We start from the raw sequence: 70,555 nt of genomic DNA on the forward strand, positions 1-70,555 counted from the left end.
TAGTTAACATTTTGTGAACTTTGTTCAATAAGTATAAAAATTTTAATCAAAACAATCAAATAAAAATAACACAAAGCCTATGCCAGTAGGAATAAGATAAGTACCAGCTGCAACATTTGCTGCAAAAGCATTGCTGAGCTGTTTGAGCCTCAAAGCAGTTTTAGATTCCTTTCTTGCTAGTAGCAGGTGTAAAGTCATATCTAAATTTTCATTATTCGTTGTAGACAGAGTTGTAAAATAAAAAAGCTTTTTAAAATTTTATTACTCGTTGTAGACAGAGTTGTAAAATAAAAAGTTTTTTTAAATGTTTAAAACAGATGCCTGGTGAATTGGTTCGTAAATCATTTCAACAATTGCCATTTTGAATGTTAACTTTATGTACTAAATAACAATCATAAGCATATTCTGATGCTTAAAATGTTTCTAATGCCATCCAGAAGTCGCCGTTTGTGGAGTAGAGAAAGCATTTGTTGAATCCTTTCACCGCCTTTAGCAAGCAATGAATGTAAATAGCAGTATGAGTGAAAATTAAACCGCAGAAAAAAAATCCCTAATATGCGGAAGTACATTAGACAAAGCAAATAAAATCTAGTTTTTTTAAGGACTAAACAAAAACAAAATGTGAGACAGTAAAATTTCTGCAAAATAATGATACCGGAATGAGCAGCATAAATTTTAATTTGAAAAGCCTATTGTTGTCGCTGCATATATTAAATGACTGTTTGAATAATTTACACTTACTCATAATCTTAAATTGTTTTTTCTTTAATTATTACACAAAAAAAAAGTCACGAAACGTCACAAGCGTGTGTGCGTTAAAGCGTGAATCTACTATAATTTTAAATACACACGCGGGGCTTTATATCTGATTTGCTTAGCGGCTATATCAGAAAACTCTAGTTGTCAATAAAAAATTGTCTGATAAAAGTTACTGAAATAAGTTGTAAATTCATTGTATCTAAAGAATAGTGTAGGTCGCTTGAATACGCATTCATAAAAAAAGGTAAAAATATGCTTTTATAAGGAGAGTAATAAAAGAAAAAAAAATTTTTTAATTGTGAAAATTTTCTTTTATGTATTTTGCTTTCATTCGAGTTTTTCTCATTCTATTATTTTGATAGAATATTTTTGAAAAACGTTAAAAATAGGTCGCTTGTTTTTCTTGGACTCGGCTTTAAAAATTTTAAAACGTGACTTTAGCATAGGATAGTTTACCATATTATATTGTAATATAATGTAATACGATTAATACAATATAATATAATATAATATAAGATGATTTTATATATAACAATATGATATAATATAATGTAATATAATGTAATATGTAATGACATAATAAACTGCTGAAAAAATTGTGAAAGTTTTTTAAAGTAGTATGATTATTTAAACACAAAATAACAGTTTAAATAAGTTTGGTTCTCGCTCACAAGCTATAACGAATATTTTTAACTCGATTTTAATCCAAAGTCCGAAAATACGGATAAACAAAACATTCGAACAGTTTTTTTTAGATCTTTGACTTGCTAACAGATCGCAAAAAATAGAAAGTGAATATCTTTTTGTAGATTTAAACTGCTATGAACGCAATGGTAACATCGCAAGCTAAAGCCGATTTTATGACGCCTCAAACTAGTCAACTAGGTTTACATCAAAGTCAATCTCCGCCTGGGACGGCTCCAAGTACTTCCCCAAACCCATTGAGTGGAGATATGTCCCATGTAAAGAGGCCAATGAATGCATTCATGGTAATAAAATTTAATTGATTAACCAGTAATACAATTTTTTTTTAGTCCTAAACATTTTAAAATAAATTCCAATACATACATACATACAAACATGCATGCATACATACGTACGTACGTACATACATATCGCCCTCCTATAGTGATTAATATTTTTCTTAGGTGTGGTCTCGCGGCAAAAGAAGACAAATGGCACAAGACAACCCACGAATGCACAATTCGGAGATATCAAAGCGACTGGGTGCAGAATGGAAATGTCTAACACAGCAAGAAAAACAACCATTTATTGGTAACGGCCATAACTCTTAATTAACGGCCGTAAATCTTAATTCACTGATATTTTAAAATTTGTTAAACCAAACTGAAAATCAAAAAATCTCTTTAGATGAAGCAAAGCGTCTTCGTGCTGTTCATATCCAGGAACACCCAGATTATAAGTATAAGCCAAAAAGACGTAAGCAAAAGACTACTAAAAAAGACATATATACGTCGTATCCAAGTATTGGTCAAGGGATGATTCCTAGTATAGATTCTAAATACGCTCCAATCGGCTATCAACAAACAATGAGTTATGGGATGAGTACAGATATGTATAATAAATTGAATGGTAGTTATGGTTACCAGTCAACAATCAACCCTGGTTACCCTCTAATGTACTCCAACTATAACGTTGGACCAACTATGGTTGGTTCGCATAGTCAATCTTCTCCTACTGGATCCCATCAATCATACCCATCTTCTACAATGACGTCACCAAACGGCACACCAGTAATATCAGATAGCGCATACCGTGTTTCTACTTCTGATTATATGAACGGTAAGAGCTACTTTTCAAATATGAACAGTCCCTATAGTCCGGTAGACTCAGCATCACCCGCAACTCATTCCCAAGTTCGGTATCCTGCTACTGACGAAAATAGAAACAATCTTAATCATGCACACCCAGTTGAAAATGGAATGGTATCAAAAGTAATTCAAGAACACGATGTCCCATCTAGTTATACAGATAATGGTGTACATCGACATTGGCCTTTAAATTATTCTTCAGTTTAGTTCCTTATGAGTTCTGGAATTAATGAGGAGGGACTTATGAGTACTGGAGTTCATTCCCGTGAATTGGTTGTGCAAACTGAAACTCAACCAATAAGTAATATTTTATTGCTATAAATCCTCCTACGTACGTAAAATCTTCATTGTGCATTCAGAAAATGGAACAAACTTTGAGTTTATACAAGCTTCCTATGCTTTTACACGCAAGTCCACGCTGAAGCTATCAGAACATAAGTAGTTTTATCGAGCACAGTTTATCGAGTTTTTTATTTTGTGTTTAAAATGTTTAGTTGTTCAAAAGAAAGTTTCTTTTGGAACGAACCAATAAGAAAATGATCTTTTGTATCTAAGCTTTTAGTTATATTTCATGCCTGTTAGTTTAATTATTCGTTACGTTTCACAACTTGTATATTGTTATTGTTGTTATTATTGCTATTATTATCATCATCATCATTATTATTATTATTATTATTATTATTATTATTATTATTATTATTATTATTATTATTATTATTATTATTATTATTATTATTATTATTGTTGTTATTATTATTATTATTATTATTATTATTATTATTATTATTATTATTATTATTATTATTATTATTATTATTATTATTATTATTATTATTATTATTATTATTATTATTATTATTATTACTAGTTTTTCGAGTATTTATGCATCAAATGTATATATTTTGGCACATTTTATGAAAATATGCAGCCTAGAATCTATTTAAAAGAAATATATATATCCTCAAAAACGAATTTGAAACGAATCACGTGTATTAAATAATACCATGAAGAAACTCTAATGGATCAAATTCTTGACTTCTACAGTAACCATTCTTTCACTAACTGACTTCTACATTAATCATTCTTTCACTAATTGCCTTCTACAGTAACCATTCTTTTACTAATTGTCTTCTATAGCGAACAGTCTTTCATTAATTGACTTCTACAGTAAACATTCTTTCACTAATTGACTTCTACAGTAAACAGTCCTTCACCAATTGAGAATAATCAATAAGACCAAGATGAATATCACAGTTATCACGATCTTCGAGAGTGTTAAAAAAGATTTATGAATGATTCTGGTGTCTTACAAACCATCTTTTTCCAAAAAGCTCTATTACTTTATATCCACTCTTTCTTACAAATTTAAATTCGTAAATAGAAAGTCCTTCAAAGCACTCATTAGAATCACATTTCTGCATTTCACTAAAAGAATATAAGAATTTAAGAATTCTTTATCAATGGAAAAATCCATTTTGTTTCTGAATTAAGTAAGAAAACCACCCCCTAAATTTTAAAAATTTTCAATATATAAAGGTTTTAATCCAAGGTTTCAATGTAAAAAGATTTTAAAATTTTAAAGTATTTTAAAAAACTTTGATTTAAAAGATTTAAATCATAAGAAGTCAAGTGATGATTACAGGAGACCACCTGTTGTATTTTATAGCCCTGGATACTTTTATTTACTTTAAAAAACTAATATTGTTCCGCTAACTATACACTCCTTATAAATGTAATATGAACTAAGTAAAATTGTACTAAACAAATCACTTTTATCTTGCCTACCGATTTACACGTGTCTTTTAATGTTCTGATTTCTTTTCCGATTTGTTTACAAAAACCGAATCTCAACATCAGTGTCATTTTTTACTGGAAACGAAAAAAGGTTGTACAACAACGGTTACATAAAACTTCATTCAGATGAATTTTCTTTCACAATTAAAAATTTTTTTTTCTTTTATTACTCTCCTTATAAAAGCATTCTTATAAGACAACTTTTTACAGCTTTTTCATTTACTATGCTTTGTAAAGTCTTACCCAGAAAAGTCGATAGTAAATAAAAAATGCTTAAGAAAACGCACACGATGGTGAAAAGATAAGCCATACTTGACAAAGAGAAAAGAACTGACATGGGGTCAAGAATTCATCTCATAGTAGAGGACAGATGCAACCTTAAATTAAGATATTTAGCAATAATTCACGCTTAAACCTCTAAATTATTTCATCTATCAATTTTTTCGTTAAAAGAGGCGACGTATATTATTGACATGATTCGTTTGTAAGAACAAAAAAAAATCCATGATTCATAATTAAAAATTTGTGAACAAAAAAAAAATTGAGTAGCATCTAAAATCTTTGCTAATAATAAAAAGCATTCCCCTGCAAGGCTTTTTTTTTAAAAAAAAACATACAAGTTTAAGACAAATTAAAACCCAACGTTCTTTACAATATTTATTCTTTACAATACTTATTCATTGTTTATTCCTCAAAATCCTTCCGTACAATATTTACTTCTTATTCTCAAAATAAAGAACCGTTAAATGGTTAAAAAAAAAATAATAGTCAGAAATTTAGAAAAAATTCCTTTTTTGATTTTTTTGTTATGTGTTCTTAACTACCAGTAGTCGCTTTTGAAGTTATAAACTCACATTTCGATGTTGCAGCAAATTTAATTATAAACTTTCTTATTTCGATGGAGCAGCGAATTAATTCTCTGTTTTCATGTATATCCTGTATATAGTACAGAATCTTTCTATCTTACCACTAAATTGATCTTAAAAAGATATTCTTTTCATTTTGAAGGAAGCTGTATGGGAAGAAAAATTCTCAACACTTGTCTTAACATAAGTTTTTCACGTTGATGATACATTCGAGCCTTCTAACAGGTCCAGCCTTAATCAAGAGATTTTCTCCACCCCCACCACATCCCCATCTCTCCTCCCTTCAAAAAAAAATTAACAGCTAATGCTAAGTTAAAAAAAAAAACAAAAACAGAAATGCAAACTGTTGCGTCATTTTGATCAATTGGACGTCTGATTTATCTCTACACATTTGACAACAGCCCCCTGCCCTTCCCTCCCTTCCAAAAAAAAATTTTAAATAAGAAACACCTATGAGAGAGGGATAAGATTATTATTATTATTATTATTATTATTATTATTATTATTATTATTATTATTATTATTATTATTATTATTATTATTATTATTATTATTATTATTATTATTACTATTAATTATTATTATCATAAAAACTTTAGGTCTAAACAAGAATAAAACTTTGCCTTTTTTAAACTTTGAGATGATTGTCTCATTATAAGCTGACTAATATTTGATTAGAGTCCGCATTTCCAAGAGGTTGATCAAATATGGGGTAAATATGGTTTTTAATATTGTCTTCTTCATTCGATATCAACCCTGATTTCAAACTTACTTGAAATAATATTGAGTATTCCTAAATCACAGCTTCATTAAAATACATTTCTTTCATTACTATTTATGGTAATTTGTTGTTGACTTGATCAGCGTCAAACTTTTTTTGTCTTTAATTTTCTAGACATTTCTTTAGATGACCAGTGTTATTTGTTTGCTTTTAAAGCGCTTATCAGCATGCAGCAAGTAACATATATTAAGCGACACGCTCCGCGAATTACATATAAATAGGCTTGATTTTGAAATATTATATAATATTTATTTATAAATATTATGTAATAGTTTTATAATTAAAGTAAATTTAATATTGTTTAAAATAATAATACCCAACTTTAAACTCAACCCATTGATTTTTTAGCTCCAGAAAAAAAAAGTCGGAATTCACGATTTCACAATCAAAGAGGTCATCGATCAAATACCAAATAAAATCATTGAAAACAAAAAGCAAGTTCAATTGTTACAAATAAATTATAAATAAGTTTCTTATTGTTTTTGTTTTTTTTTTACAAAATTGGTCTTTATCATATACATAATGATAAATATATACATTCACACGCCTGTGGCGGTTCAACTTGATTTCGTTTAAAATAAACAAAGTGTTATCCGTTCGCCTTTTTAAGAAAAATATCAAGATTTAAAAAAAAGCCGTTTATCTAAAAGTCAACGTTTTAAAATATTTGATGATAATATAACATTAAAAAAGGATAAAATAAAATAAATTAAAACATAAGTCTTGTAACACCGAATGTTCACGCTACAAATGGTAAAAACTACCGAACTTATAAAATAAAATTGACGTCACTTTGAAGTCATATCCAAAAGTTCTTGTTAAATCTTTTTACCTTTGAGGCATCATAGCAACCATACCTATATAGCAACGGTATTTGTGTTCAAGTTCGACCTTGATGAAAATCACTTAACACTTTTAAAAAGATGTTAATAATGACGCCAACAATTCTTTTATATCTAGTGACGTTCCTTTGCTTCAGTTTGTCTCATATACAATAAATAACTCTCACCCTTTAATCAATAACGTAGCAACAGAAAAGTTTATAAATTTGACGTTCGCCATTTTCTTTAAACAGGGTATCTCCCGTTACTCGAGCTACAAGTTTCGAATACGAAGCAAATTTATACTGCGATGGACAGGGATCAGTTTTGTTTGTAACAAATAAAATGTTCATGACTTGCTGACCTAAAAACATCGAAGCACAAAACGACGATACCTCACTATTAGTGACCATTTCAGCAACTTCATATTCTTTTGGGTTTTCTGGTGGCTTTGCTGTTGTTACGTTTTCAGTCGTCGATTCGGGCAATAGCTCTGTAATAATTGGATTAGAAAAAACCCCATTGTGTAAAAAAAAAGTTGTGATTAATATGAAAAAGTTCATGTCTTTCAACTCGCTTTTTCAAATTATAAAAACTAAACGCAAACGTTTTCAAAGGATGGTTGTCTATTTATCAGAGGGTGTTTGAAATAGTGACGTGAACATCGCTGTTATTGTTTGTTTAACAATTTCATTCTCAGCTTTATAACAAAGCACAAAAATTATTCGTAAAGGTTCAGTTTGTTTTGACTAGTTTATGTAAACGAGCACTTTAAATCAGATACTGGCTTCATCATCAAACATTACGCGTCATACTAAACAAAGTGTGTTTATATCTACATATATTTGAAATATTTATAAGCCGATAAAGAAAAGCGTATTGGTATTTTAAAAATCTGCAACTTTTATGGATGAAAACATTTCAATATCAGTTTGAATTTAAATAAAACTTGTTATTACAGAAATATTGCTTTTAATTTTTTAAAATAAATCACTCATGAAAAGATGAGGAATAAAATACTCGACAAACAAGTCACACGTGGTCAGCCATTATGTGTATTTGGAAGTAGACTACTTCCTAAACCTGTTTATTTTTCGGCCAAGTAAATCATAAGTCACTCAATGTCATTAGGCCAAAAATGTATTTGTATAAACATATGTTAACTTAACTCTAGGAAGTCAGGAAAAATCAATAGTATAAACTTGTATTTTTGAAATCAATAGAAATGTCAAATAAAAATCAATATGGAGCTTTTTTTGAAGCCAAATTAAAAACGTTTAGAAAGTAAAGACATGTGATACATGTTCTCAAAATAAAAGATGGAACAAGAGCGATGGTATGGAGCGAAACTGTTATATATAAATATGTGTATACATATACTTATATGGCCAGGACAAAAAGCTCTATAATATTTCAAAAGTATATGGAAATTCTATAGGATTTCTAAAGCACTTTTTGTCCTGAATGTGTAAAGACGTATATGTATATGTATGCATATGCATATGTAAATGTATATGGATATATAAATGTATGTATGTATATACATATATGTATATATACATATATCATTGATCACATTTTAATTATTAAACATCAATAATTATAATATTTTGCTTGGTGATGGGAAACAAAATAAAAAACTTTTGTTATGTTGAAAAACAATCTACAAAAGCGTTCTATAAAAAGAGGAATTTTGTCAATATTTACATAATTTTGATATTATTTCATAAATCACACAAGAAAACTTTTGTTAAAGAAAACGTCACTCATTTTACTTAGTATTTTTGAAATTGATTGATTTAACACAATTGTTATCGAAAGTTAGTTGCTTCATTTTTTTACAGTAAATATTTCTGAAGAATTTAACTGAATGTAAGATCGCTGACGTCACATCATGAGACGGTACATTACACTTTAGTACAACTCACTGATCAAAAGATCAACGGGTTGCAACTGTGTGTTTATATATAGTAAACGCTGAGTTTTCATATGGCTTAACAAACAGGGGATAGAATTAAGTTACTTCAAATCTTCTTTAAATTGTCACGGTTTTTACGGTAGCTGTTTGTTGGCATAAAAAGTTATTTTAGTGATATAAGGCATAATAAAATTGAAAAAAATGCTATCGAAGCCGACTTTATTACTTCATCTTCTTTAAGCGTTATGAAAACTAATCTCAAAGTGTAAGAATAGAAATATTTTTTAAGCTTGTTCAAAAGGAAAATATTTTATCATTCGAAAAAAAACAAAAAAAATACTGCACTTTAACAGCACGTGGTTTCTTAATCTTTACGTTATTAAAGATGTCTTATACAAACGAAGCTGCATGTTATCTTTTACGGATGAAAAACAAACAAATTTTGTTTGATAGTTAAAATATTTGTAAATGAAGTTGGAATTAATGCCTAAAAATCATTATAAAAAAAACTATGAATGATCTGATTTAATATGCTGGTTTAACTAATATTAATATGATGATTTAACTTGTAATTTAAGAGAACCCAGTGTCGTACCTAGAATAGTGAAATATAGAAGCACATAGTTGAAATGGAGTGTTAGTAACGAATCTTACCATAACTTTAAGTAATTTTACACGCAATCTTTCGTGTTTGCTTTACGCCGCTGCGAGTCCGGTAGATTTTCCGTTATTTTCAGTATTAAAAGAAGAAAAATCTGGAAATAGCACAAGAAAGGTTTTTTATACAAGCCTGCAAAAGCCGACCAGAGAAGTTTTTGAAAAACTATTTGGTTGTATCTTAACTTTTCAAATTTCTTAAGTTCTCCTAAAAGTTTAAAAGAAAAAGAAAAATAACCAAACAAGTAAAAATAGTTAACTAAGAATAACACTATTTTTTGTAGAAAGTTTTTTTTAAAAAAACAAAAAAAAAAAAATTGATGTAATTTAATTGGTTAATTTTTCATGATACCTTGAATACAAAATTAAGTTGACCTCCTTCGTAAAGGAAAAATGATACACAAAGTATGTTTTTTTTTCTTTAAAGTTCAAAATTACTATCTAACCAACGCTTGTCCCTTTTAAAATCCCACCCAGATCTTGAGTACTTAAAAAATTTTCAACTTAAGATATAATTACAAATACTTAATTATTAGATATAATGAAGAATATACACTACTAAGATATAATTACGAATATATAGTTATAAATTAAAAATATGGTATAACTGTGGTTACGGAACTATGTTGTCTTGACATAACAAGAGATAAATATAAAGTTTTTCATAGTTGCGCAACTTTTATCTATTTTCATTTATGATGGAGGAAAAAAATCCGTACTTTTTTTGATCAACGAAAGAAATTTTCTCAATGTATTTGACCATTTCAAGTTGTACTATTTAAAAGGATCAAATGTAAAAAATTTATTTAGTTAACTAAACATTATATTTATAGGTGAATTCTAAGTCTTGTTTAGGTTTTTTATAAACATTTTAGAAACCTTTCTTACTGATTCTGACAAACCGCTTCACTCTTTCTACTTTAGAATTTAATGTTTATATAGTTTAGCCAGCTTAACAGGAAAAAAAATTAAAAGCGGCCTAGCTTTACTCAAACTTAAAGGAAACGAAAAAATCGTCAGCACAACTATGGCCCTCCCCTCTCGTTATATGTCTAATGCAGATGCAATGATTGGCACGACTTTTTGTAAATAAACGCACGTGAAGTGTAAAAAAACTTGATTTTCATATGAAACAAAAAAACGAGATTTCTGTTGTTTTTAGACTATGACGTGATCTTTCTTGGGGATACAAAAAGGCATTTCTCGTCAATGCATTTTATGGCGTCTCGCGCACATTTTCCCCATTGATACGCCCATCTTATGTCATTAGTTCATTGTAGATGATAAATCTATCTTGTATTTTCCTATGATGTTCACATGACAAACTAGGGGAAAGACATTGTCCTATTTTCTCAGCATGAGGAAATAGCGACTTCGCTAAGATGGACAAGCTGATCGTTACAATTTTGTAGATGCTCAAACGCTTACCAAAATGGGTGACTACATAAATCAGCTAACCACCTAAAGAATAAAGAGCACAATAGGCGGCTGGGAATCAGTTACGTTAGTGATGGAACTAAGATGATAGACACCATCTCACTTTACAGGCTGGCGAGTCATTTAGATTTAAAAAAAAACAACAAAAAACTTTAAATTAAATTCAAGCAGATCAATATAAAACTTGTATAATTAAAAAAAAACAAACTTTTATCATAAGATTGCGTTAATTAAAAACAACTTGATTTTAGTGAAGTCTTCACAGTTCCATTTTAGCATATATTACACGATATTTGATGTTTGATGTGGAAGTTTTTTGCACAACTTTGTTAGGTGAAAGTTTTTGAAAAGCTATCTAAAAATTAAGTTTATCTCGTAAACACATGACAATTAGGAATTGTGTTCCAGTAATCTGTAAAACACTGGAAGTCTTTTTTGTTATAACCCACATATGGTTTATTGGAGCTTATACATTGAAAGTTTGGTGTTTTGCGACCTTTTACTGCTCACGCGAGATGTTTTTAGCCATGACCTTGATAAAACCTGCTGCTGTACGATTCGCTTTCCTTTAGCGGGCGTGGTTTCAAAATTAAACGCCCTCTCTATAGCAAAAAACAAAAAAGAACATCTACAAATATTTCAATAAAAAGGGAAATGCGGTGCAGTGACATGAAACTATCAAAACGCAAGAAAAATGAATAAAAAAATGTTTGAAAAACATACATCATCACATGACATATTAAAATCTTGCAAAATGGTTCGACATCTTGACAAAATTCTTCAAGACAAGTTAAAGCAAATAACCTTGTTCTAGAGTTTTTTTTGGCAACTTCAATCATCATTTGTAAAACATGAAATGATATCTTAAATACTATAAATTGAAGTATATTATACTATATAAATATAATTTAATATTATACTCTATAGAGACACATAGATGGATCAACTTGATTACTTGACTATTTAGATGACGATGGCATAAACCGAACAGAAAATAATTCTAGTCAAGAACACATTTAATGTACACAAAATGAAATTAGCAGCAACAAATATAAAAATATAGCGAAGTTAAATCCCAATCAAATGAAAAATTAGGGTTGAAGTTTGTCATGGGCTGTCTAACTCTTTGAAATGCTGGTAAAGCTTTATTATATATATATATATATATATATATATATATATATATATATATATATATATATATATATATATATATATATATATATATATATATATATATATATATATATGACAAGTTCTTTTGATATAGTGAAAGTTTATGTTACCACTTTTAATTGTATTAAAGAAAAGTAAGTTTTTAAATTAGTTTGTATTCTCCTAATAATATCAAAGCTAAATTATTGAAACTCATGACTCATTAATGAAATTCTTAACTCTGTTAATTCATATTGAAAAATTATTACCATTAAATTCAGAGAATTCTTTAAGATTTCAATAAATGTTGCTCAAACAGAATCTTACATAATCTCAAACAATTCAAACATAAACATTTTCAATGAAAAAGATACATGCTTTGTATGAGTATTCTTTTGTGTGCACCCATTAACAACATAAAAAACAATCCAATACAGCTTAATGTAAACAGCTTATGATTCAATAATGACTGAGTAAAAGACACCTACACAAACAAAGCATAAATTACCATTAAATGTTAATTATATCTTCAAAATTAGTAACTAAATTTTTTTTCTTGCCTTCAGAAATACAAATATATTTACCATACTTAACAGACCTCAGTAATATGCTGATCAAAGAACCATCCAAGAGCTGTAAAGAATGCAACAAAACATGTGCTGATGAACATTACTAAAACAAATATTTATTATTATCTATTCACTAAATAATCAAAGGAATAAAGTATTTCATAATTAGATGAAAATAAAATCATACATCTCCATTTATTTGCAGTGGGACCAAGAGAACCAATTATTTCAACAATTCGACGCTCAAATGCTTTCAAATCTAAAAAGGATGAAATAAGTATAAACAACCTACAGCCATCAGGTTTTCTAGAACAGATTTTAAGTATTTTAGAATTTATATGAATAAAATAATGCGTTTGAATTTTACTTTTATCATGCTTAAAACAATTTAAACTAAGAATAAAACACAAAAAACAAAGAAGAAAAAAAATTAACGGTAATGAATCTTCTTTTGACCAAAAAACCAAATTTTTTACCCAAATTTTTGAATAAATTTTAAAAAGTTTTCTAAATGTTTTAATAGATATTCTAACAAGATAACAAAATTGAGGTAAGTAATATATTTCATACATCTTTGAAAGTGATTTAACAGGTGATTTAATAAGTGTTGGATAAATAAAAACTTTAATAACTTATTTGTAAAAAAGAAAAAAACTTTTATGATTTTCTTTGATTAACATAGGTTCATTAAATTAGATTGATGTACAAAACAATGGCTCGGATATACCAAAAACAGATATGGCTATCCACATTAAAAATCTTTTCAGAATTTTCTCTTTTCCTACAAAGCAAACACTTTCCAGGCTTGCTCATTTGATATTTGTGTAGCATACAGAATTTCCAGGAACTTTACCACTTGAGAAAGAAAAGTTTTTTTTTTCATTATCAATGATTAGAAGTTATTTCCTATTATAGAGCTGGTTAACAAGTTTTCTGCTTCATTTCAATGCTGTTATTATAGAGCTGGTTAACAAGTTTTCTGTTTCATTTCAATGCTGTTATTGAATAGTGTATTTGGGAGTCTTAAAGTTTTTTTTGTTTTGAATATTAATTTTTTCTAATTGATAAGCAATTGCATATTTAACACCAATGTTAAGACTCAATTTTCTCTGCTTGACACCATTTTTGATTGTTGAAAAGTCTCTTTAGTTTGGCTTTCTTTTCTCCAGCATATGAGACAATCAGAGTCCTTTTCATTAGAAAAATACTAGTCTGTTTCAAGTCTTTATAATCATAGATTGTATTTCAAGGTATTGCTTTTTTTCCAAAAAGATTTATGATTTTAACATTTTTTACATAGGGTTTTTTACAAAAAAACAAGACATTTTTGAAGAAATTCTCATTTTGATGCATTTAACCTCATTTTAAATAAATGTTTTAAATAACAAAGTAACCAATTTATAGATATTTTTTACATAAGCATCAAAGCATGTGATTGTTTAATTAGCTTGAAAACTTAAAATAAAATTTGTCCAATAACTTATGCATAACCCATTATAGTGAATGGTATGAAAAAGGAGAAAAGTAAGGTTTATTAATTTGGGAAGTTGAAGATTTAAGATATTACTTTGTTTATAAAAGGTTATCATATTAATAATAACAATATATTATACATATTGGTAATGACATAAAATCTGTTAAATATAATTTTTGGATGGATCTCAGCCTTCAATGTAATAAATGAAAACGTGATCTTTAGCACTGTAAAAGTATTGATTGAAAAATGTAAGAGATGTATTATGTAAACAACATGGATGCATACATACATACATACATACATACATACATACATACATACATACATACATACATACATACATACATACATACATACATACATATGTACGTACATACATACATATAAACATAGATACATACATATAAACATAGAATCTATGTTTATATGTACGTACATACATATATACATATAAACATAGATTCTCAGTTAGAGTATAATCAAACATAGATGAAATTTTACATTTTTAACTCAAAAATATGTTAATTTAACCATTGTTACAAAAATGTTAGAAATGTCAAAAACCTTTTACTAATGAAAGAATACGCAACTGTAACAAGATCATTAATTCCAAATTAAAATTGCTTTACTTTTTGTCTCATTTATTTTGAAAGACAGATAAAAATTTAAATCCACAAAATTGGATTTGCAGAAAAACTAGGTCTTAAAAATTTAACAGCTCAATTGCTATAAAGTGATTTGCAAAAAAAATAATTTTCTTTGATTATAAACCTATATGAGTATTTATTTAGTTTATCATTAAATAATTAAAATAATTTAAATTTAAATAATTAAGCCAATATAAGAAATATGACGAATATTTGTCAGTAAGCAAAAAACCCAAATAGTTTAATTGCCAGCAAAAATGAAAATTATCCAACTGCAGTTAACACTGGCTTAAAAATATAGTTGTTGAGATACATTTTCATAAATAAGAGCTTGAAGAACTAACTTACATGGAATGATGGTGGCATGCAAAGCCACCATCATACCATGCTTCAAAACATGTGCTTAATGTTTGGAAATAAGTCAACTAGTGCTTTAAAAGAGTATGATATCTTAATGATTACAAACTTTGGGACATTGCCAATTGAGTTTACAAACAATTTTGAAATTTTGAAAGAATCAAGCTCTGGCTGAAGAGATGACAAGCAGTTTCTTCATCATCTTATAAAGATGAATTTTGAAGCCCAACACATTTCCAAAATTAAAATTCCAAAGTCCTTTACTGCTGCAGTATTTCCTAATTTTGGAATCTTATGAAGCATTTTATTTTCCTGTCAGCTTTATTATTTTCTAATATGTACTAATTTTTAAAATCATTAGAATATTTTCTTAAAATTGTTAAATTATTTTCTATAAAGCTGTTAAAAATTTTTTTGGCAGCCTCTTTTTTATTCTTTTTGTGACAACCTGTTAAGCAGGTAGATTGACATACTTAAAAGCACTTGTCTATAGGACAGTAGTGTTGATACTGCGATAATGAATTCTTTGCAGAAACACAATCACCTAATTCAAATATCTTTAAAGAATATCTTATTTTTCACAAGCTGCTTTATTAAGTAATTTAATCATGTTTCATATTAATTTAATACCTTAATAAATTAAATTTGAATTAATTTTTTTAGACTGTGAAATTACTTATTTTTCTGGACTTTGGAGGATGAAAAATTATTGGCTCTTCATAAAAAAGTTTTAATGGTTTAAATTCATTAAATTGAACAAAATTAAGAAGTTAAAAATTAAACATTTAACAAATAAACAATTAAGCTTTTATATCCAGATGCACAGTGATATAAATATTTTGGTTTACTCCATTAAAACTAAAGCACCACTAATTATGAAAGGCTCTCATTACTAAATCAAAACCTTTAAGAGTACCAATTGTTTTTCTAATTGCTTTATATAATCAACCTTTTTCTAAAAAGCTTCTTGGCAATTTGAAAGAAAAAAAAAAGGCAATTTGAAGAAAATTTTTCTAAGTTTACTATACATAGTCCTTAATCTGGTGCTTACTTGATAAAATAAAAGCCATTTTTTATATTTAATACTTATTTAGGCGTTCCAAACCCAGAGTGACATTAGATGGCATTAGATGGTTTTTTTATAAACTTTAAGAGTATTTGGTCTAAAAGATATCTTTGTCCTATTTCTCTATTATTTAAAATTGTATCCATCATATTTTTTTGTGTCAGATAACTACTTGATTTATTGGTTTTTAACTCATTCTTTTACATTTTAACTTTCAAATCCCATCAAAACCTAAGATATGATTAAATGAAAACAAAAAACAAAAAAACAAAAAAAACATTTTTATACAACTTTTTATAGAAAACTAATTAATTTTAAGAGATAAATTAATTATTATCAAAAGTTTGAGAAGAATATGTAACAGATATTAATTAAAAATTTTGTGCACAATTTTTAAAAATATACATATTCAGGTATGTTTCTTACATATGCTTGCTAAAAAGCAGACTATGAAAAACCATTGAATTACTGAACTTCAAAGACATTTTTATTGTAGATGAGTGTTTTTCCTGTCATACAAAAAGTAATAACAACAATAATTCCGATCTTTTTCATATATGGTAACTTTTTGTATTACTTCAATAAAAGAGAAATTAAAAAAATTAGTGAGCTGTTTTTATTATTATTTATTTATTTATTTATTCTTTTTTTTACGTTTGAAAAATATCCAAAGCGTAAAAAACACATACTTAATACAAAATAGTAAAGAAATGTTATTTATTCGTCGGATATTTTAGCATGAATATTTAAAAACAATTTTTGAGCCATAAATAATAAATTTAAAAATAAGTAAAAATAGTAAGTTCATCATTTACTTCTTATAAAGCATTGAAAATTTCAAATTAGAAAAAAGAAAAAAAAACACAGCTAAGTGTTTAAAGTAAACTAATTGATTAAAGTAATTTTGGAACCTTCGGCTTGATCCATTGTGGTAAAAGCGCCTACAGCAGCCATTTTTTTTATTGAACGCGATTGTCTGCATTGACGCTATGGCTTATTAAAAGGACAAGTTTATAAAAATGTTTAACTTTTGGTAATGAAATGGACACTAAAAAATTATGAATTAGACATATCGTGTCTTCAAGAACCTGTTTCCCGATTTCTTACGTGGAAATTATTTGTTTTCCCTTAATTTCTTTACAATTGTACATTCAAAAAACATAATAACAAAACTGTTTCTGGGACAGTTTATTTACTAAAATTCAATAAGAATCCACTTGTTAGGTAAAAATTTTGTCTCTGGCATTATAAAGTAGATAATCAATCGAAGAAAGGATGCAGTGACTGGGCACACGAAATTAGATGGCCACACCCTTTAAGAGAATGCCAAATTAATAAAGACGTCTACCAATTAAAGATTGGTTTTCTTTTACCTAATAGGAATCTATACTCTCTTACTTTAATTTTTTTTTATTATACTTTAAGTTATTTTTAATCGGAAGTTGGCATTCTTAGTAAATACAAGTATTTCTTACTAAAAACTTATGTAAATCATTCTTCCAGTGAATCTTATTTACCTATCACCATCAAAGCCAGCATTTTAAAAATATAACAACTTTTTACTGGTAGGAAAAAAAACGATATAATATTTCTGCCGACCAAATACTTTTTTAGTTTCAGAAATACTAGTTGCCAATATCAAACGATATGCTGATTGTAAACGTCTTATTTTCTTCTTCTTAAAATCCGATTTTTATAAAAAAATACTATTGCGCCGAAAACTATTTTTATGTTTTTTTTTTTAAAAAGTACAAATGCAACTAAAATTGCGTTCTCAATATTTGTTAATCTTCTATTATCAACTGATATTTTAGTAAACTAAATCTGTTAATAAAATTTTTTAATATCTTCATTTCTTGCAAACTCTTGTTTTATACAGCCGTTTTTATATAAAGCAATCAATATCTCTAGTAATAAATAACTATTTAGTTTATTATGACTATACCAAATGTAATTCAAGTTCAATAAAGGGAAGAGTAAAAACATCAAACCAAATTTAAAACATAATTGTTTCGTTCTTTTTTTTTTTTTTTTTCTCATTTTTATAGAAACGCAGAAAAAACCTTTCATTTTAAACAGAAGCATAAAAAAAAGAGATTGTAAAACATTTCCTGCAATGAATAAGCGGCGATATGCATCTTGATAATTCCGTCTTGTAAATAATGAAAAACAAAAAAAACGTCATGACTTTAATGACGGCAGCCGAGAGAGTAATAAAACTTTAACAAATTTTATGCTATTAACGATAATTCGGAAACATTTTTATTTTTATTATCAGATCTTTGCATTTGATCAAATTTAAAATGGAGTAGAAATACCAGAAAGCTGAATAAAAGAAATGTCTCATCGTAAAAAAGCTCTTCCACAGTCTGATCTGTCATTAATAGAAGTAAAGTCTAAGGTAAGTAAAAACAAAGGATATCTGCTACCTCATAGTACCTACTTTGCTTATTATATTGTAGTTTATTATTTGAAAAATTACTATAGCATAAAATATAAAAAGTAAAAAAATTAAATTTGCATTATTAAAGTTTTCAAAATATTTCAGTTTGAAGCTGAGTTTCGACGATTTTCATTAAAGAGGGATCTACTTAAAAAGTATGAAGAATTTTATAGCTTGATTGAAAATACTCATTGTTTAAATAAAGAACGTTTTTCAATTTTCTATCGGCACCCACAACATGGTGATCTTTTACCTATAAATAATACAGAGAATTTTATGCATGCTCTTGGTATTTCTTTGCCTCTTCTGAGATTGTTTGTGCAGCGAGGTTTGTATGATTTTATTTGAAACATTTTTAGTTGTAAGAATAATTTGCAGTTTGCCTTGAACTTAATTCAAAAATAATGTACATACATATATACATACATACATAAATGGTTTTTTGTTTTTCCAAAATTTCTCACCAAAAGGCAGGTCTGGTGTTACAATACATTCAAGAAATCCCTCTATCCTTAGATATCTAGAATGTTTAACTTTTAAAGTGCTTTTTTTTTCACTTTTTTAAAGTATAAATATTTTGAACATAGTGAATTTTTTTTGTTTAAAAGAGTTTATAGAAATTTTTTTTTTTTAGGAGATATGCCTGAACCAATAAATAGTTTCAATCAAAGCAAACGTAGCATGGGTTTTAATCCATCGACAGCTGTAGTAAATAAAAGGTTGCAGATTAGTGTTCCTAAAGATTTTCGAAGAGTATCTGCTATAATTGATGCTGATATTTTACCAGAAAGTGTACGCAGGGTAAGACTTTGTAAACATAATTCTGATAAACCGCTAGGTTTCTATATTCGTGATGGAACAAGTATTCGAGTTACAGCAGATGGATTAGAAAAAGTACCTGGCATATTTATTTCTCGATTGGTTCCAGGTGGATTAGCAGAAAGTACTGGATTGCTATCTGTTAATGATGAAGTTTTAGAAGTTAATGGTATTGAAGTTACATCTAAAAGTTTGGATCAAGTCACTGAAATGATGGTAGCCAATAGCCATAATTTGATAGTTACTGTCAAACCTGTTGATCAAACTTTTTCAAGTACAAAGCATCATAATGATGGTGTTAAATATGCTGATGCATCAGACTTTAAAGGATCCATTGGTGTTAAGGCATATTCAGCTACCCACTTAGTACCACCTGAAATGGATGTTATTAATTCTGATGATGAAGATGAGCCTGTAGTTAGTGATGATGGAGTGATGCATGTGTGATCTACTAAGCTTAAGGAGCCATCAAGTCATTGCAATTAAAAGTTTAGTTTTCATTTTTGCACAATAAAATGTAAAAATGCAACTTAATGTAATTGGGTATTAGCTTGCAAAAAACTTTAGCTTACATTATGCTATACTTATGCACAAAACTACCTGATTTAATGTGAGCTAATAAGCATTATCAAAGTTTCTGAAAAAGAACCAGCCATCATTTTTTATTTTCAAGGAGTGTTGATCCTGCACTGTTATCTATGAACTTATTTTTTATTAAACTAAATGTTGTTGAGGACTTGCATAAAATTTCATATCACATAAAGTTATAGGGTGCTACATAAAATTTCATGCAAATAGATTTGATCTTAAAATATAAATAAAATAATTTATAATCTTACATATCTTATATCTAAGAGCTTGAAAAGTTAAATTGGCAGATTGATAAACATAGTAAAAAATATTTTTGTTATGCTTATCAATCTCTTTTTTTTTAACAAATCTGAGTTAAAGCAATCTTCTTAAATGGTCTTTTACATAATAAATTTTGGTCATCTCTCCCCCTTTCCCTCTCGCTCCTATATATTTCCAATTTGTGTTAAATTATATTTTGTATTTTTTATATAAAATTTTTGTTAACAATCGTTTAGCATATATTTTATATAGAAAAAAATTGAGTTATTAATTTAAATGAAGTTCTGTTTTATATGTTATATCCCTTCGTGAAAGGTATTATTACTAGTTATTTGATTATTCTTCTATCTGAATTTGTGACTTTATTTTTTTATATTCAATTATCACAATCGTAGTTATACAATTTTTAAAGGTGAATTATTTAAATATATGATGTTGAATGAAAATTTTTAAAAAATAATTATCAGACGATTTAGACTCTGAAATTTTGTAGACCAATCTTAATCAGTTGATTTTCCTCTTTTCAATTTTAAAAATTTTAAAATGAAAAAAAAAAAAAAAATTATGAAACTTTATTTTTGTACAAATAGGATGTTCCTTTCTGTTTTTTAAAATGGTTAAAGAGGTTTCATTGTTTGCACAACTTAATATGTTCTCAACCATAAGATTTTTTACACCAATAATACTATAAAAACATTTAATATTTAAAATTTGAAAAAAAAAATCATTCTTTTTTTTTAACTAACTGAACATTGCAGTATTATTGATCTTATTATTTTATATGCATTGATTTTAAACTTTTAATTATTTGTTATGGTATTTTTAGCATAAACAGTTTGACCATTTATTTAACTGCCCTTGTATAAATATTATATAGCAGTTGTATGTGAATTACTCTTTGTTACTTTGCTGTGTAGTGCGCTCTTTCTAGTTTTTGAGTGTAAGAATTTTTTTCTGTGGCTTTTTGTTTGAAATCAGTTGCAAACAAATATTATCAGAACATTTTTCTGTTGTTTCTTTAATGGAAAGTTGTTGTATTTGTGTAAATTTATTGTCTTCTTTTCATGTATTTCATTAAAGGCACTGTATGATGATCACATCTTTTTTTTTTAATGAAAAGTGTTTAAAGAGTTAAAATACAGGCGTTATTCACTCATATGAGTATTTTTTGTCTGGTAAAAATTCCTATATTTTTAATGTTTGTCTCAGCATGTTTGATTTCTGTAATTATACCATGAGCTATTTATTTATTGCAATTAAAATATTGATCCCAGAGTGCAAAAATAACATCTAGATTTTCAGAAACTACTTTGAATGTTTTTTTGTAAAAAATCCAGAAAATGAAAAGCTCAGATTTTTTTAATGTAATCGAGGTGTCATTCACACTGTGCAATCCTTTAAATGAACTTACATCAGTTGTAGAAAAATAAAAATATTTAAAAAAAAACAATCATAGTTCTTCCAAATGATTTGGATATAAAGTCTTATTTTATTCTATCTTTAGATACATAACAGTTTCTATTTGATAAATTTACATTAACTTGTAAACTTTGAAAAATCCTTGAAAAAGGAAAAAATGAAAATGGAAAAATTAGAAGAAGACAAAGAACTTTTGCAGATAAGAATTGAAACCCTGCAAAGTATGTAACTTGTATTTTTTTTTTTTAATGTAAAATTCACTACCTAAGTCAAGTAACTAAAAGGGTTTTAGGATTTTAATTTTTATTCTTTAAGTATTTTAGTTGCTGTACTTGCAGTTCTAAGAATTTTCAAACAACTTATGTAATTATAGGAAAGTGCCTTACTTTAAGAACACTCACTTGTTTGCTTCTGTCAAAATTTTAAATTTATGAGTGAGTTTGGTCTGTTTTATAGCTATGATTGGAAAAATGAAAGAAAATCGATTTGAATTTAAGTATGCTTTACTTTTTTCTTTTTTAACTACAAATAATGTTTTATGCTGAATTAGTTATGTTTTTATTTCTGTTTTTTTTTAAGTATTGATTGCTTTTTATACTCCTCTTTTTTCTAATGACTGTTATCTTGTTAATATTATTGTTATTATTTTGATATTAATATTGTTATCTTTGATCTTATCTTTTTGCAATGACTTAATGCTTAATAGTTCATTTTTTGTTACAATTATCTAATATTATTAAAACATTTAAGTTATTTTCTAATTGTGTCTTAAATTCTATAACTATATCAAAGTAAAATAAATCTGAATTTAGAACACCTGTCAAAGCATCCAGCTATATACCAACTCAAAGATCACTGAACAACTATGACTTCAACAAATCAATTCACAAATCAATAAACAATGCTGAACTAAAAAATACAATTCATAGATTTAAATGGGTAAAAACAAATAGTTGTGAGAAAAAGTTGGATATACATAGAAACAGTATATCTAGTTCTTTATCAACTCCAAATAAGTTTGGTATATCAGGTGTTAATAGAAATGATAGCAGGTTTTACAGTGATAAACAGTGCATAAAGGTTCCTCAAACTTATACTCCAATAAAATGCATTACCAAAGAAAACTCTGACTCTATCATAGGAATAAAAAGCCGAAAACTAACAAAAGCAAGCAATTCTGATTTGAATGTATTTAATGAACCAAGAAATAAAAATCTGAATGAACAACTTATCCCAAGAAAGGTAGTCTGGGTACGAACAACTGCAAAAAATCTAGGTAAAGATTGCTATGCAACATATCGGCAAGGTGTAATACCAAATCAAAATACTTTATTTAAAAAGTCAGCTTTTCCAATCATCCAAAAAAGAAATCAAGTAAAAAAACAAAGTCAGCATCTTTTGTCAAAGTACAAGTTTGTTAGAAATAAGCAATACCCTCCGTCAATGAGTAATATAACAAACCATACAATATTGAGAAGTAATATAACAAATCATACAATGTCGAGAAGCATAGGTGAAAGGAAATTTATCTGGAGAAGAAAAAGTTTAGAAAAAGCAGGGAGTAGCATTTCAAAGCAAATGGTTCATCAAAGAGATTCCTTCATTGTAAAACGATTTCAAGCCGTTAAAAAAAATAGAGATTCTCTTTACCAATTAGTAAGATAAATGTTTTGTTATTTATACTTAGCAGATAATGGCTCCTTTTTTGAAGTGAATTCAAATTTTAGTTCTAAAGTTAAATTTGGTCTTGACAAAATGTATTGATATTTTAAAACAATTTTTTCTCATTTGATTAAAATTCTTTGTTCATTTGGTATTTTTATTTACTAAGTATATAAGCAATTTTGTTTTTTGTTTGTTAGAGTACATCTCAGCATATTCAAAGCAAAAAACATAGACCAAAAGATAAAGAAATTATTTTGACTAGACATGGGCTTAACTTCAAGTTAGCTTCCAATCTCAAATCTCTTACAAGAGTAAATGTAACAGCTGCTGCTGGTACTCTTTTTATTTTCCTATTTAGAACTCCTCCCTGTTATTTATTTTTTGTTTTTTAAATTTGCTACTAAATGCGTTATATCTAGGTGCTCATCTAACTACAAAACAGTTGCCATCCACTTATCAAAGACCAATGGTTCAAAAAGCATCAAAATTATACTTAGCCAGGTAATTTTCTTTCAAACTATTTTTTTTTTAAAGTTAATATTTTTTTAAATATTTTTTTTTTTTATCTAAAAATATCTGCAGTTGTGTACTTAAAAAGACAATAAATCGTGCACAGCGTCAAAAGAAAACAGAAAAGACTTACTGCTTATTTTACACCAGGTTTGGTAAGCTCTGTAATTATGCATTTAGTCAAGTTATTTTGTTGCTTTTTAATTAGAATTAATTTGTTTTTTGTTTTTTTAATTAACTCCACCCTCAAAAGTTTATTTGGGTTCATTTTTTTAGGCAAATGCAAAAGAGGTGACAAATGTCATTATGTACATGATCCTGAAAAGATTGCTGTGTGTACAAGGTAATGATGTATCTTTAATTGCATTTTATAATCTAGCCATTTAAGAAGTATCTTTGTTTAAATTTCAAATCTTAAACAATCTTTATTGCTAGCATTATTAATATTTCTATTGCTATTACTTTTATACATTAGTTTTTTTTATTATTATTTTATATTCTTTTGGAAAGTTTTAGTCATTATCCTGAAATTGGATTAAATGTACACTATTTTAATGTTCAGGTTTCTGCGAGGGACATGTAAAGATGAAAACTGTATTTTTTCACACAAGTTTGATCCAAACAAGGTAAATAAGGATTTTTAACTAAGCATTGCCAAAACTTACTGTGCAGTATTATATTTTTAAGAGTACTGATGTATTCGAATTAATTTTTTTTTTATAGATGCCAGTTTGCTCATATTTTTTATTGGGTCAATGCACACGCGAAAAATGCCTATATCGACATGTTAATGTCAGTAGCTCAGCACCTATTTGTGAAGCATTTGTGAAAGGATTTTGTTCTCATGGAGAAAAGGTGACACAATTTTACAGACGCTGATGTCTTAAACGTTTTTTCAATGGTTTTCTGGTTCCACAGAAATAAATTTCAGTTTTACCGTTTTGCTGAGGTGTTAGATTTCTGCTGTACTAAAAATATGCAAAACCTTTATGTTCATTAACTGCGTTATTTAGCTATGTAGTTAATTTTTCTTCTATATTTTTATATTTATTTTTTCCGCTTTTGATTTCTCAAATATTTTATTTAGTGTACAAAAAAGCACACGCTAGAGTGTGAAGAGTTTACACGTACTGGCATTTGCAGCTCGAGAAAGTCATGTCGATTAGTGCATCGCATAAATATAAAGAAAAAAAGCGGTCGAACTAAGTCGGTATCGGGGCTTCGTCGACCGAAAGCATTTATCCAAAATAAATCAAATGATAGACTGGCTGAAATGGACTCTGACTTGGGGTTTCTTTCTCCGCTCAAAGACAGTGGTTTGTTGCTTTTTTATAATATTTTCAACATAATGAAGTTCCAAAATATCTTTACTATTGTGTTTTTCAAGCAACTGCCCTTTTCACTGGGTTTAGCGTTACATAAATTGATTTTGCTACTTTGCCAAATCGAAACCTATCAGTCGGATAAGGATCTTCCTGTTTGTTTCACCGAGGAATATTTCTTTACTGATCAATAAAACTTTGGTGTAGGTTGTTAGTGATTGATTGTCCTATGTAAAATGCCTAAAAAGTTTTCTATGAATTTGTTTTTAAAAATTTCGTTTTACAATTATCAAAATCGTTTTGGTACCAGATTCGTTCGAGATTTAAAAATGAAAAATAAATATCTGCCATCATCATTGATTTTCAACTAATATTGTTTTCACTATTTGAAATTATGTTTCTCATACTAAATCACATTTCTCTTAGCATTTGCTGTTGTTTTTATTTTCTCTGTTTTTTTTCTCGTCCATAATCCTCTATTCGATTTATGTTTTTATCTTTAAAATTTAAGAAGGATATTTTTTAAAAGCAAAATTGGTTTCATGTTTTGGAAAGCATATTAGGATACGTTTTTACGTGTTCCCATAGCTTTAAAGTTTTATTTTGTATATTTTCTTGCAATTATTTTTCAATATTTCAGACAAGAAATTTTTTTTCTCTCTTTCTTTAAAATTTAGGCCGAGCACTCTTACTTCCAAGCTTTCTTAATGGTAAATTTAAGAGGTAAGATGCATTATATGAGGTAACTGCATTCAACTTTTCCATTGACAGTTATTTGAATGTCATATAATTGGTTTCTCTTGTTAGTGATTTGGTTGGCTCAGGAAATAAGGCAAGTACGTCTTCCGTGCGAAACTTATTTGCGTCTGAGTTCTCAACTTCATCGGTTCACTATACAAATGATTCCGTGAAATCAAATAATATCGACATCGATAAGCAGCAGGGAGCAACCTTAAAAGATCAACAGCAAGGGAGCAGCGAATTTATTCCTTTAATATGCACTTCAGACGACTCTGATAACGAAAGTGGAGATGAACCTCGATATACCAAACAGTTTTCTTTTAAGGAGCAAGATTTTATATCATTGGAATGAGGTCTGTATAACACCTAAAATTTATCCTTTTTTCTCAGTAAGATTTTTTTTTTAAAAAAAAGAAGCTATTGATTCTCTCTGCTTAGTTATCTAGGGCTAGATTACTACATCCTTTCTTCTTCTTATTCGTTTATAATATTACTGACAAATTGAAAATATTGTTGCTAACATAACATAAATGTTACTTACTGTGACGCAACGATCCTTCATTTTCAAGAAAACATTTGTAATGTATTAAAAGATATTGAAGTTGAAATAAAAAAAACAATATAAAGTTCGTTTCCTAACATTTTGTGAAGTCCTGGATGTTAATACAATTGAGTACCTCTTGAAAGTATAATGAAAACAAATAAAAATAATGAGCTATTAATGCAAGAAAATATTTGTGATTAGGGAATGTTATCGGATTTCGTTCGGTCGCCGAACGAGTAACTTTAAAAAGTTTTTCGGATCCCGAACCCGTTCGGGTATAGGCCCGTTAACTTCGGGATGACCCGAGTACCCGAATTAATGACCGAACGGGTTTTACGGGCAAAGACAGTTAGGAAAATGAAACCGGTAAGTTATTGGCTACCTGTTCGAGTATCGAATTTTTAATACCCGAAAACCTGTATCTGTTCGGTTTTTGGCTTCATGACCGTTCGGGTCCCGAAAACATCAAAAGATTTTTAAAAATTGCAAAAATCGCTAAAAGTCACTAAAGTTCGCTGCCAATTGCTATGGAGGTAGGGTAAATCTAGTATCTTCGGAAGAGTTAGTGAAATATATAAACTTAAAAAAGGTGCTCAATTAAATTAATTTGAGTGGAAATTAATTAAAGTAGCAAATTAAATAGAATGATTGCACAGTTGAAAAAACAAACTGAAAAAATGAAAGAGGTTAAAAGATGAAAATAAGTGCAGTTTTGGTACCAAAAATTAGTTTTCTAACCACATTAGTTGCCTTAGTCATCATAGAAATAAAACAGTGGCAAATGTAGCGTTTTCAAATTTGAATTTTTACCTACTACTGATTACAAAATAAATATTTAAAATTTAAAGACGTATTGCTTGTTCTCATGAATTTCTTAGGATGATATAAATTGAATGAAATCGAAACCAGGGATTAAAAATCATTTTCAACAAGTTCTTTGTCTTCTTCAATATCATACATGTCCAAAACGTTAATTGTATCAACAGGGGCTTTCTCAATGCCATCATCCGGCTCCTCATTTGGAGTTGATGAAGATCTTTTGGATTCTGAGCAGAATTCGGGCAACATTTTTCTCTCGAACTGAGAGAACTTAATGAACGCAGTTTCTCAGCCTTCAGAGGATCAATAGGATTTCTTCCCTTGGGGACTGTCAAGCTAGCAGAGCTGAACAAGCGCTCTGAGGATGCTAAACTTGGAGTAATGCTCAGGATATCAAAGCAATCTTGGAAAGGCGTTCCGTTTTACCACCCAGAACCGCAAATGCCGAAGGCTGTCATTGACAGAAAGCGTCTTCCACACTTTTGCTGAACAAACCTTGGCAAGAACTCTTTGACAACATCTTCAAGATTTTTGTCTAAATTCTAGCGACTGAATTTAGTTCCTTTGAATTTGGCTTTCAAGAACTTAGCGTTTTGGTCTAAAAAGATAAAAGAGAATTAAAAAGAAGTAAAACTATTGACATGTTATATCCCTATACGTAAGGTTATAAAAGGTCAATGATTACAAACAGTTCAAACAGATAATTGAATTATCAATTAAATCAATTAATGAAGATAATTAAATTTAAGCAATCAGGTTGTTTAAATCTAATTAATTTAATTACCTCGTCAAGAATAATTTACAAAGATCAGAAATGTTTTTATTTTAAAGGTATTTTTCTTCAAAAGTATTTAAGTTATTTTGTATATTCGCGCAATAGGAGAGTTGTAAATATCTCAGAATAATATGTAATTATTTCAGAAAATATATTACATTTGTAGCTAAATAATGGAAATAATGAAATTTTAAGAGAAAAACCCGGTGAATAAAATGAGCCCCAAATCATGTTTCTAGGGTGAACCAATTTCATTTTACAAATAAAAAATGATGATTTTTTCCAAAACTTTCTAATTGTTCAAGATTACAACCTCAATGAGGCATGGTTAGCATTGTCCAATTGAGCTAAAACTTCACAAATGTCATTTTTTTAGTCGTCAACGCACTTCGAAAAACATCGCGGAGTCATCGGTCACAATCGCGGGTCACAGCCAGCAGCCTTAATAAACCTAAAAGCAAAAAAGTTCCTTAATTTAACTGTCTATAAGGCTCTAAGTTTTTTACTTATACTTGTTTGTTGACTGCTTATTTTAGTATGATGACAATTTTCACATAAAAATAATATAGGATATTGCAGCTTCATATCTATTTATCGTTCCTATTGGACTCGCTCCTACTTGTAATACTCGGAAACTTGGAGCAGAAAGCGAGGAATACGAATATTTCGAGTCTAGTTAATAAACTCTTTCATTACTAGCGTGTGACACGTAAAATAGACGGTAGAAATTTTATTAAATATGGAATTTAATGAAAAAACACCTCAATAGAGAGAAGATTCTTTTCTTTTATTCATACTGACATGACATTATACCCCTCGACTATATCTGCCCACGTAACTAATAAAAAATTAATCTGAAAAAAATTTTTGGTTGTGTAATAGCCTCTGTACCTTGGGTGAAAAATACTGAATTTAAAATTTTGTAAGTATACATAAAGACCTGTTATTTCACAAGTCTAAATTCTAAGCCTCTTACTTTAGGAACTAAAACTTAATGTCAACAAAAGTTGTAAATCCTACTGGACTAATTGGTCTAGTAGGATTTACAACTTTTGTTGTAAATCCTACTGGACCAAATTAGTCCAGTAGGATTTACAACTTTTGAAAAAAAACCGCATCATCGTTTCATAAGAAATTTGAAAAAACAATTATCCCGAGAGTTTTTTTTTTTTTTTTTTTTTACATAAATGCAGGGAAAACTGGTTAAATAATTAGAGAAAACTTTCACCATACCTTTTTTTGATTAACTTTTTAAACGTTTAATTTCATAAAATCTTATCACTATCAGTGTGTGATAAAGATAAAGATTCTAAATTTTGTTTGTTTCATGTTTTTAGAAAAATTGCAACGCATGCGCATAGTGAGAGTACAATTTCAGTGAAAAGCACCATGGTTTATGACCATTGTACTTTTTACTAAGATCGCACTCTCACTATTGTATGTTATTCGACAATATGATTTATTTCATAACAACGTATAGCTCATTGGTTTCAATTAATGCTTTTGTTACCAAATCCCATACTGGATGAAGTTTAGTCCGAGAATTATAGATATTACATTTATCTTACAATTATCTTAAATAAGGAAATGAAAAATGTGTCTTTTAATACTTTCTTCATTAAAATAAATCAAGCAAGTATAAACTCCAAAATGATGCGCTTCAGAGATGAAAATCCTCATCTTAAAAAACAAGATTAACTTCGACTGTTTGAAAACAATTTGCACTTTTCGAGATTTCATCAACTGTTTTTCGCTTGTTAAAAGCTGGGAACAAATATTGATTAAAAAATTTCTTTAAATTTGCGGACCATATTTCCTCGTTTCCATCAGAACTATTCTTTTCGTCTACATAAAAAAAAATAATTAGCGAAACACTCAAGAAAGTAACAATAACTTTATATTTAAATTTTATGTATTGATAGCTTATATAATAACTTTAATAATATAATTAATAAAAACTTGATATAATAATTTTACTTCATATAAAGTCTAATTTGTAATAACTTTATGTAATAATAAATTTATATAATTAAAACTTTACTTAATAATTTTACATAACATCAAAGTTGCATAACAATAACTTTATATGATGAAAAAAAATCATAATCTGTTTTTGTTTAACTTTATTTACAGAGCTGATTTAAAAGATTAATCACAATTATTTACCTGGAGTACATTTGATAGTAAGATCCGAATCTTTTGCAACTGTTAAAGATGGTTCATCAAAGGATTTATTGCACTGAATTGAGTCTGTTTGGAAAACTGTTGCACACCCAACAAAAATCTCGAAGAATTCCAAAAAGCATACTTTTTTATCTAGAAAACTTTGGATGTTAAAACACAATTAACATAATTAACATAATTATATCAAAATTACCAATTCAAACATTCAAAAATAAATGCCATCAAAATAGACTGTTATGATGAAAAAATGATGAGTAAAAAATACGATCAAAAATTTAAATATGAGTATTCAAATTGCATAAACAATTATGAAAGTTAGGTTCAAACAGTTTGTTTTCTTGAAATCTGAGCCAGAAAGATTTGTTTTTTTTCTATGCTTTTATTAATGTTGAAACCCCTTATATTTTTTTCTTAACAAAAGCACCTCTTGCCACATCAAATATGAATAGAGAAAATATAACTGAAATTTATCTTACCAATGTTTAGTACACTATCTTCTTCGTCTTCACTTCTGATTATAGACACAAGTTTGGAGCAAGTTAAACTTTTATTTAGTAATCTTAATTCTTTAAAGATTTTAATGACATGATGCACTGTCAGCAAATTGAACGAACAATCAGAAAAGTATATATAAATTTCGTTACATTTATTTAAGTACTGCGATGCTTCAATAGCCTTAGTATTGTTGACAAATGCATAACCTGATATTTTTGCAAATAAGTTTTTGGTTAAACAAGTCATTAATTCTTCAAAGCAACTGGAGAATATATTGGAGACAAATCTCTCCTTATATAGTAAATGGGAAATTTTCACAATGTAGTTGAGAAAGTCTTTAAACAAAATTTGCTCATATGGATCATTTAAGTCACCTTTTTTGTGTATATACCTCGCTATATCTGATATTGAGACCTCATTTGTGTGTAATCTATAATCTTTGAGAAAGCGACAAAATTGAATGTTGTTTAAAATGTAAGTGTTGTCACATGAATGCTCACAACCTACACCACTGTATAGCCTGTAAATCTGCTTAATTTGTGAAAAATATCTTAACAGTGTATCAGTGATTCTTTTTGACTCTATGATACTATCATTCTCATCTGCATTAAGTTCAAATAAAAGATCTAGTATATCTATATCAAAAAAAATGCTGTTGGTCTTGTTGCTTGACTGGGGTCTACTCCTGAGTGGTGATACTACAGGTAATCTGCGCTGTGCAAAGTCAGGTGTAGCCATACCAGAAAGAATTAGATCTGGAAACTCTTTTACTCGATTCTCTTGAAACTCCCCTTAACAAATTAAAAAATATTTTACTCTTTTTCAAGTTGTAACAAACGAAAAATTATGAAAAAATACATGTACAATTATATAATAATGGCTAAATCAATCATTTAAACATTCTGAGCACTTATAAACAAAGTTCACCTGTAAACATACAACCGTTCTTAAAGACAAATTTTCCATGGCCATGTTTCATATCATTTTTCCATTCTCCTTCATAAAATGCACCATTAGCATAATGAAAAGTCCCTATACCATGTTTGCAGCCATTTAAAAAATCACCAACATAATGATTTCGTAGAGGGTATTGAGAACTTAATGTGCGGTTAAAATACCAAGTGTATGTGCCTTGACCAGTCTGATTATCATTATACCATTCTCCTGTATATTCTTGTCTGATATTGTACCAAAACATAGTTCCAGTACCATGACGTTTGTTATCTACAAACTGACCTTTGTAAGTGTTTCCATTCTTATATCTACAAAGAAATATTATGACATTTTAGAAATAAGAAATATAGCCAACATCAATATGCAGTTGGAATATAACAAAGGAGAAAAATTAATTTGTTTAAGTTAATAAGTACAAAAAAATTTTTAGCAACTTATAAATTCCTAATTTTTAAATCATTTTAGAAAATTTTGTAATGCCATTAGAAGATTCAGTTCAATCATCAAGTTCATTCCAATAATAAAAATGATGAAAATGATCTTAAAACGATTTTTCAAAATCAATTTAATAACAGGATACAAAACAAAAACTTACTAACCTCCTAATAGCAAAACCTTGCTGCCTATTTTCAAACCAATCCCCATCATAAAAAGATTTGCCTGAGGCATCATAATAAAAAATACCTTTGCCATGGCATTTACCTAATATTAATAATGAGGGTTAAAAGACTATTGACAATATTATAGTAAATTTATATAATACAATTTATTATTATTATCATTTTTATTATTATTTTTATTGTTATTATTATTATTATTATTATTATTATTATTATTATTATTATTATTATTATTATTATTATTATTATTATTATTATTAGTAGTAGTAGTAGTAGTAGTAGTAGTAGTATTATCATTATTACTACTATTACGATGATGCAATGATGATGATGATGATGATTATGATTATGATGTGATGATAATTACTGTTAATAGTATTATTTTTATTATCACTATTAAGTTTAAATTCAACATTCTTAAGGAAAGTACAATAACTCTACTAAAATTTTCTTTAAACTTGTTTTTCAAACCTTTCTCCCACAGTCCACAGTATGTTTTATCACCACATTTGTAGACACCATAGCCATGTGGAATACCATATACCAAACTTCCTGTATAAGAACTTCCATCTGGCCATAAAAAAGTTCCTATTAACAAACATATATATATATATATATATATATATATATATATATATATATATATATATATATATATATATATATATATATATATATATATATATATATATACATATATATATATATATATATATATATATATATATATATATATATATATATATATATATATATATATATATACATATATATATATATATATATATATTTAATTACCTGAACCATGAACACAATTTTCAATCAACTCTCCATGATATTCAGTTTTGTCTGGCCAAATTATAACTCCAAGTCCATGCAATTTACAATTCTTTATATTTCCTTTATAGAATAAACCACCATCCAGCCAAATGCAGCATTCAGTATATGAGCTATTGGATACATCCCCTTCCATCTGTTCAATAATACAACGGAAAAGCTCAAACTTCTCAACTTTCATTGCATCCTTGTTTGGTTGAACAGAAATATTCTCAGAAACATTTTGTTTTGAAAGAGGAAGACTGAGAATTGGGACATCTAATGATAAATTCTTATGTTCCATTTAACTATTTGTAATATCCATACAATATAAAATCATTTTATAAAATCAAGTATACATATAAATGCATAAGATAAGATTTCAAGACAAATGAAAAATACAAGTTTTCATTTTCATTGTAAGCGTGCCTTTCTCGCGACTGTTGTATCTGCCATTTATTTACCCGGTAATGCGTAACTATACGACTCGCATGCTATAAACACGGGAATTAGTTATTAAAGGTAGGCATCCGAAAAAAATTTTTAATAAACACTGATACAACGAAAGTTTTCCGTAAATTGAAAATTGAAACTTTAACAAGTTTGTGGAAAATATCTCGGTTTAAAATAGTTCAGTTATGTGTATCATATTTAATTATGTTTTAAAAGAGCGTTTACATTTGAAGTTTATTTAGGCTTTTACATTGAGCGATTTTTTTAGAAGTAACTTTTTATGTTATGTGGAGAAAAAAAGAATTAAAAAGCGGGAAAGACTGTTTTTTAACAGAGGTTCAACAGGTGAAGAGTTGCAATTTACTCGCTTAAAAAATATTGAGTTTATGATTTCAAAATATAACAATGAGAATTAAAATTTTGCATTAAATTACAAACTTCAACCAAGAAAACCATTAATTTGAATGGTCATAATGAGTAACTGATGTCTTAGTCAAACTTGTATTCAAAAAGAAAAATCTTTAAAGGGATCTCTCAGAGTCAACAATTGAACAATTAAACAATTTTTTGTTTTTCAATTAGGCCGTTGACGTATCATACACTCTTCGTTATCAACAAAACATACACAAAACCCAATTTCCACTGTATTTGTCATTTTTAAAAATCTTATGAACCAAATCTGTAGTTACTTCTTTTAATGCTTTTTTGAGTAAAATTAATTAATTAATCCTGCCTTTGCATTTGTTTATGGAGGTCATATGGCATTTGCAATACAAATGTTTACCGATTGAACTATCTTCTAGGTTACAATTCAGTTTATAACGCTCCTGTACTTCAATATGTAGTTTCTTTCTCACCTAAAACTAAGTTATGCCATTTGCTACAATTACATTTATACCTTAGGTAATATCTGCCTTGCTATTATCCCTATGTTATGGAAACAGCTGTTGCTATGTAACTACGTCAATAAACATTTGAAAACAAATAATTTTTTGAATAACACGTATAATGATCATAACTGACAATTTTTAATTTAAAATTTAATCTTTCTAAAAAAGAATGTACGCATATATATATATATATATATATATATATATATATATATATATATATATATATATATATATATATATATATATATATATATATATATATTTCTGTTCAAATTTGATTCTTACTTATGCTAAATATCCTGTTATTGTTATGTATATATCAATCTAATAATTTATATAAATTTTATTTTTTTATAATTTAAAAATATGCGAATTTTTTGTTATCAAGGTTAGACTGTGGTAAAAATTGTGACAAATTTAGTATTGTCATAGTTTTTAATTATACTTCACAAGCCTTATGTAACTATGTCAGTAGGGACAGCCAAATGGAAATGCATATTCGATATGGAATTACTGTGAACATGAAAACTCCGATAAACCACAACTTTACAGTTGTTCAATTTTCGTTAACTTTTAAAAGTATATTATTGTTTAAAAAAGAAAGCTTTAAACGGAAATGCTGGATCTGCCATTGCTGAATGCTGGATCTGCCATTGGACGCTATGTTTTTTTGAGGAGATTGTAAGGGAGTTTAATTATTTTCATTCAGCATTTCAAACTGATATTCTTATAGCACCTTTCTTTCTAGAGCCTTAGAAAAAAGCTCATTTTCAAAGTTTATTTGAAATAAAGTCCTTTAAGAAACAACCACACAGCTTACATAAATGAAAATCGATGTTTCTGACCGGCAGAAACTCGTATCCAGATTTCTTTTATCTCAGCCATCAAGTTCTGTTAAAAATGGCTGGAGATTAAATGACATTTGATTTAACACACTCATTTCTAGCATTAATCTGATTTACATTTTGTTTGTTTCCATAAATGATTTCAGAATATTCCCATGCATAGCCGCCGAGTTCACTGCCCCTGTTGCCCCCGTGAACTCGGCGCCTATGTTCCCATGTATGTAAAGATAAAAATCTTTATGAACTTAGTCAATTTGCCTAAATATCGATGAAATTGCAAATTAAACTAGAAAGGCAACTCGAGTAAATACTAAATATGAACTATATTTACTCTTCAAACATCTACCATAGCACATTTGGGGGTAAGTAAAACGATATGCTACACCACCAAAGGTTTTAATCAGTTGGCGTTAGGGTTTTTTCTGTCGGGTATTGAACGCTAAAAATAATCTTCGTACTTCACTAAAATGAATTTTTGGTCTACCTAAGAAACATCGACGAAAGTCGGCTGAAATCCCCTTTAATCCAACTTTTTGAAAAATAAGCAACTTTCTGATTTATTTTCATTGTTATTACTATTAGCTTGTTATTTGTGTATTATTTTTTCTTATAATTTTCTAACAAGTTTTTTAGTGGTATGTTGCTAAGTTAGTCCAAGTAATAGTAGGATATCCTATTATTAGTATAGATTTAGAAAGCTTTGGCTGTTATTTGCAATTGTTTTATTGCAAATTTTGAAAAAGTAAAAAGAATATTGTTATCTAATAGATAAATAGGCTACAGATGTTAGAATTTAATTATATTTTACTTGTTAAAAGTCATCAGCTTCTCGGCCTAATGGTTAACATCAAGTGTAGTACTATAAACCTCATCCGAAAAATTGATGCATCCAATGTGGCGAATCAATGCGGTTGGCCGCTGGTTCTCGATCGTACAGCTACTAAAGTTGGCCAGAGGATCTGGGTATTATTCGACTTGTTCGTTTTTTCGTTCGTTTTCGAACACCCGGAGGCCTCAAGGCAGATCCATCATGGTGATAGACTATCTGTCGCCAAGACGTTAGACAGGGTGACGTAGGCAAGCGTCAAACATCCCACCATTCGCTTCGGCATTTTAGCCGGATAGAAGTAAAACAAAATAAAAAAAAAAAGTCATCAATTGCTGATTACCCTCGCATCATTATATTTCTTTTTTGTTAAGTGTTCAGCTGCATATAACTATCCAGTGTTTTTAAATGATTTTTTAAAATTAGATATTTACTTTTTTAGGTTTACAGCATTATTGTTGTTTTACATTAAAACATAACTTTTGCATTATTTTTTTTAAGGTCATAACAAAATTACCATCTAAACTCCCGGTGCAAGTTCAAAACAACATATAAATATTCCGACTTCCGACTCCTGAGCGGGTTTTGTAAAAACGACTACCGACAACCAATTTTTTGTGATAAAAACCAGATGATGTACAAATGCGGAAAAAAAAGTCAAAAAACTTGAAATGAAACAGGTGATATTAAACTTTATGTTTAATGTAGTTATTTAATTAGTGATATGTCTTCGAAAATTAAAGGTTTACAAGAATAGTTTACTACCTTACCTCTATTAACCAAGCATAGGTAAACAAGTCTGATATTAACCTAGCATAAGCATATAAGTCCGATATTTTTATTTTACACAGATCGTTGATGTAAGTTCAAAATTAAATTTGTCGAATGAAATTGGAGTGGTAAAGAAAAAGGATTTATAATCTACCTAGATTATTTTATCTAACAATCGATTCTTTTTTTTTTTTTTTTTTTATCATTGTTTTATTTAAAAAATTTTTGTCATTATGGTTAATTTTTCTTTTCTAGTAGTTCATGAATATAAGTAAAATTTTGTACAATATATCTAGAAAACTATACTTGCCATCTAAGCTTAAAATCATAAAAAAATGTTTGGAAATTGAATGCTAAAATACATCCCAATCAACAGTGGCCTATGATTATCTCAGAAAGATTTTTACATTTAACTTTAACTTATAGTTTGGTTCCCCCAAGACAGGTGCTTTTTTTTGAAAGACTCAGAAACCAAATAAAAGCTGAAAGAAAGAAAAATTCAGAACGTTAATTTTAAGTCAATCACTGATAGAATTTTCAAAAAAACAACTGCCTGTAAAGGTACAAGATAATAAAACAGTCAGTAATGTCAAGGAGAACATTAATCAAATTTTAACTAAAAAAGGTCATAATTCCTTGACATTTCCTGCTCAGGTTTTAATGATTTTTTTCTTTATGTAAGTCAATAAAAGTTGTAGATAAAGAGTTTCAATTTAAGATGGGCGTTTATATAGTCAAGTTATATAGGTATCAATATCTAAAGTAATAATCTAGTAATATTTATTATTTTGCTAAAAAAAGCATAAGTTAAGCCCACTAAACTTTTAAATAATTAGTCAAGTGCAAAATTAAAACAAGTTTTTTTTAATATGATTAAAAAACTCATCATTTTCTGCATATATATTGAGTTGATGCATAATTTTTTTAATAAATTTTATTTAAAAAAAAACAATAAAAGTATTTAAAAAATAGATGTCTTTATAATTACTCCAGAAAAAAATCATCATCAACTTCTCGAACTGCTTGGCTGACGGTCGATCTCATGGATAAAGAAGTCACGTTTCTTGGGTGCAAACCATGCTTTGATATCGGTTACAACTCATCCAAATTGTCGTAAATTTTGTTTGTATGCCAGTTTTTCAACGAACAATTAACGTGCTAAACTGTAAAAGCTGACAGCGTATGTGGGAGCAGCTCCCCTTCCTTATTGGCAATCGGTACAATGACGCAACGTTCAACATGAGGCCGGGCATTATCGTGATAAAAGACAATATGGTTCTTTTTCGTGGCCGCCATAGTTAATTTTAAACTGCCACTTACCATTTTTCTCCATAAATCGCTGCTGTGTCTCTGATGCTCATCTTCGTCATTTCACTAATAACAGGTGTCTCGATGCTCATCGTCGTCATTTCACCAATAACAATTGGTAATTTTGGAAAAACACCAGAGGACTCGCAAACATTCTTTCTTTTCACGCTTTTGAAGAGTAGCTATGATTGTAACAAATCGGTAAAAATGTGGAACTCATCCAACCAATTTCCTTACCTTTCCGAGCTTATCGGGACGACGAATGATTGTGTATTGTTTGGCATTGGAGATATGGGCTAGCATTTTTATTGTCAAGCGTTTGTCCTCTTCCACAGCCGCTAGAAGGACCTGGTCGTCAAATCCAATGGTCGTTCTCTTCCTTCTATATCTGTTTGCGAAATCGCAAACATTGCAGATGTAGAAGGAAGGAACTCCACCACACGAAGAGTTCGTTGAGATCGTGAACTGACTCGGCCGCTCTCCAACTTTTCACAAAGTGGTAACACGTGATATGGCAAATATGAGTATGGTTTTTAACACGCATCTTTATTGAATACAACAAATAGAGAATATTATTTATAAACCACACATTTAAACACCAGCGAAAAAAGCCGTAATAATTATGCATTAACCGAATTTTTTAATTAGTCCAACTATATGTTTTAAATTTGAAAAGTAAAATAAAATTAAAACGTAAATTGTGTATAGTTAGAAAAATCCTCAATTTCTCAAAATCAGTTTGGTTGGATTTAGCGCTTTTTGCAAGTGGGGTCTTAATTTCGACATTCTTAAACAAACAAGTAAACAAACAAGTAGTAAAGGACAGCTCTCGGACTTTTTCATTACAGAATTTTAGAAAACATTTTTTATTTGATATAGTGAAAGTTGGTATATAATGAAGAAATCTTGTAACTTATTTTATAACTTATTAAATCTTATAAATTATTTTGTAACTAGTTTTGTCCAACTGAAAATACTATAATTCATGTATTAACTTTATTTTTTTTCTTAAAACGTAATAAGGTAATAAACAATTGCATTTTGGTATAACCTTAAAATATAGATTAAGTAGTTTTTCTAAATTTTTTTTGCGAAAGACTACGAATTAAAAAATGAACTAGGGCGCTCTTCTGCGTTAATTGATAATGATTTTTATTTTAGATGAATAGGTATCTTTTCTAATTTTTAAATACAATTTTTAAAAAGTTTAAAAAAAAGAAGGGGGGGGGGGGGTCCAAAAGTAGAGAAGCGCCGACAAGTTTTGTGAAACAAAAGCTAATTTCTGTTAGAAATTCTCTAAGAAACTAGTGGGTTAATAAGTTAGTATTAACAACATTCGATCAAATCCTATAAAATTTTAATTTTGCCAAATTTGTGGCTTCTCAATACTTCAATAAGGGTACTAAAAACCAATTGTTAATGGAACCAAAAACGCTATATAAAGATTCAAACAACGAACACTAAATTTTATTATAAAAAAGAGTTAACAATAACAAAGTTGTAACAAAATGTCAAAAGTTTTGACTGTATTCTTGTTTGCTTTATCTCTGCGTTTGCTGTTGGTTATTTTTGGATTAAATAAATTTTTAATCAGAAGAGTTGAAGTTTCAAGCCCATTGACTTCATGGTTTCGCAGTGAGTTATTTTTTTAAGTAACTTAATTACTGGAATGTGAGTCAAATAATTTTTAAACTTTAAAAAGTTAGTAGACGACTACACTTTTTATCTCATATAATATTTTATACACTTTAACTTTGACTATACAAGTGTTTTAAGTGTAGTATTGTGTATATTATATACGAATTAAAAAATTTACCATTTTTATTAGCAAATGAGTGCATTGCTTTATCTAACTATGGTATCTCTCCCTATAGCGGTGATATATGTCACCAGGTATATTACAATTTTTTATTTTGTGATGTTATTTCAAAATTATTAATAGTTTAATGTTGTAATGTTTAACTACAAAGGAAAGAGAAAATCCTTTTTTGATTTTGAACTCATTTCAGAATTAATTGTATTGATGTAAATTTTTATTTGCTCAATTTACACAAATATTGGATAACTAAAACTTTACATTAAAATTTATACATATAGGTTAACAGTTCATAAATTACAGACAGTTTATCCCAAAATATCAAAATTCTAAAAATATATGCTAGTCCAGTATTCAATCATGTCATCAATTTTAAGAAAGAAAATCTAAGTTTGTTTTTTTTTTAGACATAGATTGCAAATTTATAAAAAATATCACTTATGAGGTGTTAACCTACTACCAAAAATACATTTGTTTGACTCATTTTTTATTATAATAAATATTCTTCAGTTTTCTGATTTAATTCTTTTAGAATAATACATTCATTTTGTTATTCTTTTTCCTAGTAACTAAATGTAAAGATGTTAGTAGTTACATTGTAAACAGTTTGTTTGCTTTATCAATAGCCACCTTTATTGATAAAGCTGTTCAGTAATTTGGGAAGCACAGCTGCACCATATTTATTTATTGTAAGTATTTTATAGAATTTCTGTCTAGGTAAGTATAATGTTTCAATCTTATGTAGCTGTAATCTATTTGTATAGTTCTTTCTTATAATAGATTTATAGTCTTGAAAAAATAAATTGAACGAATCTAAAAAATATTTAATATTATTGGCGAGGTAGTTTATAATCTTTTGGATCCGAAAGAAGCCCTTCCAACAAATGTTAGCAGAGATAAATTCTCAATTTTTGTTCATAAAAGTAAGTTACTCTTGATGAAATAATAATGGTTAAAAAGTCAAAAGAAAGGTTATTCACCCTGCAATACACAATCGAAATCCAATGCGAAAATAAAACTATGAATTTCCTCAATGTTATAATTATGAACCAAAGATTTTAGTTTAAAGTTTACAGGAAAGAAACCATTACAAGCATTCAAATTAAACCTATATTTGTATAGTTCTTAAAACATGAGTTATCTGAATTGATATTTAAATCTTACCACTGATTTCTTTTAACAAACAGTCTTAAAACTTAATTTAATTATTGAATTATTTAATTGTATTATTCATGTTATTTAGAGTTTTTATTGAAGTTAACGCATTAATATGTGTTGTAATTTAACATCATGCAAATGTTTTAAAACAATTGAATTGGAAAGTAACAAAAAGTTCATCAAAAAAAAATTGTTGTTATTTTAAAATATTTTATAATGGCCTCCAAACAGCCTGAATTTAATGTCAATCAGTTAAAAGAAAAAATAAAGGAATGCTGGGATCAAATAACCTCGGATGAATTAAAAAATCTTGTTAAATGCCAAATAGAATTATTGAAGTAATATAAAAAAATGGGGGACAATATATGTATTTTAAATGTTTGATGTCTAACACTTAAAATATATATTCATCCACCAATCCATATATACATGTAAATCCACCAATGTATATAAACATATAAATCAAAATAATACATAATAAAAAAGTTATACATAATAAAAGAATTATACATATATTTAATAGATACATTTGCTACTGCATTTATCTAAATAGCTGTTTCTGTTGAGACATTTTTTAATAGATTTTGGATATCTTAACTGGTGCTGTTGTGTTTATTGTTGGAAAACACTTTGTTGTTTCTCAGGTGAGTTTATTAATTGGTTGAATTAGTTTATAAGTTTACTATCTTTAAAAACTAATTTGATGGTTTTAAACTTTTAAAAACTGCTATTACCTTCACTTAGTTTTTCATTAAAAATATACTTTTATATTTCTGACCAATTCTATATATATATACTCTTGTCAAATTGCTTAGCTTCAGATATTGTTCAGATTTCATTTTTAAAATAATTTTAGAAGAATTTAAAAGTGAATATATTTTTTTAATTTTTAGTTGTTTTTTTTTTAAGTTTATGTAAAACTGAATACACATATCTGCTATATTTTAAAAGAAACTTTACAAATATATTACAAAAATATTTAAAACATAATATTGAATTATCATTTCCTTGATTCCTTAAAGTTTAAGTTCTGCTAATTAAAATGGTATTAGAAAATAAAATTGACCAAAAGACAGTGTTGCAATATTTTTAATTGGCAGACTTTTTATTGTTTTATTGCAAAAAGTAAAAGATTATTAAGTTTGGGAAACTAATAAAGCCTTTATACTTGTTATGCGCATGGAATTCATTTAGCAAAAATAAAAATAACCAAAATTATATGAAACCTTAAAAGAATTAAGACTTAATTGCCCTAATAGAGCATTTGAGTTATCAAAGTATTTAACTTCAGCAATTTAAGACCTGGAAGAAGAAAACCTTAAGATTCAATTCTAAAAATCCTGCAGTTGTTGCTTTAACTAAAAAACATCTCTAACAATTTGTCATAAATTGTTGAACAATGTTTCAAATGAATTAAAAATTGAAATTGATAACCACTTTAATTGAGAACCACTTTAACAACTAATTTATTTAAAATAGGAATTAGAACAAGTTAATTAAATGCAGAGTCAAAACATGATCTAGCCAATTATGGTTTAAATAAAATTATGATAATTAAAGAGATTTCAGTTTTTTAGGTAGTGAAATGTACACCTAATTTCGAAACTGTATTTCAGCATTTAAAAACTATTCAGTCTGCAATTGTTACATATTTACAATTTTATAAAATCATTTATAACTATCAGTTATCAACAGCTTCAATGGTCATTATCTGTATGTGAGCTTTAGCACATATATGCTTCTTGTTTCATCATGAATAAACCTGAAACATTTATAAAACTTACTTTGAAAAATAAGTTACGCAAATGAAATTTACATTAAGAGTAAAAGTAGTTTTTGTTAAAAATGTAATTTAATTTTACATGTCAATGAAAATTAAATTTGACATTTAAAAGTAAGTTAAGTGATTTACTTTTTGATTAAAATTTAAGTAAAAAAAACCTAATATCAACTTTTTTCAAATGTTGAAAGTGAAAGAGCTTTTAATTCTTGCAGTCATCAATTGATCATTTAAACTACTTCTAATTTATAGTTAATTCAGAAGTAGTTAAGACGATAGGACATTTGATGCATAATGCTTTTTAAAGTTTTTTTAAGTTAGTAAAAATGATAAAAATAATGTGGTCTTTAAATGATAATGCTTTTAAAATAAAAGTTTGATATTTAGTTTAAAAAAGGTTTTGCCTATTAAAATTCAGAGCTTGTTCCAAAAGCTTAAAATGCGGTTTTGAATAAGTTCAAAAGGTTTTAACAGAAATTATTAAGCTCTAGTTTTTTGTTAATGAAATCTTTTGTTTTAATGAATATTATTAGTCTGTTTATAAACTCTTTTGTTGCGTTAACTTTTAATACAGCTTCAGTATCAAGAAAAAGAGAAAGAAAGTTATGCAAGTGATGTTGCACCTTTAATTTTAAACAAAGATCAAATGAAAGATACAGCTTTAATTGCTATGTCTGTGTAAGTCTTGTTTATAGGAAATGTTTTAAGATAAATGTTATTTAAATTTTACTAGACAAAATTTTTTATGCATATATATTAATCATGTTTTTACTTGATCATTTGTTAAGAAAAATTTTTTTTTTTCAAAGCTATTTACTTCATCCTTACTCTATCATAACATGTGCTGCCCAATCAAGTTTAGTAATCAACAATTTATTTTCCATGTTGCTGCTGCTTACACTTGTTAGAGGTGTGTATTTTTGTTGTTTCAAAAATGTTGGAAACTTTCTAAAATGAATAAAACTTTAAATGATAAAAAAGTTGAATAGGAGATTCATAGTTCTAAATTTTAGTTATAGTATATAATAGTTGTATCAATCATAAAATGTCATAAATGCTTGTAAAACATTTATAAAAAAGTCTGTTTAGTGTTAAATATTCTGTAGATAAAATAATTTAACTTTGATGAATCTTTTCCAGTTTTTTTTTTTATGTTCTTTTTTTTTTTCAGGGTGGTGGTTGTTGGGAAGTATTTGTGTTGCACTTTTGACTTATTTTTCATTTTATCCAATTATCTTGTTGGCTCCTTTAATCTTAAATGCATATGATGTGAGTTGTTACATTTGGAACATAAGCTCTTTTCCAAAATAATCTAAAAAATTCTTACTTGAATATTCACATAAAATGTTAAAAAAGTTTTTTACATTCTCAAAATTTATACACAACCATATATTTATTTTCTTTATTTTTTTAAATTTTTTTCCTTTTAGACATCATTTTGCAAAAAGGTTTCTATTTGCAAGTGTTTATTTGGATTTGCAGTGTCATTTGTTTCTTTGTTGACATGCTCTTATATGGTTTATGGTTCATGGGATTTCTTATCATCTGTTTATGGTTTTATGTTAGTTTCTGTTATTTTATTGTTTAAGCTTTGTTAAAGACATCATTTAGTCACTGAAATAAAATAATAGTAATTTCTACAAAGTCAGCAAAAACCTTCTACCTTATAAATGTCTACTTTCAGCCGATGTAAACATGATTGCTGAATGATATATAAAGTCTTTAAGCAAGAAAATAGATTTATTTTGTTAAGATATAAACAATTTTACATATTTCTATGAGTTAGAACAGTGGTGCTTCACTGATGATCTGATTTCGATTAAACATACTTCAGTTAAGTTATAATCCCAAAAAAAATGTATGATCAAGATTAGTAATTTTGATCATTAGTTTATTATGAGTTACAACTTGAATGGTTTTACTCATTGATTAGTATTTTTTTTTGTTTTGTTTTGTTTGTTCTAGGCTATTTGTTGTTGATCTTACTCCAAATATGGGTTTGACTTGGTACTTTTTCTTGGAAATGTTTGACCATTTCAAGTTGTTTTTTCTCTGCATTTATCAAATGAGTGCGTTCGTTTTTATGATTCCAATAGCAGTAATTTTCAGGTCACTTTGTTTCTGGTGTTTTTTAACGTTTTGATGTTAAAAGTAGAAGTCTGTATTTGGTTATATCATTAATTTATTATAAATGATTCTTTTCTTCTACTCCAATCTTAAAATATTTTTTTTAGAAAATACCCTATATTGATGTGCTATTGTTTATTTTCACTTGTATCATTGTTCAAATCATACCCCAACTTTGGTGATTTATCTGTACCCATGGCTATGCTGCCATTCTGGTGGTACATTTATCGATGTATGTTTTTTGATTGCAACATGCTATCAAAATATTTTTAGTTTTATTGATTTTTTCATAGTTTAGCTTTATTTAATAATTTTTTAGATACTCGTAATGTTTTATTTATTGCTGCAATTTTTATCGTGACATCAGTGCTTGCACCCTGCATGTGGTATTTATGGATATATGCTGGAAGCGGCAACGGCAATTTCTTTTATGCTATCACTCTTCTGTATAATTCAGCTCAGGTAAGAAGAATCCTTCAGTTCGATGCTTTCTATACGTGATTGTTGCACGGGTTTAAAGTATTTATCAAAGTGCAACGCTGAGTACAACATTTAAAAAAAAAAAAAAAAAAAAAAAAAAAAAAATGTGGTTAACGGTTTTTGATAGTAAAAATTGCAAAAGAAAGTAAATAGATTGTTGCAGGATTGCTAAAGATGTTTTATTTCACTTTTAGATATTTTTGACTTCTGACGTTTTATATGCTTTCTTGCGACGTGAATATCACTTATTACACGGGATGAAGCCAATGACAAGTACGGGGCAAGAAGGAGTTGTGATTATGAAATGATTTATTTGAAGTACGCTTTTTGTTTAATCTCGAATTTTTTTTTATCTTTATCATCTCCGTTTTTATTTGAGCTTATTATTATTGATTAGATTTAAAAAGATATTCAAACAAAACAAGTTCAACTTTCGGATTTAATACTTTCTGTACGCAAATTTACTTGCTATCGTTTACTTGCTATCGTTTACTTGCTATCGTTTACTTGCTATCGTTTTCTTGCTATCGTTTACTTGCTATCGTTTACTTGCTATTGTTTACTTGCTATCGTTTACTTGCTATCGTTTACTTGCTATCGTTTTCTTGCTATCGTTTACTTGCTATCGTTTACTTGCTATCGTGGCTTAGATTCAGTCAGTATTCTTTACTGTTGTTAAAAAACTCCAAGTTTTCAGACCAGAATTGATATTCTGTGATCGTGTAATAACAATAAGAATTATTAGTACAAACCATTACAAAACAGCTTATGAAAGTTGTGGTTCTTACTTACGACCTTAATGTTAACATAATTATATTAACATATGTTAAATGCTTTGACTTTCGGAATAAATATTTACTTTCGAAATAAGTATTAAATATATTGATACCTGAAAGGCAAAAGGCCCTAAGTGACATTTTCAAAATTTTTTAGGAGAGCGAAAAAACTGCGCATCTCTATTCAAAAAGGTTTTATGGAAAATCTATTTCACCTATTTATTAATCTGCCTTTATAACAAGTTGGCAAAAAAAATCATTTTCACCAAAAGTGTCACTTAGGGCCTATTGTTTTTCAGGTATCGATATATTAAATATTCACATATAGATAAGCATCGGTGTTTGGTTATTTGGTTTTTAAAGAATGATAAGGGTCAGTTTCCTCTCATCCGTTTAGCTACGGGAACGGGAAAAGGATGTGAAAATTAATCACGTGAGCATGGTCAGTTTGTAATATAATCTTTCTGCAGCTTAGTTTTTCCCATCATATCTGTCTTAGGAAAAAGTTAATTTCAAATCAACTTTTTCCCGTGAAAAAGCAAATAGCGAAACGAGCCGCCAATCACCTTGCTACCATTTTCGAAAAATTAAAACAAATATATTTTATATACCGAGTTATTTTTACATTCAATATTTTTATACCAATATTAACACACATTTAAAGTAAACAATCTAATACTTCAAAAATAAAAATAGATAAAATTACTAAAAAAAGTATTTATATTTACACACACATACACACAAGCATGCACATATGTATGTGTGTGTGTGTGTGTGTGTGTGTGTGTGTGTGTGTGTGTATGTGTGTGTGTGTGTGTGTGTATATATATATATACATTTGTGTGTATAAATAAATATAATTAATTCCCTCACTGCTTTTGCATCACGAGTATAATTATTTGAGCCTAATGGTTTTTGTAAAAGTGTTATTCCTTGGTAATCCAAAACATTACTTCGCCATTCACCAGCTTGCAAACCATAGGATGTTTCATAATCAACAAATTTTGAAGGGCAATATTTTGATTTAATGGTTCAAACTGACGACTATGCATAAGGTAGTTATGCAGAGCAGTGGCAGCTTTAGTCACGTTAATTACAATACTTTCTTTTGCAAAAATTGGTTTGCGAAAAAATTTTGCATCTTGATACCAAAATACCAAAAGCATTTTCTATTGTTCTTCGTGCCACGTGACAATCTGTAGTTATATATTCTTTCCTTCAAAGATAATATTTCTTTAGGGTGTGGCTTCATTAAATAGTTTTTGAGAGAAAATGCCTCGTCTCCAATTAGAATATATGGCAGTTTTATACTTGATCCAGTTGGTTCATAAGGTTTTGGGATATGTAATAATTTTGATTCGAAAGCAATTCCCATTTTACTATTTCCGAATACGCCACCATCACTGTTCCTACCACAATCACCAATGTCAACAGGTGTGAATTCATAATTTGCATCACAAAAAGCCATCAAAACAATAGATTGAGATTTTTTATAATAAAGTGAAACGAGCCTGATATTGAAAGGGCTTGCATAGCTATGGGTACCACCTATAGCCCCTATGCAATTGGAGAAGATACATTTCTTCTCGAACTCGCTTGCTATAGATCTCCATTCATTTTCGCTTTTTTTATAGCTAATATATTCATTAGCCAGCAAAATTGTCTATATAGCAATAAAGGTTTCGTTCATTATTTTTCCTACGGAAGTCGGACTTATTCAAAACATATCAGTTAGGTCTATTTTCGCGTCTGAGGAAAGATTTTGTAATCGCTGGTGCAATTAGACTTAACAAATGTTCATTATTTACAGGTGGCATTCTAAAAAGCTTAAAAAAGCATTCGTGATCGAAAAGTTGTATATCTTTTATAAATAAATTAGATGCTCCTTTTGTTTTTTCTTTCTCTAAAAAACTTTCTGACCAACATACTTTTTTTATACTTTGCCTTCTTTGATTTTTTTTTCCCATCCCGTAGTTAAACGGATGAATGGAAACTGACCCTAACGAATGAAGTTCCAAGTAGACACCGGACTTTGGTTTTTCGATTTTTTACGAATAGTAACAATTAAAATAAAATTTTTTGTAAAAAACTTATTTTAAAAAAATTTAATTTTCTGAAGTTTATTAAAATAGAACTTTTAATGTGTTTAAAACAGCCAGTTTATCGGTGTGACATGTTTACATTCTCACGTAAAATTGTTAAAATTTATTTTAATCGAAGTATATATCGGCTGTAGTCGAATAGCAGCTCTGCGCAATGTCTTGAAACAAAATAAGAAACTTTTCGAGGTATCGCAATTTTTTCTGAAATTCTGTAAATTTGCATGTCGAAATATAAAAATTATTTTAAAGTTATTTTAAATAACTGATACAAATTTTTTTTATTTTAATCGTTATTAATCGTAAAAAATCGAAAAACTATAGTCCGGTGTCGATTTAGAAAGTTGGTATTACCAACTTTCTAAATCATTTAAAAAAAAAGCGAGTTTTCATTTATATTCTAACCGCAAGGTAATATATCTTCAAGCCAAGAAGTTTTTGATAGAGCCGCACCGTTTAAAAAAACGCTGTTAATTCTTGCGGATTTAAAGACAAATTTGCTTTCATTCAAAACACTCCAAAATGTATTGCAGGATCTCGAAAACGAAACGCAATTTCGTTTGAGCCTCCGTATTCAATGAATGTTAGACAAACGTTGCAAAGATATTTTCGGGTTTTATTGATACGTTTTTCTCTAAAGGCCGTAAATTTCATAAACGTAAAGGTTAGATATACCTTCCAAGCATCAAGAAAATTTTTACTGCTCATAATAAAAGTATACTATCTAATACTATTGACTATAATAGTCAATTATGCAATTATGTTTGTAATTTCGTTACGGTTTTATTTTTGTTTTACATTTGATGACTGATGATTGCCTCAAGGCATGAAACATTAAGTACCATACATAGTTGTAATTTCTTCATTTTATATATATATATATGCACACTTCCTACATCTTTATTGATCTTTATTAGATTTTTTAAAACATTGATTAATAAAGCATAATTTTTTATTTTTTTTAGTGTCTTCTCTACTTACAAGAAATATACATAAAATGAGCTTGAAACTAAAGTCAGCTTTGTTGGTATTTGTTAGCATTTAAAAAACAAAAGAAATCACAAAGCTAACAAACACAGTTCTTTTTTTCTGTTATTTACCAGAATCATGTACGAATATTTTGTTACGTATCTATGAAAAGCATGAAATATGTTCATAAAAATATTTTTTTTTTGTGATAAAGTATTAATGAATCATAAATTATAGATCATTACTCAGCCATCGCTTTTGACGCCTGTTACTTGCGTCAGTGTTGAATGTTTAACGTCGTTTTAATTGAACTAAAATGAAAAATGAGAAAAAAGGGACAATGAAACCCAAGATTGCATGGTAACTGTAAGTTAAAACCTGTTAAGTTAATGACACTATCTACTGCTCGTATTATCTTGCAGTATGTCGCAGAGTATAACTGAAACCCCATGTTAATTTTTTAAAAATGAAACCTGGCTAACGAAGTCAATTCTATGGATATTATGCTTCGATTTCTTCGTTTCTTTTTTTTTTTTTTTTTTTTTTTTTTTCTTTCATCATAGTACAAGTTATTATTGACAAATCCCTAGGTAAATAAAAAAAAAAACGTAACACTTTGATTTGCAACTTTTTCTTTTCTCTGCTTCTAATTCCAAAAATAATTTAATCTTTTAAATGCAGAGTATCGTGCATATCAGGATATTTTATGACCGATTTCATCCAATCTTGTACAGTTTTGATATGAGTGTAAACACCATACATATTGGTCTGGCCACAACCGACTTTTGCTCCCCAACTAGTTATACCAGTGAGTATCCTACAGAGAAAGGTAAAAGTTATTGAAAGCTTTAAGTGTAAATAGTTTTATTTTAATGTGACATAAAGTGTCATTAAGTTAAATTTTAATATGACATAGAGTAGTTATGTCATTAAGTTAAGTTTAAGAAAGTAGAAACGCGCTTTACCATTGTCCGTCACTCTGGCACATTAAAGGTCCTCCGCTATCACCTAAGCATGTATCTGGAATTCCGGATTCATCTCCTGCGCAAATCATGTTGTTTGTCAACGCTTCTCCATATATGGATTTGCATTCTGAGTTCCCTCGAAGTTTGACCATCCCATGGCGCAAAACTGTGCTATAAGGAGCTTGTTTCACAGTCCCGTCGTTCCATAGCTTTCCCCATCCTGCAAAATCAAATAACCGCTTTGTTATTTTTCAGAAAAGTTGTTTAAAAAAAAATTTACATTCTTTTTCTTAAAATAACTTACCGGCAATAAAACACTGGTCTCCTTCCAAAAATTCGTGGTTATTCAAAATGCAAATGGATTCCACGTACTGATTTATAATTGCGGGTCTCTTCAATTTCAGCATTGCCACATCGTTATTAAACATTTTTTCTGTTTTATATTGAGGATGAACATATACATCACTAACAGATAATTCTTGAGTTTGCGATGACTTGGTATTTCGTTCGTGTGCACCAAGCCTAATTAGAATATCATTTTTGCTTAGCACATCTGCTACACAATGTGCCGCAGTTGCAATCCACTCAGAACCAATAAGTACCCCTCCACACGATGGATCAAAAAATCCATCTGTTTTCTGCAATAAAATCATGGCCATCCAAGGCCATTCACCGGGATCAGATTTTGTCCCACCAATCACCCGAGCGAGGCTTGAATGTCGATTAATTTTGCTCCTTCCACAAGTCATTTGATTCTCTATAAAAAACTTTTTGGCTGTGACATCTGTGTTAATAAATATCATATAATTGTTAAATTGCAAACCTATTGTTTTTGAACTCATTTTATTTTATTTTGATACAGTAATATATATTTTTTAACTTACTTTACTACAGTTTAATAAGCTAATTGAATACCTGGTCCATATGTTGGTATAGGTGGAGGTGGTTGGCTGGATTGTGGAACTGAATTTATCGGCCACGAGTAACATCCTTTTCCGTTGAATGAATATAAATGAATATCGTCAATCGCTATATCACCATAAAAACTGTACGACGTTTTCCCCTGGAATATTATCTAAAAAAACACGAAATAACATTTAAAATCAAATTTATATAACGGTTCCATGCAGCAACAAATTAATTTGCTAACCAAATGTGTAACAGCATATATCTAAAGTTTAGTTTATGTGAAGTAAAAAAAAAATTACTTTGAAAGGACTCAACGGAGTATCCAACGCAAACCTTCCGTGGCTCCAGTCTTGATTAATTTGCTTGCCTTTTAATTGAAACATTACTACCTCTCGACCTTTTTCTTGTAAAAGCACTGCAAGTTCACCCATTGTGTGACCACGCATATGAAAAAAAAATTCGACGCATATTTTTTTATCTTGAATATCATTGTCAATTAGAAATGTTTGAAGACGCGCTATATCTCCATTTAGTCGCTTAGAACTCTCAACATACATGTAATTCCCTAAAATATAACTTAATTTTTATATTAGTGTGGGTCAAAACTGTTTCCTTTTAAGAGACACAATCTTGAAAGCAACCTGCAATCACACAGAGAGTACTCTCTTGAGAAGGCAATTTTAAAATAATAATCTTTTTTTAAAATAGTTAATAATTTTTTTAAAATGATGTAAAATTTATGACAACTATCAAGTTTTTGAACTTTTTAAGTTATTAAACTTAGTAAAGTTAAATAGCGGATATTATTATTACCTTTACCATTCTTTCCAGGCGTGTTGTCTCCTTCTGGTCCAGTATTTGGAGATGGTGTTGTTGAATTTCCTTTAATCCAATTAAAAGTTGCTAATTCATCATTTTCGTATCCAGGACATTCTGTCTCAAAATCACAACTTGCTGATTCGAGTGTATGTAAAGCGAGAGGCGGGCGAAAAATAACTAAAATGCAAGAAAAAAACTTCTAAACTGACTGTAGCATAACCAGGAACAAAGTAAACTGCGATGTTTAAAAAAAAAAGCTCCTTGCAACGAGCATTTGTTCAAATCTATTTGATCTTTAATTAAATTTGATTTAATCAAATGAAACACTTACCGTTAAGTTGAGCAGATGTCAAAATATTCATAATCACCAAGATTCTAATCACATGTTTCGGTCTCATGTTCGTCATTTTCGTTTTTATTTCTTCGTTTTTATTTATGTGTTAATAAATAAATTACAGTTGATGCTCTGCACCAATCTGTTTGGCAATTTGAATGTCTAAAAGGAGGACAGGAAAAAAAACGCAATAAGATATCTACTCGCTTATTTACTTTCAAAATAAGAACTTTGTATCCCGCTCTTTCAGCCGAAACCGCTCATATTTTCAAATTCGAATTTGATACCTTTTATCTTTAGCACGCGCTAATCCATTACCCTACTCAAACAAGACTTTTTCTTTCATAAATAAATGGCGAGGAGACAAAGAGGTTCACAGGTGTAAATAAACAGCTCATTGTTACCATTTTTAATATAAACATATTTTCGCTGAGCAATAATGCGGGAAAAGTCTTTTTTTATTCGTAAACAAGTTTTGAAAATTTATCATGAATTACTATGATTTTTATTTCAAAACTCTATTACGTAATTTTTTTTTTGCGTTGCACGATACTATTCAGTCAATCAAATCATCCACGTCAAATAAAGTGTAACTGATTTGAAAAATCAATGAATGCAATGCCATTAGGACATGCTAGAACCGATATTTTATACATTTAGGTTACATAGTACCATATGAAATTAAGAAATGTCGATCATCTTCAAATAAAATATATACTATCTACGCAACTGCTTAATTCTTAGAAGCAAGCGAACGTATTAATAATAACCGAGTTAAAAGCAGTGAATTTTTTATCTGGCAGCTTGTTAAGATATCAACATTTTGTGTTTATTTTTTAGTATTCATTTGCACACTTCAAAAAAATAATGCTGATAAGAAAAACACTTTTGGAACTACGTTTTAAACAAGGAAATGACGTAAATTATGAACTGTTTTAACGTAAAGAGAGACATCACTACCTTGTTCCAAATATGTCTAAAGATAGTAACTTTTGAACCTTTTAATAATTAATTTTACGAAAATAAAAATTTTTTTATAAGAGCATTACTAAACTACTCAAATTAAATAAATATTCATGATGTTTGTAAAACCCAGTAAGAAATGTAAAAAAAATGTGAAATATTTAAGTCATTAAAGAAATTTTGCGAATTGCTTAAACTTTAAAAAGCTATTGTTTTAACATTATTCCCAAAACGAGCATTTTTACTTCCAAAAAGACAACTCTTTACTTATCTAAACAGTGCTTCAACCTTAAACAGATCATAGAATTTTTCGTGGTAAAATTCTTGTAATTAACTGCTTTTAGATTGGTACTGTTACAAAATTTTAGGCTGAGTACAAAACTTTCAAACGCATCTTTTAGTCTCCGAAGAACTTTAACTGATAATTTAAGAAAGATATTTTTTTAAAGAGATGAACCAAAGGCTTTCATCTTTACTGTTAAAACTTTTTTTTTACGAATTTATTACAACTTGCTGTTTTTTTTTTTTACAAATTTATTACAACTTGCTGTTTTTTTTTTTTACGAATTTATTACAACTTGCTGTTTTTCAAACAATTTATTTCATGAACTTGCAGTCTTAGACTTTTTGATGTACAATTTTTTTTTTTATTTCAAATCTAATTAACAATTTTAAAAAGCCTTCGAAGCGTAGAGATATTTTAATTAGATTGGATAGTACTCAAAAAATAAGAGACACTTCAAAAGGAAGAATTATTTTTGATAAATTCTTGAAAGAATAAACTGTTCCATATTCTATTAGTAGCCTTAGGAGTTATAAAGAAATGGGTTCTGAATAATGTCATTTTGAATAGAAGTGGACAAAACGAGCTATCTAGCATTATGAATCATCACTAAATTGTAAAATATCGTTGTCTTCGGTTTATTAAGGCCACTCTACGACTAAAATTATAGTCGCAGAGTAGATAGGCTATATACACCACGCTTTTAAAAATTTATTAAACGAAAACTACAAAATTTTATTTTTAAACGTTCAAAAATCTTTTAGTTGCAACATTCTTACACTTAAAATAATCACTACAACTCTCATAAAGACAAGCTGTTGGTAGACGTGATAATATTTGCGGAGAAATTTTACAATAAATATTGACAATCTATTTAGATGTAGACTCTTTTTGAAGTAAGTATGCTTCTTAGAGCTTTAATGAGACAGAAAATTCTTCTCGGTGAGAAAATAAAGAAATCTCTTAGTACTTACCTTTTCGTTGCAATATATCTTTTTGTATTCCTAGACGTGGAAGCATGATAACAGTATTTTAAAAATGTTAATAAGGAATGTCAAATAAGCAAAAACTTTTTTTACGCTTTATATTGTGGTGCTTCAGCAACTATTTTCGTGTGCAACATAAAGTTAGCTTCTTAAAAGGTTAATCTTAATGTTCTTTTTCTTCTTCTTTCTTTGTTTACAGATCATAAATTTTTCTTGTTTTTTTTACTTAATTGTAAGTTAATTTCTCATGTTGCTTGGAATGAAGTTCTAGCTTTTCGTTTGTTGGACGCTGGAATTTTGCAGCTGTGTCTTGATATAAAAATATCCAAAATAAAAATCTGTATTTGCTTTTGACGTTTGCATTAAAGCAGTTACAAAATATACAATTATTTAAAGCTGTATTTGATCAAAAATTTTTCTTCGTTACGTTGGAAACGTACAATAATGCGTTTATACAAACTTAAGCATTGATTCACACTTAAAAAAATTTGTAATTAATTACATCGGTAATATGGTTGATTCGAAGATACTTACTCGTAAAGAGAATCAAATAAACAAATTTAGTTAAGAAAATGTATTTTGCATGACGAAAAGTCTATAAGAAGATCTATGTTAAAATGCGAGAAGACTATAAGAAGATCTTTGTTTTTTGACGTATTTTTCTAGCAACCCAAATGTTATGTCATAAGAACAAGCAAGCATTTCGATTTAGCTCATTATTTTAGAAACTTATCCAATTCATAAATTAAAATGAAAAAGAAGTTTCTTGGTGCAATTAAAAACACATCTCGTTTTAACAGTCGCTTTGGGTTTTTTTCTGTCACCATTGCCAATATCATTAAAAATAAAGAGAAAAAGTAAAAAGAAAAAAAAAGCAGTTTGTGTAAACCGGCGATTATTTTAAAACCAAACAAAAACATAATAATCACTAACAGACAATTGTTCGTCTGTTCGGAATTTTTCGATTAATCGGCGATCTTAATTAAAAATTAAGAACTTCTAAATGCAATTAATAGCTTGCTCAATGTTCTTTGAGCAACATAAATTTTAAATTTAAACGATTTTTTTTTATTTGCTTCAACATTCTAAGAATTTTAATGAGTTTGATTGCAATTTTAATCTCTCGTTTTTCAAGCTTTATATTTAGAATGTTGCAACTTTAATGTCTCGTTGTTATTTATTAGCGGATATTTAGAAAATTTTGATTGCTTTAGCAGTCGTGAATCACTTTTAAAAACTTTTTGATTGGCTATTGCGCTTTTTCTTCTGTACTTAAACGCTGTACAAAACAGTCTACGTTGTTGAAACATTTTGATGAAATGATTAATTGGCTAAAACGACACAAGCGGTCAATTTGCATAAATCTGTTACTTTTTTTTAAAAAAAAACTTACAGCGCTGTAAATTGTAGGTAAGGGCGGTAAAATTCCGACAAATTTATTACGGCGTTTTTTTCAGGTACATTTTCAGGAGGGCATTACTCCTTCCTTCTCTTACCAGTTTTAATCTTCGTCTCATCTACCTCTTTCTAGCGAAAGTTACTTCTTTCTTGTTTAAAGTTTACTCAAAGTACCATAAAAAGAGAACCGATAAACACTATTTGTTCTCACTAAGTGAACCAATTTAATCAAATTTTTTAATCGGTATGAAAAGGGTATTAAACTTATTTCATTTCCTTCCATTCATTCTTTTATTTGGATCAATCAGCATGTCTGCTGATAGAATCACGAAGTCTTCTAGCGCTACCTATGAAAGTCCATATCTACTAACAAGCTAATACACAAATATACTTTTTTTAACATTTAAGCAGCAAAAAATGCTATTGTTCCCATTACCACCTTCCTCTTGATCAAAACTTCGAACTTTTATCATTAGCAATTACTTGTTTTCACTTTTTTTTGTAAAATGATTTTCCTTACATCTAAGTTAGTGTTAAGAATTTTTACTGAATTTTTGCCAATATTTTTCCTAAGTAGAAATATTTCTAAAGAAATACGTTATGATGCCTTTTGATGCAGAATGATGGCCACCTCACATTTTCTACATATTCTAATTGTTTTGTTTGTTTTTTTGCTTTTTTTGTGACATTTAAAAGTTCTGAATATCTACTTGACATTTCTGTAACAGCCTTACAATGCATTAACGTTTTTGGCAGCATTCCTCAACATCCAACTGAGGAATGTCTTGAAAAAACTAAAGAGCTACTAATACATATACATGCAATAAAAGACCCCAGCGAGTGATTATCATGAAATCACTAAAAGCAAGTGGTTATTTTTTTTTACAATTTTTTTTAAAAAATCTAAAAAACTCTTTTTTTTAAGAGTTTAGATACTAGTTTCTGTTTCTGTATTTGCAAACCTTTTTAAAACCTGTACTTCAGCGCCTCCCTCCCAAAAACTCTTGAATGACGATTCCCCCCCTCCCCTCCTTATCCCCAATCTTCTTTACCCGGATGAAATTCGAGAACTAGAGAAGTTTATCTTCGGCAACATTCACTGCCATTGAAAATCGGTAGCATCTGCTTATTATTGATGCATTATATGGAAGGTTTATTTAACGGTTTCAGCAAGACGTCTAAAGGTTGTTTAATTCCTTGAAAACAGTGTGAATGATTTTCAGCAAATTATTAAGTTTCCACATCCAAATTTTTTTCATTTGGGTATCTGGATTATCAATAATTAATCTCAGCTTTCTTGGAAAGTTAAAAGTTTTTTGAGAATGTTTCCAAATCATTTGTAACAAAAAGCTGTATAAACTAAACATCGTTTTCTTTTTTAAACTTCTTTGTCAGTAATTTAAAATGAATCGATTTTAAAATAATTTATATATTTAGATATAAGTCAAAGCCCCAATATTGTTATATCTAAATATTGTTATTTAGATATAACAATATTCCAGAAAAATAATCACGATAACTCACATACCTTATGTCATTTTGTTTTAAGACGTTGAGGAGAATTTGCCATTCAATTTAAACCATTTAAAAACTTATTTTTCAAAAATAACAAACTATGTATGGAAAAAATAACAAATCATGTAATGGATAAAATAACAAACCATGTAATAGATAAAATGATACTTCACATACAAATTATAATGAATAACTTGTCACACCAAAAACATTCGCTGTTTTAAACGCATAACGAGTTCTATTTAAATAAACTTCAGAAAATTTGTTTTATCTTAAAAGAGTTTTTATTTATTCGTTATTATTCGTTGCTAACAGAAGTTTTTATTTATTCCGAAAACTAATCGAAAAACTAAGCAATGATGCTTATTGTAACCTATTGTAACTTTAATATTGTCAATTAGTAAAAAAAACAAGCAATCTCCTTTCCATTTGATATCCAAAGAGGTATTAGCCAATAATAAAGAAAGGCTTGAAGGCGAGGTCTTCAAATCTTTCTAAAAACGTCATAATCGTTTACTACCTTTGTTTTAATTTTACAAAATTTAGTCCAATTCAATCTACAAATTAAAAACTTAATTATGTAATAAAAGATGCTATTTTTCAAAATTAGCAACTCTAAATACCTTAAGCCAACACTCAAACTTATGTCATCAGAAAAAAATAAATTCTTGTGACCAGTGTATTATTAGTATGTAAATGTTTAATGAATATTTCTTAAGTGTCACAATGACTAAGAAATCTTTTTGCCCGGCAATAATCCGATGTTCCGAATGATTCCGAATGATTCCAATGATCCGAATAGTTTTAAAAGTTTAGAATACCTTTTTTAAAATAATATTAAGTTCAGTTGATTGTAATCTGTGGCTGATTGGTTTTTTTGAAGCATCAACAGAACTTTTCCTACGGGTTGTGTTTACCCTTAAATTTTGATAATAAAAAGTTTAAAAATTTAAAAAAATTTAAAGAAATTTAAAAAATTTCTTAGTATTGTTGTTTGCCTTGTTATTCTCTGTATAATGTAATGGTCAAATTTTTGCTATCATTTTTTTTATGCAATTACTTTATTACGGATAACGTTTAAATCATTCTTTTTTGGAATGTTCACCCTTGCTAATATAGATTAATTACATACAAAAATTAAACATTCAGTGCTCGGTCTTGACCAATGTATGCAAATACAAAATAAACCATGCTGATTTAGATTAATAAGGGGAAGTTCTTTTGTTTTAACAAACAATTGCATTCAGTTTGTAACGTTCACTTACATAAAGTTAGTTCAAAAAATTTTTTTACTCTAAATTTTTTAATTTTTTTTATTCTTATATTTACACAGAATTTTTTCAGCAAATTCTCTTGAAAATCATTAAAATCACATTTAAAAATGGAAAAGTACAAAGAGTATAGAGAAGAGAATAGCTTAGTAGTAAATGCAGTTAATAATCGAAGAGTCACAAAAGTGATTTTTTTTCTCGTCAATTTTGAATTTCCAAACAATTTGTTTGTGCATGGATCAATATAAAAATACGCAGGGGAACTTTTGAAACAAAACCCAGATTCGGTCGACCACGAAAAGCTACTGAAAGGGACAACCGTTAGCTATGTCAAATGTCAAAAGGTGATGCTCGCCAAATTGCACCACAGATTAGTTCTGAATACAATAAATATTCTGTTTTCAGTTGAATTTGATGGCATCATGGATACCAAATAGTATACCGATTGAATGAGAAATTATATGCTTACCACATTTAAAAGCAAAAGTGTGTGTTATCAGTAGGATAGTGACCCTAAATACACTTCAAAGACTGCGAAAAATTGTTTCACATCTAATAAAGTCCACGTTTTGGGCAGCCCAAGTCCAATTCCTAACCTAATTACCATTAAAAGTTTATGGAAGGATCTTCGTCGATAAAAGTTAGAGAAGAGAATCATTCTATCAAAACAATGTTAAACTAATTTATTTTAAAATGAGGGGGCCAATAACATATTTTCACGAAATTAGTAGCTTAGTTAGACTGTTCAATAAAGATATTCTTTGCAATGAATAAAAAGTCGAGGCAGTAACACTCATTCCTCTCCGCTTCTTACTTTCTCTTCGCTCATCAGTTTAACAAAAACAAAAAAAAAAAAATACAGGGTTCCCTGCAAAAAACTTCTTAAATTACAGGTCAGCCTTTTTATTCTAAAAATTTAACTAAAATTACATCTAACATGATTCTAACTATGAATGAAAATTCTAGCAATGAGAATTCTAGTAATGAACATAGTTCTAGCTACGAATTATCTGTTTTTATTAGTAGATTTCATTAACAGAAAAAACACACACTACAATTTAGTAACTGCATATTAAGAGAACATGAAAGAGTTACAACCAGTTAATTTAGTTTATTTATTTAGCTAAAGGAGGATTAGCAGCAGCAGCAGCTACTATGCAGTTTATTTGAAGCAAGTTGTTGTTTTCTTTAATGGTAAGATGATGATTGGTATGGTCCGAGATAATGGGGAAAAAATGCTCCTAAAGAAAGGTTCTACCTGAAGCTAATTTTATCATAAAGTAGTCATTTAAAAATGAAAAGTACCGGGGTGAAAACTTTTTTGGTAAAATTGAGCTACTTGCTGTTCACAAAAACTATCAAAAAACTTGTCACCAAATGAAAATCATGCGTAGTTCTTCATGATAAAAAATACTGCTGGACTCAGTTTGACAACCGGTGGTATTAATGTGAATTATATCTTTCAAGGTTTCCAACTTAATATTTAGTTTTGCAAGAGTTTTAGTTTAGCAGGAATTTAGCAAGTAAGCGAAAAAAAGTGCATAAGAATTTGATTAAACTATAAGGAGAGCGTTAACCTGGCTAAAAATCTACTGTGAGGAGGGAGAACTAAAACAAAAACGACGATCGATAGAAAAATATATACAAGATGATTCACCAACTCTTCACATAAATAAGTGATAAAGCGATAATAAGAAAAGCTAAAACAACGATCGGAAAAGACACATACAAGATGACTCGTCCACTCTTCACATAAATAAATGATAAAGCAAAAAGAATTAAGTTAAAAACAACAACTGAGAAAAGAAGTAAACGTGGAGACTCATAAACGATAAAGCGACAATTAGAAAAGTCAAAAACAACGATCAGAAAAGACTTATACACGATGATTCACCAATCTATCACGTAAGTAGACGATAAAACGGAAAGAAGAAAAGTTAAAAACAACTGAGAAAAGACGTAAACACGAAGACTCATCAACCTGCGATATAAATAAATGAAAAGATATCGCAACAGGAAAACAAGCCAAAGTTATAAAAGCTCAAAAAAAAAAAAGAATCTAACAGTTTTTGTTAGGAGAAGAAGTTATTGAAATAAACAGTATTGAACATTGCAAGAAGCGTAAGAGAATATTATTTGTATTATATAAAAGTTAAAAAGTAAAGAGTGCTAACCATTACACATTAATTGAACATTTGTTGAGTTTTATTATATTATAGAATATACTGAGGACGGCGATTATAAGTTTGGCCCTTTTAGATTAAACCTTGCCCATTCCTAACCAAACTATCCCCAAACCTCGCCCTTACCTAACCAAATACTCCCCAGACCACTAACCTCGTTCCCAACCTCCATATATCTAATCCAAATAACACTCCACCCAAAACTTCCCCTTCCCCTTATAAGCTCCATGTAAAGCAGCAATTTACAAGCCAATATTCAGAAAGTTTACTAAATTTAGGACCACAAGGAACGCTGGTGGTTCTTAGATTTTGATGGCAAGCACATTTAGGAAAGGGAATATCAGGTCGTGGTACCTAAGAACGAGAGAACCGAAGTAAAGTTAGAGGGATTGCGTTTAAAAGATGGTATGGCTATAACTATTGCTGTAGGAATTGCAAGAACTCAATAAAATTCACTAAAAATTGTTGATATAACCGTTGTTAACACTGGGAAAGAGAATGGAGTTGCTGCCCAACTGCACAGAATATTCTTGGAGAAAGAAAACAACAAACTACAGTTTATCAGTTGTAAGCATCAGGTTTTAAACAGATTTCTCCGCGTGGTAATGCAAAATTGAATTCAAGAGCCATTTTAACCATTCATGCATTATTCTCATACCTTTCTACCTTCGTGCTTAACAGTACACCGTGTAAATTTTAGATTCAATGTCTGTTCTAATGGTCTTCTTACTGGTGCTTTATTATCTGAGCTTTTGAACGCTTCCATTCTTATAGTTTATCAATCATTCTTTAACGAAATGCAATTTTTATGTTAGTTTTCGATTAACGTTTGTCACTTTAAAGGAAATCGAAAATAGTATAACTTAAAGAAAAAAACTATTATAATTCAATAAAAATAAAAATAAATATTTAAATCTAAATTAAAATACACGTTAATGAACGTGATGTAGACGAGATTAATTACATTTTTTTTTTTTTATGAATGTTTTAACATATCATATTGTGGTGCATAGAATTTACGAAGGGCCTCCTTTGTAATTCAAAAAATATTGTGGCAATCAAACAGAATTGTGTACATAAGTTGCATATTTAAATGTGCAGTTCGCATAATATGCATAATTTATGGGAAAAATTAGAAGTTCGGGAACCTGTTATACCTTTGACCACGTTGTACCTTTAGTCACTTCGTCCTCTTGGCCTAACAATTATCATTTTGAAAAAAACATGAAGTGCCATTTGAAAAATTAGTTTACGACAACTCTTCTTAACGTAAAAGATCATGCTTAGGATTGATTGTGTTGATTCACGAGAAATTATAATTTTTGGCTCTTAAAAAGTAAATATTTGTGTTTATCGTATTTTGATAAAACTGTCATAAGTTGTTGTTTGGTTGATATATGATATTATTAACATCAACCAATATCTTTTTTTTGTTACGGAAAAGTTTAGATGATAATTTCTTAACAAAAATGGGGATTGAGATGATAATTATTAAAGAAACCTATCACGTGTACCTTTGACTTGCGTAGGACGTTGTACCTTCCCAGCAAGCACACAACGTTGAAACAACGTTGAAATAACGTTGATCAACGTCGGTCAACGTTATTTCAACGTTGCTTCAACGTTGTGTGCTTGCTGGGTTTGACTAGTCAGTGTTCCGCTTTGATATTTTGCGAACTTTAAAAGGCCAGTTTTATGAAAATTATCATAAAATCCATGTACTTATGTATAATTCGCCTGATAATAAATTTTGATGATTAAGTTAGTTGGCAGTTGTAAAAACTTAATAATCAAGTTGATTGTAAAGCTTTATTTAATTTCTATGCACCCATAAGGAAGTAAGACCAAAAAAATATATAATCATATTTGTTAGTATGTTTAAAGTGTATAGGAGCAAGGTTGGTGTTTTTCTCAAGAAGATGTAATGATAAGTTATCTCTACGTAAACTACAGCGTAAACTAAATTGTCTTGGTAGATCTTCTGCATTCAACAAAGAAACCATAAGAATTATATAAAAGTTATAAAAATATTTTAACATGTTTTCATTTTGAACCATCAAAGATTTAAAACTGTGATGCAACAGAGTTCACATACCACCAAAAATCATAGCTTCAAAACAAAAAACAAGTAGGAAGTATAACTAGTGCAGAATGAGGGAACAGTACAAAAATGATTACAAAGATTAATGCTACTGGAAATAACATCCCACCATTGCTTGTATTTTCATGAGCTAAATTTAAGGAATACATGCTGAATGTTGCTCCTCCTAATATACGACCTTTGCTTAAAAAAAAAGTTCTTTTATTAATGGATAATCATGAAATTCGTGTGAACATTTCTATTATTGAGTTAAAAGTTCAGGCAAAATTTTTTCAATGTACTTTGAGCCAGACTTCTGGTATGATCACATCATGCCAATTACTTCCTATTGATAACAATATAATTACAAAATAAAATTCCATCAAGTAAAAGGCCTTTAAAATCAGTGATTAACGTAATGTCGCATTTAGTAGTTATTGTTAAAAAAAACAAGTTACTTGACATACAAAAAAAAAATATTTTACTTACTATTGTAAAATTATGAAAGAAACAAAAGTTTATTTCAGGCCATGAAAAATTTTTTTGGTTATAACTTGCCGAGGCAACGTCCTCTGAGACTTAAAATAGAATTAAAAAAAAAAAAGGAAATAGATATTACCAATCAGCTGACTAAGTTGTATAATCTAAAACTTGATATTTTTGAATTAAAGTGGGGTGGCCTAAGATACAAAAATGACCCATGGTGCACAAATCTTCCCAAGATGGTGCACAAATCTTCCCAAGATTTGCAAGAGTTGATTTTTTTGATTTATTTTAGACAACTTTAATTGGTTACAAAATGATTTTATTTTAGACAACTTTAATTGGTTACAAAATGATTTTATTAGCTTTTATTGACATGAAGTTGGCCATAGTTACGCTATAATATATAATTAATAAGTCCAAACAATCCATTTTTTTTTTAGTAATAACATAATGGTCAAAGTAACAACATACCTCGGTCAAAGGTATGACCTCCATGTTGTACCATTGACCATTTAACTGTTTTTTTTAAAATCCTCAAAAAGTATACATTTTGGCCGAATGAGAAAAAAGTATAATTTTTGCGCAAAATATAAGAGAGCAACACAAACTTTGAATGATTTGAATTGATTCAATAGTCTAAACAAAAAACGCTCGGATGCAAAAAGTGGTCAGAGGTACAACAGGTTTCACTATGTATTGAATTGAAAAGCTGAGTTTTTTTTTGTGTTCCTTTAGTTTAGTGAGAAAGAGTGAATGAGATTTTTGTGAACAATACTTTGATATTTCCAAAGATAACAAACCAATATCTTTACTAGGCAAGTCCAGGAGAGATTGCCATCTGGGAACAACAAACGTCCATGTATTGGTTCCTGTGATCATGTTATAGCTAGTATTACTAAGCTTGCTTTGCCATTGACTGCTTTACAATAAAACGACCAAGAGTTTTTATTTTCTTAACCTAACTTTTTTGTTTAATTTCCCAAAAAGAAAATTTAAATCTCGACAGTGATTCGTACACATGTTACGTATTGACTAACATAATTAAGAATCTTTATTTAGCACCTAACTTTATACTCGGTTCTGAACTAAATTGAGGAAATATTTAAACTCAGAAACTGTTTAAAACAGGATCAGGAAATGATCACGCAGTAAAAAACTCCCGCAGCTTTAAAGCTGAGGTTTGGGGTTTGGGTAAGAAATTGATTTGATATGAAAGGGTTATGTTAGCGAAATAGCATGAAATCTTGAGTAAAAAGTTTCACAAGCGTTTATTTTTAATTAGGTGTTTTTTTCTGCGATGGATTCCAAGACCAAAATAGGCACTTAAATTCATATCAATCCCATAAATTTATGATTTACACACGTGACCGCCTTAAAACGTTATATTAAACTTTACTGAAAGAGTTTCATAAATGTAATTGAAATAAATTTATTTATTTGTTTATTAATTTGTACTCATGATAACACAAAAATCTCACAATATATATGACCAAAAAATTTTACGTTTATTTACAAATGTTTATTTACATTTGTCTTACACTATTACACAAGCGCTGTTACCCGGAAGTAACCTTGTTTTTATGAAGTGTTGTATTTTTACTCTTTTTACTTCCCAGTCTCAAATTTTTTTGCGCATGAAATTAACAACGTGGCTTTCTTTATTCGCAAAGTGATAAAAATGGCAAAATTTTCTTCATCGTTTTTTGACAAAACGGTTTTGAATCCCAAAGTTGTTAAAGTTTTTAGCACAATTTTTTTAAACATGTCTTTTGTTAATAAAAATTGCTTCGCTTACAAACTTCGACTTATTTATTAGTTTTGGTTGGACTTTGATTTTGGAAACTTTAAAAATACAAATGGTCGCAGAGTAGTTTTACAAATAGAAAACCAAAAGTTTCTTCATTTTTATTTCTTTATTTTTGTTACTTTTAGTATTTGTTAAATATAATTATCGATGGATGTTTAGATTCATTTTTTCTTTTCTTTCTTAACGTCTTTCATTTTTAGCCTTTTTGTTTTAAAGGGGAATGAATTATATAGCTTTTTTTTTCACGCTTGGTGTTGCGTTGAGCTTTGAAGACTACGAGGGACTGGATCCGACCGGGGGAGTTTCAGCGCAAAATAAGCTAAAGGTGTGTAACTGAATTTAAAAGCAAACAAAAATGCAATGCTGCTGAGCCGCTTCTACTGTCATTTCATTTTTGTAATAATTTAATTTATTTGATTTGTTTAGATTGTTGACACATTTAAAGTCGAGGATTGTGGTATGCAATCGCAACAAGATGATACTATTCATTGGAACTACAAAGGAATGCTTTTAAACGGTCATGTTTTTGACACTGGGAAGTTTAAAGCTACTTTGGGTCATTTTCATGTAATAACAGGAGTTGACAAAGGTATGAGAGGATTATGTGTAGGAGATAAGCGTAGAATGACAATTCATTCGGATTGGGCCTATGGAGACAAAGGCATTCCAGGTACCATACCTCCTAAAGCAACTCTTATATTTGACGTTGAGCTTACAAGTATTGAGAGAAACGGAAAGATTGAGAGTCTGGAAAATAAATTTAATAAACCTCCCATTGTTTCTAAAGATAACAGACTTAAGGTATGGAGAAAAGCTCACCCAGCAATCTAGTAACAAACAATTTTTTAGCCGCATCTCTGTTTGTTGTTTGTTTTTTTAAACACTTTTTATAAAATTTACGTTATAAAATACTCATATAGCAGTTTAATAAAAATGTAATGTCTAAAGGAGCATTTTATAAACTCTTTCTTTAAAGAGCCATAATAAACTTAATAAATGATAAATTTATCAGTTTTTCGTAAAATGATATTAGGTATGATTTTTATGCAGAGCTCTGCAAGCGTAAGGGACGATATATGTTGCTTTATTTTGTCTTAGATTGAAATTATTCATGAAGCCGACGAATGTCCCTTACGCTCGCAACAAGACGATAAAATTGAGTGGTATTACAAAGGAACATTTCTTAACGGTACTGAATTTCATAGCGGCATGTTTACAGCTACGTTGGGCCATGGACACGTTATCACTGGTGTTGACCAGGGAATGAGAGGAATGTGTGTAGGAGATAAACGTAGACTAATTATTCACTCAGACTGGGCGTATGGCGATGAAGGGCGACCAGGATCAATACCTCCTAAAGCAACTCTAGTTTTTGACGTAGAGATGAAAAATATTGTTAGAACTTCAACAAAAGGAGAACTTTAGAAAATTTAGTTAAGAAAATTGAATGCGCCATTTTTGTTTGGTGTTTTTAAATGACTTTGTGTTGTTATTTTACTTAATTTTTTTGTTACATGTAACTTTTAACACCATACTTTTTTTTCTTTTTAGAAACTTTAAGTAACTTTCAGTCTTCGTCATTGTTCAACTGCTTGTGCCCTCCCCCCTTCTCCCCTCTCCCCGCTCACAGACGCAAACTATACTTCAGTTTCTTAAAACAAATAATCAGAATGTCTTATTTTGTAATATAATTCTTTAGATCTCTTTAAAATAAAAAGAAAAAAAATTGAAAGCAGTAAAAAAAGTTGTTAGGTTAATTTAACAAGTTACTTTCCTAATAATAAATTCCAAACAACGAATTCCTCATAACATGTTTTTAACAACGAGTTCTTTATAACGAGTTTCTAATAACGAGTTTCTACTAACAATATACTAAGTTACGTTTAACGAATTTAAAACAACGAGTTACTATTATTGACTCGTTTATGGTAATTAACTCATTATTATTAACTTTTTGATAACGGAATGTTAAGTTACTAATAACGAAAAGCTAATAACTTAACAATATGGTGAAAAGGAAAAGCCTCCAGGAAAAAATCTTTTACTAGAAAATTTCTTCCAGTACCCTTTTGGTATTTTACCTCGCTTGCTGTAATGAGATTTTGGACGTACACATTTAATAGATTTAAAATCTCTCGAGAACTCAACTTTATTATTTAGCTTGCTATCATAGGGTAATAGACATTTGTTTTTTTTTGTTTTGCATTTTCCTACAAAAAAATCAGCACAAAAAAAACTCAACTTCTAAAACATCCAGTGAAATTTCACATTGTATTGTGAAGTTTGTTTTATTTCCAACGGTAATGTTAAATTAAATATTTATACTGTATAAATTATTGGTATAGAAACCCAATAATCCCGTCTCACGTACTCTTGTTCTAACGCAAAAAAGCTCAAGCTAATTATTATCTTGATCACTCTCTTCTAGAGCTCGTCACCAAAATTGAATCATTTTTTGTTGATATGGCGTAAGTCACAAAATACAAATTTTTCAAGGAATAAAAAAAAACTTTAGATTAAAAAAACTTTTTTTTAAAAAAAAAGTTCAGAAAATTAATTTGAAAGTAAAAATTATCGTTTTATAATATGGTTAAAGTTGAAAAAAAAACAGAATTTCTTTTGAACAGTTACTCTGTTTGAACAGTACTTTTTAATAGTGATCGACCGGATCAGATATTTTGCCGGAACCGGAACCAAACCGGTAATAGATTCTAAATATTCCTAACCGGAACCGGAACCGAAAATAAATCCAAACCGGAACAGGAGCCGAAACCGGAACCGAAAATAAGTAATATATTTTTAAAAAGTTAGCTCTAATTTAAACAAAAATTAATATAGTAAAAATAACTAAAATTTTACATTTTTTTTTAAAGTTTTTCCGAAACCCAAGGCAAAGAGAAGCAGTTAGACAATCCAAAAAAATCATTTAACACCTAAATGATTTTTTGGATTGTCAAAATGCACATTAATCGTTTTCCCCTGTTCGAAGTTGCGCAATAATTTTTACAATGTGCGAAAAAGATGAGCTGCAGGAGCCAAATTCATCTTTAGGAGGTTCAAAATTGTCCATTTGGATCATGACAATATGTTTAAAAAAATGAGCTGGTAAGAATCAGAATGGTGTAACTTCAGCTCAAATAATAGCGATAAAAACATTACAAGATATGAATATTAATTTAAAGTCAATTTAAACAAGAAAATTAATTAGTTTTCAAACAAAGCCAAATTTTATTAACATTAATTCTCAAGCTTAACAACTAGTTTAAAATTTTTTTTAATCATTTTTATCAAAATGATCATAACGGTATTATGCTAAATAAAGCTTTATAATGTATATTTTCGGTAGCATTTTGAACCGGAAATCCGGCCGGAACCGAAATCGTAAATATACCCGGAACAGGAACCGGAATTTCGGTTCCGGTCGTATTTTTGGCCGGAAACCGGATCCGAACCGAATTCCGGTCGATCACTACTTTTTAAGTAATTAAATGCAAAAAAAAAAAAATCTAAAAAACCCTTTAAACAAAAATTTAAAAATGAATTAAATTAAACCATTTGAAAGAGAACGATAAAACGATAAGAACGATAAATCTTAAGTTTGTAAGGTTCATAGAAGTTTTATTTGTGAGTGCTGCACATATTGAACATATTTAGTAAATATTTCAAGACAAAAAACAGCGAATGTAACATAAAAAATGCTAATTATCAGGGTGCTTATTCACAACTTTTCCGTAACTCTTGCGTAGCTGAGCAAAAGTTATGAAAAACTTACGCAAACTATTTTTTGCGTAACTATTTGGTATTCACAACTTTTTCGTAGCGTTTGCGTAAAGTTAAGGTTGCGCATGAGTTACGCAAAACTTACGCAAAAACTTACGCAAATATTTAAAAACTATTTGTATAGAATAAGTAGTTAGTATTACTAAATTCTTTTGTTTTGATAGGTATCTACTAAAAATATTATATATATATATATATATATATATATATATATATATATATATATATATGTATTTATATATATATATATATATAAATACATATATATACATATATATTTATATATTAATATATATATACATATATATATATATATATATATATGCATATATATATATATATATACATATATATATATATATATATATATATATATATATATATATATATATATATATATATATATATATATATATATATTATATATATTTATATCTGCATGTGTGTCTTATATATAATTATATAATAACTAAGTTATTATATAATTATTTATACCTAAGAACGTTATATATAAATTATATATAACTAAGAACGTATATTTTCCCAAAAAAGGAAGTGAAGATGAGATGGAGAATTAAGGAGAATGAACGATTGAGAGAGAGATGTTTCTAGTAATTTCTTCCTTATTTGGGGAAATACACGTACTTAATTTAAATTTTAAATGTTTCTTTAACTAATTTCTTGATTAATTAAATTAAAATAATATACTATTTACTCAGCAAATGATCTAATAAGGAAATAATTAAAAATTATAAATGTACATATTAATTTTTAATGCCTTTACTGATTACTATAAAATATCTGCAGACTTATTTATTATATTTTATTTATTATACTTATTTTTGTTAACAAAATAAAGTTCTTCAAAGTAGCATAAGTAATAAATAAATATTGCTGCCTAGAAGTAGGTTTTTATTTTTATTAACTCTTTTTTTCTACTAAATATTTTACTAATCATTTTTAATATTAATAGTAGTATAAATTTATATTAAATGGTACAAAAAAGTAGTTTAGTGCTTTAATTTATGTATGGCGTTTTATTTATTTATTTTATTATGGCATTATGATAAATATGTTGATGCTAAAATTTTTTGAGAAATTATTTACTCTAGTGTCAGAAATCACGAAAGATTCTAAAAAAAGAGCTGAAAATTGGACGCTTGAGCCATCTAATAGATGGTTCAATTTAGAGTGAACCATCCATTATATAAAATGTTATGTATATATTTTTTTCACCTTAAAACAAGCTTATGTAGTACTTCTATATTTTTGGTAAATATAATAATATATTTTCCATATATTAACATACGTTAAGTTATTTCTTAAATAATACAACTATAACCTTTTTTTTTACAACAACA

The 70,555-nt window shown here is 28.5% G+C and overlaps 8 protein-coding genes across 18 annotated transcripts; 5 read left to right on the top strand and 3 right to left on the bottom strand.

Annotated features, from left to right (window-relative positions):
* The first annotated feature begins 867 nt into the window (after positions 1–867).
* On the top strand, positions 868–2,926 carry LOC149878545 (uncharacterized). Its single transcript, XM_090072666.1, has 4 exons — positions 868–1,003; positions 1,569–1,748; positions 1,908–2,034; positions 2,131–2,926. The coding sequence occupies exons 2-4, from the start codon at positions 1,581–1,583 to the stop codon at positions 2,796–2,798; spliced, it is 963 nt and encodes a 320-aa protein (XP_089928792.1). The 5' UTR covers positions 868–1,003; positions 1,569–1,580; the 3' UTR covers positions 2,799–2,926.
* An 8,090-nt stretch (positions 2,927–11,016) lies between these two features.
* LOC145193271 (nuclear envelope phosphatase-regulatory subunit 1-like) lies at positions 11,017–17,157 on the bottom strand. Of its 6 annotated transcripts, none has more exons than XM_080070721.2 (6): positions 17,048–17,157; positions 12,777–12,848; positions 12,619–12,692; positions 12,395–12,504; positions 11,589–11,643; positions 11,017–11,467 (listed from the first exon to the last, which is right to left on the bottom strand). In XM_080070721.2, exons 1-6 carry the CDS (start codon positions 17,088–17,090, stop codon positions 11,387–11,389), a joined length of 435 nt encoding a protein of 144 aa, XP_079926847.2. In that variant the 5' UTR covers positions 17,091–17,157; the 3' UTR covers positions 11,017–11,386. The 6 variants fall into 6 exon arrangements, with proteins under 6 accessions (XP_079926847.2, XP_079926848.2, XP_089928798.1 ...); XM_080070722.2 differs by having other exon boundaries at positions 11,134–11,467; positions 12,619–12,653; XM_090072672.1 differs by having other exon boundaries at positions 11,134–11,467; positions 12,605–12,653; positions 17,048–17,070.
* A 1,181-nt stretch (positions 17,158–18,338) lies between these two features.
* LOC145193367 (partitioning defective 6 homolog gamma-like) lies at positions 18,339–19,997 on the top strand. The gene is made up of 3 exons (XM_080070829.2): positions 18,339–18,537; positions 18,685–18,907; positions 19,214–19,997. The coding sequence occupies exons 1-3, from the start codon at positions 18,475–18,477 to the stop codon at positions 19,843–19,845; spliced, it is 918 nt and encodes a 305-aa protein (XP_079926955.2). The 5' UTR covers positions 18,339–18,474; the 3' UTR covers positions 19,846–19,997.
* Positions 19,998–21,749: 1,752 nt separating this feature from the next.
* On the top strand, positions 21,750–26,533 carry LOC149878546 (uncharacterized). Its single transcript, XM_090072657.1, has 12 exons — positions 21,750–21,890; positions 22,126–22,165; positions 22,482–23,325; positions 23,532–23,667; positions 23,754–23,835; positions 23,917–23,999; positions 24,121–24,187; positions 24,407–24,470; positions 24,568–24,699; positions 24,932–25,160; positions 25,844–25,889; positions 25,974–26,533. The coding sequence occupies exons 1-12, from the start codon at positions 21,827–21,829 to the stop codon at positions 26,257–26,259; spliced, it is 2,073 nt and encodes a 690-aa protein (XP_089928783.1). The 5' UTR covers positions 21,750–21,826; the 3' UTR covers positions 26,260–26,533.
* A 3,109-nt stretch (positions 26,534–29,642) lies between these two features.
* LOC149878547 (radial spoke head 10 homolog B2-like) lies at positions 29,643–33,646 on the bottom strand. Of its 2 annotated transcripts, XM_090072658.1 has the most exons (7): positions 33,097–33,646; positions 32,770–32,886; positions 32,278–32,380; positions 31,652–31,986; positions 30,706–31,515; positions 30,212–30,361; positions 29,643–29,890 (listed from the first exon to the last, which is right to left on the bottom strand). In XM_090072658.1, the coding sequence occupies exons 1-7, from the start codon at positions 33,416–33,418 to the stop codon at positions 29,727–29,729; spliced, it is 2,001 nt and encodes a 666-aa protein (XP_089928784.1). In that variant the 5' UTR covers positions 33,419–33,646; the 3' UTR covers positions 29,643–29,726. The 2 variants fall into 2 exon arrangements, with proteins under 2 accessions (XP_089928784.1, XP_089928785.1); XM_090072659.1 differs by lacking the exon at positions 29,643–29,890 and having other exon boundaries at positions 30,253–30,369; positions 33,097–33,586.
* Positions 33,647–39,422: 5,776 nt separating this feature from the next.
* On the top strand, positions 39,423–49,608 carry LOC145193269 (GPI-anchor transamidase component PIGU-like). 4 transcript variants are annotated; one of them, XM_090072663.1, is made up of 13 exons: positions 39,423–39,845; positions 40,039–40,103; positions 40,653–40,715; positions 41,766–41,828; positions 43,539–43,642; positions 43,774–43,874; positions 44,136–44,233; positions 44,395–44,525; positions 44,930–45,073; positions 45,199–45,323; positions 45,411–45,553; positions 45,766–45,889; positions 49,412–49,608. In XM_090072663.1, exons 1-12 carry the CDS (start codon positions 39,719–39,721, stop codon positions 45,877–45,879), a joined length of 1,278 nt encoding a protein of 425 aa, XP_089928789.1. In that variant the 5' UTR covers positions 39,423–39,718; the 3' UTR covers positions 45,880–45,889; positions 49,412–49,608. The 4 variants fall into 4 exon arrangements, 3 of the variants coding, with proteins under 3 accessions (XP_089928789.1, XP_089928790.1, XP_089928791.1); XR_016447543.1 differs by having other exon boundaries at positions 39,431–39,845; positions 44,930–45,033; XM_090072664.1 differs by lacking the exon at positions 49,412–49,608 and adding an exon at positions 48,322–48,377 and having other exon boundaries at positions 39,453–39,845.
* Positions 49,609–49,919: 311 nt separating this feature from the next.
* Positions 49,920–57,699, bottom strand: LOC145193268 (hepatocyte growth factor activator serine protease-like). Of its 2 annotated transcripts, none has more exons than XM_090072661.1 (8): positions 57,601–57,699; positions 52,440–52,604; positions 52,103–52,285; positions 51,589–51,854; positions 51,296–51,455; positions 50,685–51,137; positions 50,381–50,600; positions 49,920–50,232 (listed from the first exon to the last, which is right to left on the bottom strand). In XM_090072661.1, the coding sequence occupies exons 2-8, from the start codon at positions 52,513–52,515 to the stop codon at positions 50,079–50,081; spliced, it is 1,512 nt and encodes a 503-aa protein (XP_089928787.1). In that variant the 5' UTR covers positions 52,516–52,604; positions 57,601–57,699; the 3' UTR covers positions 49,920–50,078. The 2 variants fall into 2 exon arrangements, with proteins under 2 accessions (XP_089928787.1, XP_089928786.1); XM_090072660.1 differs by lacking the exon at positions 57,601–57,699 and adding an exon at positions 54,663–55,006.
* Positions 57,700–63,475: 5,776 nt separating this feature from the next.
* Positions 63,476–66,984, top strand: LOC145193270 (peptidyl-prolyl cis-trans isomerase FKBP9-like). The gene is made up of 3 exons (XM_090072667.1): positions 63,476–65,739; positions 65,841–66,215; positions 66,513–66,984. The coding sequence occupies exons 1-3, from the start codon at positions 65,635–65,637 to the stop codon at positions 66,837–66,839; spliced, it is 807 nt and encodes a 268-aa protein (XP_089928793.1). The 5' UTR covers positions 63,476–65,634; the 3' UTR covers positions 66,840–66,984.
* The last annotated feature ends 3,571 nt before the right edge of the window (positions 66,985–70,555 follow it).

Source organism: Hydra viridissima, unplaced genomic scaffold (genome assembly GCF_058129835.1).
Source record: "Hydra viridissima isolate aposymbiotic clone 2 unplaced genomic scaffold, HvirCarnegie_v1 scaffold_15, whole genome shotgun sequence".
NCBI lineage: Eukaryota > Metazoa > Cnidaria > Hydrozoa > Anthoathecata > Hydridae > Hydra > Hydra viridissima.

Bases quoted from the DNA above. Each gene is read 5' to 3' on its own strand.
- LOC149878545 (XM_090072666.1), top strand. From the start codon at position 1,581: ATGAACGCAATGGTAACATCGCAAGCTAAAGCCGATTTTATGACGCCT. The intron at 1,749-1,907 runs GTAATAAAATTT...TATTTTTCTTAG, and splicing joins GGCCAATGAATGCATTCATG to GTGTGGTCTCGCGGCAAAAG. The intron at 2,035-2,130 runs GTAACGGCCATA...AAATCTCTTTAG, and splicing joins AGAAAAACAACCATTTATTG to ATGAAGCAAAGCGTCTTCGT.
- LOC145193271 (XM_080070721.2), bottom strand. From the start codon at position 17,090: ATGGCTGCTGTAGGCGCTTTTACCACAATGGATCAAGCCGAAG. The intron at 12,849-17,047 runs GTTCCAAAATTA...CATCCTTTTTAG, and splicing joins CACAATGGATCAAGCCGAAG to ATTTGAAAGCATTTGAGCGT. The intron at 11,644-12,394 runs GTATCTTTTTCA...CTTGTCTTGAAG, and splicing joins AGAATACTCATACAAAGCAT to AATTTTGTCAAGATGTCGAA.
- LOC145193367 (XM_080070829.2), top strand. From the start codon at position 18,475: ATGTCTCATCGTAAAAAAGCTCTTCCACAGTCTGATCTGTCATTAATA. The intron at 18,538-18,684 runs GTAAGTAAAAAC...AAAATATTTCAG, and splicing joins TAATAGAAGTAAAGTCTAAG to TTTGAAGCTGAGTTTCGACG. The intron at 18,908-19,213 runs GTTTGTATGATT...TTTTTTTTTTAG, and splicing joins GAGATTGTTTGTGCAGCGAG to GAGATATGCCTGAACCAATA.
- LOC149878546 (XM_090072657.1), top strand. From the start codon at position 21,827: ATGAAAATGGAAAAATTAGAAGAAGACAAAGAACTTTTGCAGATAAGA. The intron at 24,000-24,120 runs GTAAGCTCTGTA...TCATTTTTTTAG, and splicing joins CTTATTTTACACCAGGTTTG to GCAAATGCAAAAGAGGTGAC. The intron at 25,161-25,843 runs GTTTGTTGCTTT...TTTAAAATTTAG, and splicing joins TTCTCCGCTCAAAGACAGTG to GCCGAGCACTCTTACTTCCA.
- LOC149878547 (XM_090072658.1), bottom strand. From the start codon at position 33,418: ATGGAACATAAGAATTTATCATTAGATGTCCCAATTCTCAGTCTTCCT. The intron at 32,381-32,769 runs GTTTGAAAAACA...TATTAATATTAG, and splicing joins CTGTGGACTGTGGGAGAAAG to GTAAATGCCATGGCAAAGGT. The intron at 30,362-30,705 runs GTAAGATAAATT...AAAGTTTTCTAG, and splicing joins AGATAGTGTACTAAACATTG to ATAAAAAAGTATGCTTTTTG.
- LOC145193269 (XM_090072663.1), top strand. From the start codon at position 39,719: ATGTCAAAAGTTTTGACTGTATTCTTGTTTGCTTTATCTCTGCGTTTG. The intron at 40,104-40,652 runs GTATATTACAAT...CTTTATCAATAG, and splicing joins GCGGTGATATATGTCACCAG to CCACCTTTATTGATAAAGCT. The intron at 41,829-43,538 runs GTGAGTTTATTA...CTTTTAATACAG, and splicing joins AACACTTTGTTGTTTCTCAG to CTTCAGTATCAAGAAAAAGA.
- LOC145193268 (XM_090072661.1), bottom strand. From the start codon at position 52,515: ATGACGAACATGAGACCGAAACATGTGATTAGAATCTTGGTGATTATG. The intron at 52,286-52,439 runs GTAAGTGTTTCA...CTTGCATTTTAG, and splicing joins GACATCTGCTCAACTTAACG to TTATTTTTCGCCCGCCTCTC. The intron at 51,138-51,295 runs GTATTCAATTAG...AGTTTTTTATAG, and splicing joins TATACCAACATATGGACCAG to AGAATCAAATGACTTGTGGA.
- LOC145193270 (XM_090072667.1), top strand. From the start codon at position 65,635: ATGAATTATATAGCTTTTTTTTTCACGCTTGGTGTTGCGTTGAGCTTT. The intron at 65,740-65,840 runs GTGTGTAACTGA...TGATTTGTTTAG, and splicing joins CAGCGCAAAATAAGCTAAAG to ATTGTTGACACATTTAAAGT. The intron at 66,216-66,512 runs GTATGGAGAAAA...ATTTTGTCTTAG, and splicing joins CTAAAGATAACAGACTTAAG to ATTGAAATTATTCATGAAGC.